At 40.3% G+C, this 71,910-nt stretch overlaps 3 protein-coding genes and 2 long non-coding RNA genes across 5 annotated transcripts; 1 reads left to right on the top strand and 4 right to left on the bottom strand.

Moving 5' to 3' along the window:
* Positions 1 to 1,185: 1,185 nt before the first annotated feature.
* On the bottom strand, positions 1,186 to 3,563 carry LOC130138033 (uncharacterized). Its single transcript, XR_008816461.1, has 3 exons — positions 3,231 to 3,563; positions 3,057 to 3,152; positions 1,186 to 2,963 (listed from the first exon to the last, which is right to left on the bottom strand). It is a non-coding gene; the product is annotated as an uncharacterized LOC130138033 (long non-coding RNA).
* An 8,517-nt stretch (positions 3,564 to 12,080) lies between these two features.
* Positions 12,081 to 14,842, bottom strand: LOC130137889 (receptor kinase-like protein Xa21). The gene is made up of 3 exons (XM_056310398.1): positions 14,597 to 14,842; positions 12,518 to 14,253; positions 12,081 to 12,480 (listed from the first exon to the last, which is right to left on the bottom strand). The coding sequence occupies exons 1-3, from the start codon at positions 14,840 to 14,842 to the stop codon at positions 12,081 to 12,083; spliced, it is 2,382 nt and encodes a 793-aa protein (XP_056166373.1).
* A 12,698-nt stretch (positions 14,843 to 27,540) lies between these two features.
* Positions 27,541 to 34,264, bottom strand: LOC115679402 (4-coumarate--CoA ligase 2-like). Its single transcript, XM_030602990.2, has 5 exons — positions 33,097 to 34,264; positions 31,674 to 31,872; positions 28,798 to 29,011; positions 28,572 to 28,674; positions 27,541 to 27,697 (listed from the first exon to the last, which is right to left on the bottom strand). Exons 1-5 carry the CDS (start codon positions 34,099 to 34,101, stop codon positions 27,578 to 27,580), a joined length of 1,641 nt encoding a protein of 546 aa, XP_030458850.1. The 5' UTR covers positions 34,102 to 34,264; the 3' UTR covers positions 27,541 to 27,577.
* A 23,530-nt stretch (positions 34,265 to 57,794) lies between these two features.
* On the top strand, positions 57,795 to 59,695 carry LOC130137949 (uncharacterized). Its single transcript, XR_008816392.1, has 2 exons — positions 57,795 to 58,996; positions 59,110 to 59,695. It is a non-coding gene; the product is annotated as an uncharacterized LOC130137949 (long non-coding RNA).
* A 6,538-nt stretch (positions 59,696 to 66,233) lies between these two features.
* LOC115679321 (probable LRR receptor-like serine/threonine-protein kinase At3g47570) lies at positions 66,234 to 69,876 on the bottom strand. Its single transcript, XM_030602921.2, has 2 exons — positions 66,842 to 69,876; positions 66,234 to 66,674 (listed from the first exon to the last, which is right to left on the bottom strand). Exons 1-2 carry the CDS (start codon positions 69,846 to 69,848, stop codon positions 66,331 to 66,333), a joined length of 3,351 nt encoding a protein of 1,116 aa, XP_030458781.2. The 5' UTR covers positions 69,849 to 69,876; the 3' UTR covers positions 66,234 to 66,330.
* Positions 69,877 to 71,910: the final 2,034 nt, after the last annotated feature.

Raw genomic sequence — 71,910 nt, 5'->3', positions numbered from 1 at the left:
AATGCACGGAAAAATTTACTATTTTCTTTGGGAAGCATAGTGGGAAATCCTCCCTCATTCTCCATTTGACATGATTTCGATTGAAAGAAGAATAAGACCATATTAATTATATAAAGTAAAGGGATTTGTCCTGGTTTGGAAGCGTTTCTTTAACACTAGTAGAATTCCCGTTTGCTGCACAGCTTCTAGCTTTTTGTTTTATTGAAAAATTGCTTTACAGTATTAATTCGAAACCTAGTGTTGATTTTGGTCCTCTCACTTTGAACTAATAATTTATGGAACTAATATTTTCATCTAATGATTTTAAATACTTTAACGTCTTGATTTTTTTCGTTAATTAATTTCTATTGAACTTGTCTCGGTACTATACAATAATGTGTACTTTGACATTGGATTATGTAGCCTTTTCATATACCAATAGGACGTGTGTGCATCTTTGTTCATGTTTGATTGTTGTGTGGATGTGATGCAATGGAGCATGGACTAGACAGTCCAATAATCAAGACCTATATTTCTTTTGACCTATCTGGGTTAGCATTCTAGATTTCATCTGCAACATTATGTGTCTATTGATATGTGCACATTATTGGTTTATCTAAAGTATATATCATGGCCTCGCCAACCGCGGGCAAGGCCGCCTTCCCCCATGACCGGCAAGGTCATGGTGAGACCGGGCTCACCCACTGGCCGGCGAGCTCCGGCAACCCTTGCCGGCCAAGCTCCCCGGCTAGTGGGAAACAAAAAAAAAAGGAAAGAAGGAAGGAAAAAAGAAAGAAAGAAAAAAAAGGAAAAATTAATTAAAAAATTGAAAAATATTAAAATATTATTAAAAATTATCTACGTTAGCGCCAGTCACGCCACGTAGGACGGCCGTTATCCACGTCAGTTATTTCAGGCTAAAATTGACTAGATGGACTCAATTGACAAAGTGTGAAAAGGTTTTTATGACTCAATTGACAAAATTGAAAGATTTAGGACTGAATTGGCAAAAGTACAAAAGGTTTAAGACTTTTTGGACAATTGTCCCAATGCAATGGAACATGTACTAGATAGTCCAATAGTCAAGACCTATATTTCTTTTGACCTAGTTGGGTTAGCATTCTCCGTTTAATCTGCAACATTGATGTGTCTATTGACATGTGCACATTATTGGTTGATCTAAATCCAGTTTTTTAGCTATAAAATCATCTCAAAGGTAATGGCAAACCGCCTAAAACCTTGGCTGCCAAACTTGATAGCGGAGGAACAAAGCGCCTTTGTCAGTGGAAGGCAAATACAGGATAACATTTTGATGGTGCAGGAGGTGCTACGTCAACTCTGAACTAGAAAAAGAAAGAAGAAATTCCAAGCAGTGCTCAAACTAGACATGAAAAAGGCTTACGATAGAGTGAAGTGGGATTTCTTGGAAGCTTGTTTGCTGCAAATGGGATTTAGTGCAAAATGGGTTTCATGGGTCATGCATTGTGTTACTTCAGTGTCTCTGAGCATAAAGTTTAATGGGGAAGCCTTGTCCTATTTCCATCCCTCAAGAGGGATACGCCAAGGGGATCCTCTTTCCCCTTATATTTTCATTATTTTGGCCAATGTGTTATCCAACCTACTTAATAAAGCGGTTCAAGATGGAAGCATTACTGGGATCAAGTTGAATAGAAACTGTCCCACGCTGTCACACTTACTTTTTGCAGATGACTCCATCTTTTTCCTAGATGGGCAGATTAAAGAATGCCAAAATGTGGGGGCAGTTTTAAACCAGTATTGCTTCGCAACAGGACAAGCCATCAATCTCAACAAATCAGGGATTTTTTTCAGCAACGAATGTCCAAGGAGTCTTCGCAAGAATATGGCAAATGAATTAAGGGTGCCGGAGATAGAAAAAAACAGGAAAATATTTGGGGATCCCATCAGATTGGGGACAAACGAAAAAGCAAATGTTTGCATGGATCTTGGCAAGAGTCAAAACGAAACTCGAAGGATGGAAAGAGAAACTAATAACCAAGGCAGGAAAAGAGATACTAATTAAAGTAGTGGTGCAAGCCCTCCCACATTATGCAATGTCAATTTTTAAAATCCCCATATCCATTTGTCGTTCGATCGAACAAAAAATTGCAACATTTTGGTGGAAAAACAACGAATCCAAGACGGGGCTACATTGGAAGAGATGGGATGTTCTGAAAAGAAGAAAGGATAATGGGGGAATGGGGTTCAAGGATTTGATAACCTTCAACAAGGCCATGCTTGGTAAACAAGTGTGGAGAGTTTTCAAAACCCATCAAGTTTATGGGTGCAGCTTTTCAAAGGGCTCTACTACCCCAATAACAATTTCTGGAATGCAGGAAAGGGGTCACATTCATCGTGGGGATGGCAAAGCATACTAATGGGCAGAGAGCACATCTCCAAAGCAGTAAAATGGAGTGTGGGTAATCGAGAAGACATAAGCATTAGAAATGATCAGTGGCTTCAGAGAGGAATAATTGGAGGTGAGGCAAGACAGGGGGAACCTCAGAAAGTGGCGGATTTAATTAACCAAGAGGACTATAGTTTGGATGAACAGATGATAAAGAGTATGTTCGATGAGCAGATAGCTGACCAAATATTAGCAATTCCGCTAAGACCTAACGCTGAGAAAGACAAGCTAGTGTGGACCTGCACCAAGTCAGGACAATATTCAGTGAAAAGTGCCTACAACTATGCAAGAGTGACGGATGAACAACAACAACCACACAGAGCCACATCTTCCTATCAACCACCAAAAGCACTATGGAATCTGATATGGAACCTGAACACCCCTCCGAAAGTCAAGTTGTTTATTTGGAGTATGTGCCAAAACGCTATTCCCACGGCAGAGAATTTGCACACAAGGAAAATCATACCTGAGCCCTTATGCCCTCTTTGTCGCAAGCACCCAGAGACTGTAGAACATATCTTTCTTCTCTATGAATGGACCAAACAAGTTTGGACGCACCCTGATTTGAACATTACATTCACAGATAAAGGCTTGAGATGAATGGAAGAATGGTTTCTGGAGAAAGGAAACAATTTTAACAAAAATCCCTCACCTGAGCTACTAGCCGAGATCCTATGGAACATCTGGAAGTCAAGAAACAATCACGTCTTTCGTCAACAGAACCCAGAGTCGAGGTGGGTAGTGGAAGCTGCCATGGCGTCCCGCAAGAACTTCGAGAAGTGGAACCCGGGAAAGAAAAAACACAATCGACTGATCGCTCACCCACCTGCCATATGGAAGCCACTGCCGGAAGGTACCCTCAAAATTAACGTTGATGGGTCCTTTGTGGAAGGAGATAACGAAGGTAGTGTCGCCTGTGTATGCCGAGATGCCTCTGGGAAGATCGTTGACGGTTTTGCAAAGAAGGTGCGAGCGTCTTCTCCGGCGCAAATCAAAACCCTAGCCTGTTGGGAAGCACTTCACCACTTTAGTTCGTGCTCTCACTTAAAGTACCAGCTTGAGTCAGACTGTAGCTGTCTGATAAATGCCCTCACAGATCAAGATAAGCCATCCTGGGAAATAGACTCATTGATCTCTGCGTGCAAAGCTCTGATGGGCCACTTCAAAAGCTTACAATTGGCCTATCGTCCAAGAGAAGCAAACCAAATAGCGGATTGGGTCTCTAAGGCCCACAGACGAAACGAGCTCTCTAGTAATTGGACCTCTAATCCCTCGAAAATCCTATGGGATCTAATGTGTTCTGAGGCTCCTTTTTCATGTAATAGTGGTATCACTTAAAGCGATGAATGACGCAAGTATTTTCTTCGATAAAAAAAAAGTACATTGCAAATCACGATATAGATCAATGATTCTAGAGTTGCATTGCTAGTTAATAATGAATAGAAATAAAGTGTTCAAATTTAATAGGTTGTTATGGCGGATTAACCCTTCCTTAAAGTATAATGCAACGCTTTGGCATGCAATGTTGTTGGGACCAAATAAATTAACCCTCCTCTCCCAATTTAGGTATAGATATAGAGTTGGGAGCTTTCTCCCTATCTAAATCCAAATCTGGGAGTTTCTTAAAGGTACGTATTTGATCTTTAGTGCTTCAACATGATGTTGTTGTTGTTATCTCCGTATGGTGATAGTGTTAAGGATGCCGAATCTAGAAGCGCATTAGTTTTTGGAGGAGAAGATCTCAGCGTGTGCCCATCACTGATGGTTCCAGTGATCGGCATATGATTGTTTTTTTATATCGCGATAGATCCGGTCTTTTGGGCTGAGAGCGTGCTTGTAGTTGCAAGCTGTACTCTTTTGTTTTCTGGATTTTGTTTTGTTTTGCAGCTTTTTTTGCATTTGCTTTACTTAGAAGTTCTCTATGTTCCTCTCCTATTTGATCTTGAAAAATGAATGAAATTTTCTTTCGACAAAAAAAAAATACTTGAATATAGGTGATTGTGGTTGAATTATAAATAAGTAAAGGAGATTTTGAGGCTTATATTGTCATTATGCTAAATCTTTTTGGGAAATTACACGAGTCGAGTCTGCCTTTCAAGTTCTTTGTTTCTTTTAAATTTTTAAGAGTAAGAATTGGGCAAGAAGAAAGCCACTAACCATCTTTCTTTCTTTTGGAGTTTCTTTTTAGAGCAACTTTTTACTTTTTTTTCTTTTTGCCACACGGACTGATAAAGAAGATAGTCATTAACCGTGGTTGAACCTCAATCATCCAGACCAATTCATACAAAAGAGTCAATCTTGAAATTTATCATGCTCAATGCATTCACACTTGGGGATTTCACTGAATATCTTCATCTATCGAAAACCTTTATAAGATGGTACATGGGGATTTTGTTGGACATACTATAGTAATATTTCTCGTTTGGCATGTGAACGGATTTGTCCGTGCATAATGTACAAGAGTTTTGAAATGAAAGCTTGCTAATTACCCCACTAATGACTTTAATTGGGAGCCATGCTCGTTGTTTTAGAAAATGATGTCTTATTTGATACGTGCGACTCGGGGCAAGTAACGTGCATCGTGGGAAGTGATTGAAACAATAGTTCGAACACTTAAAAAAAAGATTATTCAATTTGCTTTTTGAAAAAGAGTCCATATAATGATAAAAAAAAATGGTTTTAAATATTTTATTTCTCCATCCAATAAAGTTGTTTTCTTATTGTAAATCCGTTATGACGCTTCATAAGGATTGAAAATGACCACATAGGTACGTAACACGTGCAAGGAAATCAGTTTTTTTTATATTAAGCCCGAGCTACTGATCTGTTCCCATTTTTTTCGTTTTCTCGTTTTTCTTTATTAATATTTCGGGGATCAACACTGATTCAGGCCCAAGAGCCTTTAGTGACCAATGGCGATAGTATAAATATTTCTTAAAGAATTTACAGATGCTGGAGGAAATTCACAAGGCAAACCACAAATTCCTCCACAATCCGCACATGGACGAGCGATTTTTACTCTCTGACAATCGCTTTGAAGCTTTAATCATCGACAAGATATGGCCGGTTTAAATGAGAGCATACTCAATTTTGCTCATCCAATGCGAAGAAGAACCACCCACGTGTGCCAATTCTTCGAGATTAGAGAAGTACTGTATCAATGCGGTGGCATGATTTGCAAACACTGTAGAAAAAGCTTTTAGCTCCAATCCTACAAATGGGATGGGGCATTTGAAAATGCGCAAATAGCCGCATCAAAAGGGGGTCTGACCTAGACCTGTCAAATGGATGGGTGGGTCGGGTTGGATTTGGGTCGGATCATAAATGGTCCGACCCAAATTGACCCAAATTGACCCATAACTCATTTATGACCTATTTATGCGTAATGCAATTTTCTTGACCCATACCTGACCTGACCCATACCCAATCCGTACCCGATCAGACCCATATTGCTAAACACTTCCATATTTAATTAAATCTAGGAAAATTCATACCAAAACTGAGATGAGAGTGCGAAGTGAGTGAGCGCAAGGTTGAGTAAGGGCGAAAGAGATGAGTTGAGTTTAAATCAGTTGTAAACTCATTTATGACTCATTTACGACCTATTTATGACCCATTTAATACTAATATTAGACTTCTACCTATTTATGACCCATTTACTAAATATAACTAACTCATTTATGACCCATTTACCAATATATGGGTTAAGAAATGGGTTTATGACCCATTTTGACAGGTCTAGTTTGACCCGACAAATATAGCTATTTCATTAGGAAAGTAAACTATTATTTGTTTATAACTCGATCGATATACTAAATCGGTGTCTATATTATATATTGAAATCGAAATGTCGCTCGAGGCTACCTCGGGCGTTCGCTCTCTCCGTATCATCCGTTTAGTTTGATTTTCTCTTTACCATTTTGGTATGGAAAAATCAAAATAATCTCTCTTGGATTAAAACAAATAATCAACCTTCTTCTTTTTTTGGATAAAATAAAGGAAATATTTAAAACAGAAAAGGGGGTTAAATCAGGCCCAAGAACGTGACGGCCCGGGGTTGGCATACACGGCTCATGGGCTTTGCCTGGCCTGACACGAAAAGGCCTCGAGCCGGGGGTTGGTCTACTAAATCCTAAGAAAGATTATTGGTCAAGGGACCAAGAAGATGCCAAGGATCAATCGAATCGTCTTCACATTTATCTTGGTTTGAAGGAGACAAATGTTTGTCTCGTTTGTGGCAAACACTACAAAAAAAACATAAGAATTTAGCCACGAAAAATTGGCGACGAAAGAGAATTCGTCGCCAATTTGCGACAAAAATAGCAACGAAAGTAGCTATTTTTGCCCATTCGTCGCAAAATTTATCGCAAATGATATAGCGCACATTATTTATTTGCAAAATTAGCGATGAAAGAAATTTCGTCACTAGTTGCCGACAAACATAATTCGTTGCAAAATTGGCGACGACATTGGCGACATATTTTCTTTGTTGAATTTTTAATATAATAGGTCGTTGCTAATTTCGTCGCAAAATTAGCGACGACATTGGCAACATTTTTTATTTGCTGAATTTTTAATATAATAGGTCGTCGCTAATTTCGTAGCTAATTGGTGTCGTCGCTAATTTCGTCGCTAATTGGGGACAAACATAATTCGTCGCAAAATTAACGACGACATTGGCGACATTTTTTATTTGTTGAATTTTTAATATAATAGGTGGTCGTTAATTTACGTCGTCGCTAATTTCGTCGCAAAATTAGCAACGAAATAATAGGTCGTCGCAAAATTTGTCGTCGCTAATTTCGTAGCAAAACTATTCGTCGCTGATTAGCGACAAAAACAATAATTCGTTGCTAAAGAAAGGAAAAAAAAAAATCAAATGCATTTGCACTCTCCCGTCCTCAGTAGCTCTCATTTTCGCCGTTCTTCCGTTGGTTGATGCAGTTTGGAGGTTTCAAGGAGAGGCTTCTCGCCGACGATCTCTTCCTTGCGAAGATTGCCATGGAGTGCGGAGTGGGGATCTTCACCAAGGTATGTCTTCGATCTCTCGGTTCTTCGTTTGAATGATTGCTGCATTTTGTTTTCTGCTGATCTGGTTGCTTCATGCAAAACTGGTTGTGGTTAGTTCTCTGCTGATTTGGTTGTTGCTGGGCGATTATTTTTGTATTTCTTGACGTTTCGTTCGTGGATCTGCATTATATTACTGCCTTTTTCTGTCAAATGTATGCCAAGAAATGTTCAGGGCAGTCCTGCTGAGAGCTGGATAATGTTGTCTAAAATTAAGGTATACGGAAACTTAGAGCGATTTGGGGAAGCTTGGGTACATATTTCGCTGTGATTATCAGTGGGAGAAGTGGATTGTTCTAAATTACTCAGGCGGCATAACATTTACATGACAGAGCTCTGCTAAGCAGCAATATTTGGTTGTCCCTAGGATCTTTTGCTCGTGATGGTGTGGTGGCAATATATCGTGACCACAACTTTGGGAGGCTAGACTCTAGAAATATGAACTTTAGTTGTAACTATGATACTTTGCGCCATCAACAGGCATGGAGTGAACAATCAGGACTCCAACTTGGATCAAATTGATCTTTCCTGTTATGATCTTCATGTCGGGTAAGGTACTTGACAAAAATTGTTGTCTGATATGTTGGATGATATTCCATCGCGGATGTTATCTTACTTTTGGAAGGGCCTAGCCTTACCGGTTACTAGAACTGGATTGATAGTGGGTAGGAGAAACGTTACTCATATGTAAATTTAAGGTGGTCGATATGGAGGATAATGTGTGATAAAGGAAGGACATAGTGGTCTTTCAAGTGATGCTGCCTCATGGACTGGTCACAAGAAATGGAACAATTGGCTTGGCCTAGCAAGAGTTACCAGCTAATGAGTTTGTTGTGGGTGACATCAGAATAAATATGCTAAGAATGCTAAATAACTTGAAGAAGGAGAAACGAATGCATTCTAGATTCTAGTTGGCTATTGTGTTCTGGGTCGCGAAACGGGTCTTCAGTCCACAGTGGTTGATTTTCTTTATATGGCTACCAATGGGAAAACTGAGAAAGTGTATGGGAAGACTTTAGACACACTTAAAATTCCCATCGTAAGAATGACATTCTAATCAACATTGAAATAGTGAATTAGTTTGAGTCTTTAAAAAAAATCCTCCATTATCATTTCTTGTGTGACTCACGTGATTTTGAGGTTATTCCCAAATACTTTTATTTTCTTTCGTGCTATTTATTGGGATTAGTAAACTTGGAAACTCTTATAGCCCCGCCGACAATGAGGCAAAGTTCGGCTTCCAGCGGCCGGAGATGTACAAGGGCAGCCTCGCCAACATCGTCGACCCTCCCCCCCAAGCTGCTCGGGGCCGCCCTCAAGGCCCGCAAGAGTGAAATCCCCGTCAAGGTTGGTTCGGATTGAAGGTCGAGGGTTTTTGTGCTCGCGCGTGGCGTTGGTGTTTTTTTTTGTTGTGCGGAAATCGTGGTTGTGGAGTTGGTTTGGACTCTGGATCTGACGAGGAAGGTTTGTTGATGATTTGTGGATTTTCTTGCATTTTGACTTGTGGTTTTCTTTTTGTAGACGAGGCTGACCATGTGTGGAGGATGCAATGGGATCGAGTGTTCGGATGGGGATGTGTTGATCTTCCCTGAGATGATCAAATACAAGTGAGTTCTTCCCTCTGTTTACTTCTTGAAGGGGAGTTTTACATCTGCTGTGAGATGGTTAGCTGTTGCTTTGATATGTGACTTGGATTTTCTTATGAAGGGGATCAGCTGTTTGTTAGCCCATGCTCTCACATAGGTGGCCACAAATATGCTGGGAATTTGATAGTCTTCTCTCCAGATTCTGAGGGAACAATCATGGGTCATTGGTCAGTCCTGGTTTAAACTTTCTCTAAGTTCTTTCTCAAGCTGTAGAAACCACGAAATATTGATTTGAATAGCATTATGTGAGTTGACTTTATGATCTGATTGTAGGTATGGCTATGTAACCCCTGATGATGTCCCTGAAGTTCTCGAGCAGCATATTGGGCAAGGAAAAGTGATAGAGAGGCTTTGGAGGTTTGCACTTTTGCTCCCTGTGCATAGAGCTTTCAACGAGTTTATTTCGTTGTTTATGCTCACCAGTACTGAAAAGTATTAGTAGGAATTATCAAATGCTGTAGCTGGTGATGTTAACTATAAGGACTCATTGGTTGTCTTTCGCAGATCAATCACTTCAAGCAGCTATATTTGCTTGAACTGTCTTGTATTAGGTCTTATATTCATTAATGGTCCTCTTTACAAATGATAATTGCTAGTGCTTGTGTTTGATGCTGTCATATGGTCAGGTTCCGTTGATTTGGTTGCCTCGTATGGATCGGCTTAAGGGCACATTCGACCCCTGTGGAGACACTATTTTCAGAACACCTAGGGACTTATCTTTGTGGTCAATAGCAATGACAGAGAGAGGATATCCGAAGCTAGGGATGAGCTTCATTGGATGTTGAGTGAGGTTAAACTCATTTCTTCCTGGTCACTGGTTTGCCTTACTTCATGCTACTAATGGCTGCGAACTAAACATGGTAGTCTTTCAATGTGAAACAACTGCAGGATGAGTTGTGCGATGCGACACTGCTTGTGTTTGCGAAGATTAGTTGTGTTTTGTGCTTTAGATTACTTGTTTTTCTGCCTAGATCAAATTACATAGGACTTGTCCTGGTGACCTAGATGAGGTTGTGAACTTGGTGGCACTTCAACAATGTATCTTTTTCTTTGTAATTGTCCATTTTAGTGAAGGAATTGTTGGAAATGCTAGTAGGAGGATTGCCACCTTGAGGTTGCTTAAGCAGGTGCTTTAAAGTGCTCAAGATTATTTATTCTCTCATTATGTGTACTATAAAGAAAAATATTTATGTCATTCCCGTGGAAAATGTAGATGAATGTATTTCATGTTCATATTATTATAATATTTTGATGTTAGTAAGTGCTTAATCAATGTTAAATATCAATTGTAGAAATTAATTTTTCTTTTAATTAGATTTAAAATCGAAAAAAAAAAGAAATGATTTTATCATACGATCACAAATTATAAAAGTTCGTTGCAAAAATAAAATTTCGTTGCTAATTCTGTCCCTAAACAATATTCGTGCAGAGTTCGTCGCTAAAGAATTAATAAAAATTCGTCGCTAAATTCATTCCTAAACAATGTTCGTCGCTAATTAATAAAAATTCGTCGCTAAATTCGTTCCTGAACAATGTTCGTTGCTAATTAATAAATTTTTCGTCGCTAATTAATAAAAATTAGCGACAAAAGTTAAAATTTTTCGTCGCTAAATTTTGTGACCTGAGTTGGCGACAAAATTCTTTTCGTCGCTATTTTCGTTGCAACTTTCGTGGCAAATGCCATTGCTAATTAGCAACGAATTTTGCCACAAATACAGTTCGTGACAAATTAGCAACGAATTTTTCCACGAATAAAGTTCGTGGCAAATTAGCGACGAAAGCTGAAATTTTTCGTCGCTAAATTTTGCGACGCCGAATTGGCGACAAAATTTTTTTCGTCGCAAATTCATTTAGCGACGGGTTTTGCCAAAGTTTTCGTGGCAAATGCCGTTGCTAAAATCTTATTTTTTTGTAGTGAAATCTACCAATTCTAAAGACAATGTTTCTACTTGGAGAACATAGCAGTTGTTATGCCTTCCGAAGTTAGATACGAGTTGGACTCTTGTTGGGTGAAATTTCATTGATGGAAAATCTTGTCGTGCTTTCAATTGTTTTCGTCTCACTCATAAAGCTCAAAAGAAGATCATGAAATTTGTTGCAGATGTCTATACCCAATTCCGTCAAAACGAAATTTTTGTGTACAAACAAATATTATACAATGCTCAAATTCTACAAACTTAATGTGTACAAACAAAGATGATACTATGCTCAAATTACTGTGTACACCTTATTTCTTGTCAAGGAAGTAACAACTTTATCTTGTTGAGCTTAACCATGACAGTTTCCATGTCCATTCTTTCCTCAGGCAAGATCTTTGAACATTCTAGTCCTAACTCTAGGATCGATAAGACTATCCTCTCGAGTTCCGGGAGCATCAGATCTTCATGTTTCGTGCTAAGGATTCCTCTATCCACGACGTCAAGCACTCTGTCTGGAGTTGTTGCACCTACCCATTGCGTCAAGCTCATATCCGCATCGAACATTTCATCGGTTGGCTTCTTCCTAGTAATCACTTCCAACAACAATATGCCGAAGCTGTACACATCTCCTTTAGTCGAGACTTTTCCTTCCGAACTGTACTCTGCAAGCATCATAGATTGTTACATAAGAATATCAATTATTAACATTTTACTTTTTGGGACATAAGTAATAAGATCGAAAGTCATACAACCGTTAATATATCTCTATTATATTATAACATTATATCAGCAATCAAAGGCTTGAATTAGTTAAAATTCGACAAATGTACTTGGAGCAATGTAACCAATCTTGCCGAGAGTTCGGCTCTGTGTTTCAAGCTTGTTCTCAGCCAGAATCTTCGCGATTCCAAAGTCGCAGACTTGTGCAACCAAGTTCTCGTTTAGAAGAATATTGCTAGGCTTTATATCACAGTGCACAATGGGTTCTAGTTGGCCATGGTGGAGGTATTCGACCACTGTTGCTATGTCAACCATTATCTTCGCTCACTGATGGAGACCCAAGTTATAGTTGTTGGAATAAAGCCACTTCTCCAAGCTCCCGTGGGGCACGTATTGCAGCACCAGAGCTCTCAGATTGGTGTTCGTGCAGGTGCTAATCACCTTGACGAGATTCCGATGCTTGATCTTGCAGAAAACCTCACATTCTGCGTCGAAACTTTTGATAGCACCTTCAATATGGAGATTCAGTACTTTAATAGCGATGTCTGTCCCAATGACTAGAGTCCCTTTGCATACAGAGCTAAAGCATCCTGCTTCGAGCAAATTGCTTTCGCTGAAGTTGTTAGTAGCAGAGCAAAGCTCCCGATATGATATCATCGGGTGTTCAATTCTAGGCGGGTTTTCCACTGAAACTGGAGCTTTTTTGCCAGTGTTCTGATGTTTTCTAAGCAAGCAAATAACGAGGACTAAAAGTATAATACAGTTGGAACCATAATGTATAGTACCGGAGTGGCATGTCCCTTGATGATTTCTTTCCATTTTCTTTGCAAGGTGGGACTTGAAAAGCCGCATTTCCACATAGTGCTTCATTCCCAATGAACGAGAGAGCTGAGAAATTTGCGAAGGGTCCGCCATTAGGAATTTCTCCTGGTAGCTTATTGAAGGACAAGTTCAAATTTTGCAGATATGTAAGTCCTTCCATGGACTTGGGTATTGCGCCTGATAACTCATTGTAGGAGAGGTCGAGGAAATCCAATCCTTTGAGGTTGCCGATTGCTTGCGGTATGGATCCTTGAAACGAGTTCCTTGACAAATTGAGAGAAGAAAGGCTCTTCAACTCCTGGATGGAACTGGATATGGCACCGGTGAGTCGGTTCCAAGAAAGATCAATGCTGTTTATAGCTCTCATTTTCCCCATGTCAAGTGGTAGTCCTCCATTGAAAGAATTGAGTGACAGATTGAGGAAGATTAGTTCTTCAAGGTTCCACGGGCTAACAGGTATAACCGATGTCATGTTATTTGAACTTAAGGTAAACTTTTGAAGCCTGCTCAGGTTTCCAATGCAATTCGGGATCGATCCCGATATCCTATTTTGCCGGAGCAGCAACTCTCCTAAACTTGTGAAGTTGCATATCTCATTGGGGATCGGTCCTTCAAGATGGTTGTTATCAAGATGCAGCCTTTGCAGGCTTTCTAGTCCTCCGATCGATGATGGGATGTTGCCCACTATATCGTTGTCACTCAACTCTAGGAAAGTCAAGCTCTTTAGGAAACCCATTTCGCCCGGAATGTGACCTCTTATTTGACAGTATGGAGCGAATAGAAATTGTAAGGAACTGGACAAGTTTCTGATAGATTCTGGTATGGAGCCACGAAGCGGGTTATCTTCCAGAATCAAAATTTCAAGCGATTGGCAATTAGATAAAGCAGAGATAAAACCAAGCTCCGAACCATCAGTCTCTCCTGTTAGCTGATTTGATGCAACCGCAAAGAGTCTGAGGTTCTTCAAGTTGCCCAAACTTGTGGGTATGGGTCCGCTGAGTTGATTTTTCCCAGCATCGAAACGGATTAGGCTCGAAAAATTCGAAATATACTGTAGGAAGTTGCCACCAAAGCCATTATCCGAGAGAATGAGTATTTCCAAATTTGGAAGGCTTAGTTCGCTACTCGGGAGAAGGCTTCCGGAGAGGGAATTGCCCCTCAAAGAAAGCACTTGTAGAGAAGAAATGTTAAAAACCTCCTCTGGCACTTCGCCCGTTAGCAGATTATTCTGAAGGCTCATTTCATTCAGATTGACCAACTTGCCAATCTCACTCGGAATGTCCCCTTCGATGTGGTTAATTCCTACGTACAGCATGCGCAAGCTTGACATGTTACTGATGGTTCGAGGAATCATGCCAGTCAAGTTGTTACTGCCGAGATAGAGCTCCTGCAGCTTTTGCAAGCTGTCCATGTCTCGAGGAATGCTTCCCTGAAAACGATTGTGTGACAACGACAACACGAGAAGCTCTTTGCATTGGGTTAGCGTCTCTGGTAGCATGCCGCTGAATTCGTTGTAAGACAGCAAAAGCCTCCGAATGTTAGGCCAGCGGGAGCAAAGATCGGAGGGAAGACTCCCTGAGAGATTATTATACATAAAGTCGACATCGGTGAGCGATCCATTGAAAAGTGTTGGAGGAATTGAACCTGTGAGATTGGCCTTGGCCAAAGTAATGTCCTGCAATGTGGATATGTTGCCCAGGAAGCTCGGAATTTGACCCCTCAATTCGTTGAGGCTAAGAAAAAGTTGTTGCAACTTAGGGAAGGTGCCAAATTCTTATCGGTATGCCACCGGTTAGCCTGTTCATCGTGAGTGATATCACTTCGAGATTTTGGCACTGGGCTAAATTAGGAGGAATGTTTCCTTCAAACTGGTTCAATCCGAGTTTGAGCTCTTTCAGGCGGCGTAAACGACCGATTTCCATCGGAATTCTCCCATAGAAACTATTGTGGAGAAGATCAAGAGAAACGAGGAAAGAGAGATTGCCTAGATGAGGAGAGAGTCTTCCCTGGAGACCTACGTGCGAGAGGTCTAAAGCCATGACTCTCTGCCTGCGGTTGCTGCAAACGACACCAATCCATTCACAAAAGTTTGCTTCCGCGGTCCAATTGCCGCCTTTGATGGTGTTCATCGGGTTGACCTCGATCGCTGATTGGAAGCGGAGGAGCGCATCTTGATCAGTGAAGTTGCTGGAGCAAATGGCAGGCTGAAACATCACTAGGGAAGCGAGCAAAAGATGAAATGCTAAAGAGATGAACTTCTCCATGGTGAACATAGTGTCTTTTGATTGCATCAATAGACACTTTGCTAATTAGGACCTATTCTTAGTATTCATCCCAACACCTAACTAATTATTGTCTTAAATGACCAAACAATGACCCAAATGGTGTCTCCGTGGAAAAATCAATAGGTTGCTTTCCAATGTGAAGGGAACACAACAAACTACATGATCCAGAATTCAGAGATATTATAGGTTGAAAATATCTGATATTTAAAAGAATGCGTATGGAGCTTTAGTCAAAGGTCCATTCGTAGCCTCACAGAGAAAATAGATGCATATGTGCAAACACTAAAGAACGGGGCCACCCACGGAATCAGACGTGATTTAGGGGGTTCTCCAGGTTGACCTCTAGGTAATAGCATTCTTTTAAAGGACAAGTTCAAAGTTTGCAATATGTAAGTCCTTCCATGGACTCGGGTATCGCCCCTAATAACTCATTGTAGGAGAGGTCGAGGAAATCCAACCCTTTAAGGTCGCCGATCAATCGCAGTATCGATCCTTAAAACGAGTTCCTAGACAAGTTGAGAGGAGCAAGGCTGTTCAACTCGTGGATGGACCTCGTTATGGTGCCGGTAAGTCGGTTCTGAGAAAGATCGATGCTGTTTATAGCTCTCATTTTCCCATGTCAAACGGTAGCCCTCCGTTGAAAGAATTGAGTGACATACTGAGGAAGGTGAGTTCTTGAGAGGAAGATATTGACCCTTTTTTTTGGAACCCGAACTCAAGTCTGGGCTCAAAGGGAATCATCAAGAAACAACTGAAATCAAACACAAAAGCCAGCTCAAACCCAACAAGCATGTGGACTTAAAGAGACCGACACTTGACTTCACGGTTCGGCCAAAATGGCGCCAGGCAGCCGGAGTTCACGGGAATGAATTTTGACTGTTAAAATCCTTACCCGGCTCGGAGACGGAGGCTTAGTGGGCGAGCTCGAGATGAATCGAGCTATGGCCAACCGCCCCGCGAGGCCTCCGAGCCGAGATCCTCGGGAAAAGGGGCTCGAGCCAACAAGAAACTCACCGAAGACGTGGGAATCGGGAGAGAGGAAATGCGAGGGAGGGCGCCGGCAGGAGGTCGTCGGACGGCGAGCATGGAGGTGACTGGTCGGGTAAGAAACTCTCTCGATCTCTCATCTCTCATCCTCTCTCTCCCTCTGGAACTCGCCTGGTTTACGCGGCCTCATGGCCCTTTTGTGGCCGGTCGGTCACTCCCGACCAGCCCTGCCGTGGCCGGCCGGTCGCCGACCGGATCTGCTTCCCTCTGCACCTCCGCCGCTATCACTGTTCAGTCCTTCCCCTGCACCGGCGTTCCTTTCCTCTCGCTCCGTCTTCTCTCTGCGGAGAAACGGTGGAAGGGGAAAATGAACAGTGCGGGCCAGGCCGGAAGGAATAGGCACTGGGCCAACTCGCGTGAGAAAAAGAAAGGGAAAAAGGAAATAGGGTCGGGCCGGGCTGACCCGGTCCACTCGAGGCGGCCTGAATTTTTTAATTATTATTTTTTAAAAAAAGAAATCTAATTAATTAAATCTTTTTAAAAAAAATTTAATGTACAAGAAAAATATGTTCTAATAGAACATTTTAATGCAAATGTACCTAATGTTTATATGCCATGCAATTTTAATGAAAATACTTTTGTTTAAGGGTTAAAAATTAATCCCTAATTTTCTATGCAATTAAACTTTAAATGTTTCGACCAAAAAAATAAAACTTTAATTGACTGGGCACAAATTTAGGTATCAACAATAATGAAAACATTTCCATTCAATTAATTTTTCTAAGCGATACAAACAATATTATTACGAAAACGATTTTCAAATAATTCATTTTTCGTGAAATAAACACATCATAATTCCTTTCTTATCAAAGTTGCGACACTTTGCATATCTCATTCTCAATATGCAAATTTACACTTTAAATTATCAAAGAGTCATGCTAAAGCCTAGAAACCACTTATACATAATACAATCCCATGACTAGTATGCTTGTAGAATTATCAAGCGATAATAACACAAATGGTACTCAAACTTTGATCCAACGTGTAATGTGGTCTCCAGGCATCGGTCCAATGCTCAATATCATCCATAGATTTTTAATTTGTTTAATGTGATCTCTAAACTATTGGTAAATATTCAATGTAGTCCCTAGATTATAAGAAAATGTTTAAAAAATTTTAAGAACTACATTAAAAAAATTAAAAATTCAGGGATCAAATTACACATTTAGCAATTTATATCAAACTATCGGTTATTACTTTTCGAAGTAAGAGCGAATAAAAGCTCTCTCGCCTTGGCAAGAGATTCCTTTACCCCACATGGTGGCATGGTAGCTCCACAAACCCTAAACCCTAAGAGTAGCAAACGGATAAGAGCATCCTACATCCATCAGGGAAATTGTCCAATCAGACATAAACTTATTATACGCATACCAATTCATTACTAAACTTTATAATTTTGTCAATTTAGTCATAAAATTTTATGCGAAATTCCAATATAATCCATCCGGTCAATTTCACCAAAAGTCACTGACTTAGCGGTGTGCCACGTAAGACGGCAGGCAATGACTAAACCACCACGTCAACGATTTTCGGTGAAGATTAACCACATAGAGCCACTACTTTATGTAGTTGAGATACTCAACTCACTATTGTACATGTAACTGTAAAGACATATCCAGTGGTACTCTTACCACTATCTTGATCACCCGAGTGATCTGCATCCACATAACCCTACAACTCTAGAGATGTACCTCCATAACAAAGAGAGTATTTTGATATACCTACTAGATATCTCAATATCCATTTTGCTACATTCCAATGCTCTTTGCTCGGGTTCTGCAAATATCGAATCACCACTCCCGCTACCTGTGCAATATTTGGTCTCGTGCTCACCATGGCATATATCAAACTCTTCCCATTGCTGATGTATATAGGACTGCCGTCATCTCATCTTTCAAAGCCTGAGTACTTGGACTCGCTAGAGGAGTCGCAACCGGTTTTGCCTTATCCATGTTAAATCCTTTTAACACCTTGTTCACATAGTCTTTCTGGGACAACCATAATTTCTTATTTTTCCTATTTTTGATGATTTTCATGCCTAAGATAATCTTGGCCTCTCACAAGTCTTTCATAGCAAATTGCGATGCCAACATCTTCTTTAAGGCACCAGCATGTCATCCACATATAAATAGAGATATACGTTATCACCATCACTATACTTGCAAAAATAAACACAATGACTAAGCTTCACAGTGTGCAAATACTTTTTCTTCAATGAAACCATCAAACTTTAAGTACCATTGCCACGGAGCTTGCTTCAAGCCATATTAGTTTTTCTTCAAGCAACATACCATGTGCTCTTTACCTTTAACCTCAAAACATTTAGGTTGCACTATGTATAATTCTTCATCTAGGTCCCCATGCAAAAACACCGTTTTCACATCCAATTGCTCAATCTGAAGATCCTCGACTGTAATTATACTCAGTAAAACTCTGTTTGATGTCATTTTTACTATTGGTGAAAATATCTCGGAGTAGTCCTTGTATCTGATACTACCATCTACTTTATTTTTTTTATAATTTAAAGCCACTTATTTAACAAAGCATTTTTACCCGTGGGCAATTCGGTCAACTCCCAAGTCTTGTTTTGAAGTAATGAGCTCATGTCGCCTTTCATAGCATGCTCTCACTACATGTGAGATGTGTCTTTCTTTGCCTCATCACAAGTCTCCGATTCTCTCGAATCTATATATAAGATATGGCTCAGAACAATATTAGCTTATGGATAAAAAATTAATGTTGGCTTTCTCACATGTGTAGACCTCCTCAAGACAGGTACTTTAGGGTCGTTAGTTTGTTCTAGATCACGGTCGTTCCTCTTGAACTGCCTATTCATTTGTGACATCCACAGTTCGGACCCCCGAATCGACCAAGGAAAATGATCAAGGAATCGGTACACGAACCAATCCGAGGGTCGGTCATAGACCAATCGGTTTGGTTGGAACGGGCAACTAAGGGATCGGTCATGGTCCGATCGAAGGATCGGCCATAGAACGGCCCAAGAATTGGCAGTGAAACGACTCCCCAATCATGCAAGTCGATCAGAGTGATTCAACCATGGATCGACCGCTCAACCATAAGGGTCGGCCGTGGGACGATCATGTACCGAGTCAATTGACGAACAGTCATGGATTGATGCCGCACGGGCATGCGTCAGTCGCGGGTGATTTCGCTTGGCCATGGATCGGTCGTAGGCGACCATGGACAGATTCCATGTGGCAATGCGTCGGTTGTGGATTGATTCCACGCGACTACATGACAACTGAGGGTTAACCATGGATCGTTGATGCTCAAACATAGACCAATTGCAAATTAGTCATGGATCATTGCGGTGAATCGGGGTAGACCATAGACTGAGCCCTACCGTTTGGACGTAGTCCAGGCCTTATGCCAGCCGTACGAGGTAGGCCCTGCGCCCGACTGTGGACTAGTCCTGTGTCGATCAGTCCCGCCACAAGCCCAGCCCCGTGCTCGGCCATGGGCCAGCCACTGTGCCCGACACTTGTGCCAACCACTGCGCCCGACACTTATGCCAGCTCCTGTGCCCATTAGTTCCGGCCAGTACCCAATTCAGTGCCTGGTCTGACTCGGCCATGGACCCGGCCCTGCGCTCGTGCAACCTGGCCATGGGCCCGACCTTGTGCTTGGACAGGCTCGGCCAAACAGATACTGCGCCTAATCAGCTCGGCTGACCTAGACTTGTGTCGTCCAATCCGATTATTGGCTCAGCTACACCCGGCCATACTCGGTCATACTCCAACCCCGAACCTCGGTCCGAACATGATGATCGATCGTAAATAGACATATAAAACTCTCGTTTATCTTAGTTCGTTCCTTAAAGTAGACTAATGATTTTGAGTCTAGTGCTCAAAAGGGGATGAACCATTGGACTAAGTGTTTAGTACCAATAATTGAGTGTTCTTGAAGGAGAGAGAGAAAACCACACATCCCAAAACTTGGGGAGCAAGAAGACAATGTATTTAGTCAAAGTCAAGTCAACTTACTTTAGTAGGGACTTATCTTGCAAGACACCAATAATGGAGTGCAAGCTTAGGTGTCCCTTGGAGTAAGAATGGAGGGGATGACTCATCTAGCAATAATTGAGTGTCTTGAAGAAGCCATCAATAATTGAGTGAGCAATAGGTACCTCATGCCCAAACAAGAAGATCAAGGACAAGTCAAGTCAAGAGAAGCCATAATTAGAGCCTTAGTCATAAATGAATCAATATGGCATTATGACTCTAGTTAGAGACTTGACAACAAAGTTTAGAAACACTTGATCCAAATGAAAAGCTTGTAAGACAAGCCTTGAGACTTTTAGGCAACCATCATCATTAGTTAAGACTTTTGGCTTATCCTCATCATTAGTCTTAGGAAGGTTACCAATAAGTCTTGTCAAATAAATAGGTGTGTCCCCACCTTGTTCTTCTTTTTCTCGCACCATCACCACCTTCCTCATGCCACTCTCTCTCTCTCATGCCCACTTGCTCTCTCTCTCGACTACTTTTCCCTATGCCTCTTTTGTCTTCAATGAACATCACTAGGATCACTTCTTTAATCTCTAGTGATAAGTAGATTCCTTAATCTCGAGATAGGATGTTGAGATACGTTGTTGACTTGTGTTTTACTCAATCCGTGATAGGAACTTGCTTGATGTTTGTTTAATTGTTTTGTTGTTTGTAAAACATAATCATGAGCCGAAGCACGACTCGACAGCGAAAAAGGGAACGTATAGTCTTGTACGAACGCTATGGCGTTACGGACCAGACCTTGCTTGATAAATGTTCGATATTGATGCGTGTCGAATCTGAGCTAAGTTTGGTTCTAGTTCGACATTTGGCGCGTTGAATCAAGTCACAAGTCCTGGACCATGGCCGACATACTAGAGGATTACGGATTATTGTCCATGAGTTACACTAGCACTCACGCCTTCGGGCCCTTTTGTTTGCATGGACTAATAAAGAGAAGATAAGAATCGGATTATGTGATTTGATGCATGGACACACAAGGGACCAAAACCGTCACCGATGGATTTCGGGACGTTGCCCGATGGATTTTGGTTAAGAATAAATGAGATCCCGTGTGCTTGTTCTCGCATGATTGAGATACCATGTGTTGATGGTTGTTCATGCATGCATCATATTTGAAAAGTGTGTTGAACATGATGATAGCAGTTGTGAACCACATATTGTACATAGTCATGGTAAGGCACGATTTTGCTATTGATGTGCCATCGACACCCGGGGCGATGAAGGTTGAACGCGTGCTCGATGGCAATCGCTTCCTCCTAACTTGAAATTAGTGAATTTACTTATTGAGTTCATGACTCATTCCCATGGTTTTTCTTCAGATTTGTAGGATGGAGTCCCCACCGGTTCGTTTCCACACCCCGGTTGAGTTGGTAGTTGATGTGATCAACGTCATCGATGCAGACCAGGGCCGGGCCTTCCGTAAGGTCACCTCTCGCGTTATGGTGGACGAGGGCCTGGACAACCCTATTCCCCACACTTTCGTGTCGTGGTACATGTGGACCGAAGGTGACTTTTTCGGCCCCCTCTGGGATTTCAATGGGTCGTTCGAGGGAGTAGACGGTCCCACGCCCGAGTATGTCGCGTACGATGCCTAGGCGGTTAGTCTAGCGTAGGAGAAGCGACACTTTTTGGGGACCCTTTTTGGAGCATTTTGTGGATGTCTACGGTAGCGGAGTTAGGTGTACCCTGGCCATGCGATTAAACTATGTAATAGCGGATGTCCATGCGGATAAGGGCCTATAGAAAGGAAGGGCTTGTAAATATGGCTATCATGTAAAATATAAGTGTGTTGTGTGATGCTTTTCCTAATCTTAAAGTTGTTTCGATTATACGGGGATGGAATATGCTTCCGTGTGAACGTAATGAAAGATAAAAATGAACGCGACGGTGATGCGCCAAGGACGTCGCAAAAATAACCCTTGCGAGTCATGATTTCGAGCTAGGGCATGACATCACTGATAATAGGTTCATCTCAAACCTCTCCTTCGGGTGCACTATGATCCGTTGAAACTATTTTTCACGGGTATTGTGTCTAGCTCAACATATTCTTGTTCAATTGCCTTCTCATGCTCTGTCTGATGATCATTGTACATATTTGCTTCATGGAATACCACATACCGATTGCGAATGACTTTGTTATTCTCATAATCCCAAAGCCTATAGCCATACTCACTGCCAACATATCCGATAAAGTAGCACTTCTAGGACTTAGCTTCAAGTTTCTTTCTATCCTCTCTATCAATCAGAGCATATGCAATACAACCAAAAACTTTAAAATATGAATAATTAATTTTTTTACCTGACCACTGCTCTTGCAGTGTTTTTCCATTCAGTGCACTAGATGGAGTCATGTTAATAAGATAAATAGCTGCATCAATTGTAGCAACTTATAAGTGTAGCGGAAGACCTGCATGTAGCCTCATGCATCTTGCTCGCTCCAAAATAGTCATGTTCTCTCAACTACACCATTCTCTTAAGGAGTTCTAGGAACAGTCTTCAACCCGCGTATGCCTTCTTGGCTCAAGTATTCTACAAATTCTTTGCTCATGTATTCACCACCATTATCAAACTTTAGAACTTTAATCTGCTAACATGTCTATTTTTTTTACCAGGGCTTTTCACATTTTGAACATCTCAAATACTTTTGATTTTTCTCTGAGAGCAGAGACCCCAGTCTGCCTTGTCGCATCATCAATGAATGTGACAAAATATCTCTTACCACCATAAGAGAATTCCTGAGCCGGTCCCCACACATCCGTATGAACCAACTCTAACTTTCTACCTTTATTATGTCGCCTATTCAATTGAAAACTGACTGTCTTTCCACTTTATCTAGCCATCTTTCCACTTTATACTATGGATGCCTTCGATAGTGGCAAAGTATTCAACATATCAACATCACTCGAGCTTCTATCTTCTAGTCCCTCCAAGCACAACATTAGTTCTACCCAATTTTACACCTTTTCGTGGTCCTTCCAAGAACTCATCGTTCTAGGCTTGTTCTCCTTTTACTCAAGTCCGTCTAGCTTATAGACACCCCAATGCCCAATACCTTATTGATACTCGATAGAGGTAGAGCATTCTTAGCCTTTAGACAATTTTGTTAGGACACCATTTGCATATTGGGTTGTGCATCTCTACCTGGTTATACTCAATGAATAAACGCATCAGTAGCCTTTGATTATGTTGTCTTCTTCAAAATAGCATAAGGATTTTCCTAACAAATTAGAACTTTTCTTATTAAGGATGCTGCACAAGTGTCCCTGTATAGTCCATATCATCTTAACAAGTGCCATTGGGTGTCACCACCAGCGAGTGCCGCGAACTAACCTTTTCCAAGATGAGTCTTCGAAGGTTGCACAGACCGAGTACGATCAAAGTAGTGTAGGGCTAATTTGTTCTTTTGTATTTTTCTAAGTATATTATATATAGTAAATGCCGAAGTTGAGTGAATGATTGTTCACGTACTCATCAAGTAGCAGTTTACATTACCTATGTGATGCCATGTGACAAGATACATGGCATTTTTTTTCTACATCTTCCACGTTCGAACAATAAAATTTAGGGAAAAAACCACCAAAAATCCCAAACTTTCCCACTTGTGACACATTTACCCCGAACTTTTTTTTGTGACACCAAAAACCCCAAACTTTGTTATTTGTGACACATTTACCCCGATATACATTGTCCATGGGCATTTTCGTCTTTTTAGCTTTTTCTTTTTCTTTTTACTTTTTTTTTTCTTTCCGGCGAGGGCCCCTCGCCGGATCCGGCGAGGGGGGCCCTCGCCGGCGTCGGGCGAGGGCCGCCCTCGCCGGCGTCGGGCGAGGCTCGCCCTCGCTCGCCCAGGCGAGGGCGAGGCCGGCGAGGCTTGGGCGAGGAGGGCGAGCCTCGCCGGCGTCGGCGAGCCTCGCCTCGCCCGGCGAGGAGGGTGAGGAGGCGAGGCTCGCCGGCGTCGGGCGAGCCTCGCCTCTCCCTGGGCGAGTGAGGGCGAGGCTCGCCCTCGCCGGGCGAGCGAGGCGAGGCTCGCCCGACGCCGGCGAGGCTCGCCCTCCTCGCCCTCCTCGCCCAAGCCTCGCCGGCCCTCGCCCTCCTCGCCCGGGCGAGGGCGAGGCTCGCCGGCGTCGGGCGAGCCTCGCCCTCGCTCGCCGGCGTCGGGCGAGCCTCGCCGTCGCCTAGGCGAGCAAGGGCGAGGCTCGCCGGCGTCCGGGCGAGCCTCGCCTGCGGCTGGGCGAGGTCGGGCGAGGCTCGCCCGACGCCGGCGAGCCTCGCCTCGCCTCGGCGAGCGAGGGCGAGCCTCGCCCGACGCCGGCGAGGGCGGCCCTCGCCGGATCCGCGAGGGCGGCCTCGCCGACGCCGGCGAGGGCCCCCTCGCCGGAAAGAAAAAAAAAAAAGTAAAAAGAAAAAGAAAAGCTAAAAGATGAAAATGTCCATGGACAATGTATATCGGGGTAAATGTGTCACAAATAACAAAGTTTGGGGTTTTTGGTGTCACAAAAAAAAGTTCGGGGTAAATGTGTCACAAGTGGGAAAGTTTGGGGTTTTTGGTGGTTTTTTTCCCTAAAATTTAACTGCTTGATATGTTACATGCCAACTTTTGTCTCTTCTATTAAAAATTGGATGGATTCTCATGATAGTAAAATTACCCAATTTGAAATTTTTTTTGAATTTTGAAAATGCATGTTATTTTGATCTTATCTCATGATACTAAGAATATTCAATTAAATTCAAGTTAATGAAATATATCAAATTATAAGAGAATTTTTACTGGTTGAAGAAATCCACTCAATCCGAAAATAAAGCGAAGCATACTAAAATAAAGGATATATGGTAATAAAAAAATAAAAAACAAATCCACTTGATTTAAAAATAAAAGCCATTGAAAAATTAAACGACAATTGCATTTAAATAATATGACAGTATCCACATTCTCTAAAATGAAATAAAATAAAATTTCAATTATACTAATAGTAACTCTTCTTTTCTAATTTTTCTATCATATTTAGATTGCTACTAAATTTTAAGTTCAAATTTCCAAGCCGCTTTTTGAGTTTTAGATTAGCCATTGAAAAATTGAAAAAATTATTTAAATAATATGACAGTATCCAAATTCACTATAAAAAAATCAATTGAATTCTCAAGTATGCTAATAGTAATCCTTCTTTTCTAATTTTTCTTTCATTTTTCGGTTGTAACTAAATTTTAAGTTTACTTTCCATGCTTCTTTTTGTATGATTAACTTTACAAATTTTTTCCTTCTATATGTCCAACACAAATTTGATAGAAATGACATATGTGACAACATTCCTATGATTACACAAGTGACCATATATATGCCCAACATAAATAAAAGTTCATATATACAAATCTGTTTGTGTAAAGCGCAGATGATGTAATTAGTTTTTCTTATTTTTAAGGGGGTGCATCTCAAACCAATAAATTGTATCCTCTTGCAAAAAAGGAAATTGCTTACAAAACATTTTAAGGTAGTGCAACTACTCAAACCTTCATAGATTGGTAGCGTTCTTCATGTACATCGCTCGCACTTTATTTTTATTTTTTATCAATATATGAGAAGAACTTTATTAACAATTGACCACGGACAAGCGAACCGTGCATGTGCCCCTTCGCATTTGGACGTTGTGCGTGATACGTAATAGCAACGATCAGTTTAGATCCTATTGATTGATTCATAAGAAATCACCCCTCCTTCACGATCACATCCTCAAGTTGTTACTCAAAGTAGTCATTTGGGAGATTTGGCCACATGGACGGACTTGGCCCATACGCAATTGGACAATGGCGAGGAATGATTGTCGAGTCGAGAGAGTTGAGACAAGATTCAGCACTGAGCCGGTTTTCAGGATGATGAATGGGGTAGGAGTGAACCAAACTACATATCTAGCCGAAGAAGTATTGTTGAACGACACAGGTTAACATTGCAGAGGACATCATTTAAATGTGGGAATTTGTGACTCCTATTATCTCGCGTATCATATTGGCAAGACTTTCTTATGTTATTCACAAGTAAAGACACCCAAATAGCTACCATTTCACATGGTTACTAGAGTAAATCTTTTGAAGACTTGACCCACGCAGAACATGTTGGGTTGTTTCAACGTGAATAGGATGACATGAATGAAATTGGAAGTCAAAATTCACTCAAATTTGACAAAAGATAAAAATTCAATTGGAAGCCATCATATGGTAGGCCAATTGCCAATTTTTCACGCGACTGGGCACTCAAAGTTAGCCAATTAGGCTCGTGAGCTACTTGGTCCAACTATTTTGGGACGTGATGCTTTACTTGTCATGATTAGGGGTGAACAGTTTTAGATTCTATACAGGTTTCACCTAGAACCTATCCGTTAGAACTCTTCCATATCTTTTGAAACCTGAAACTTACCATGCATACCTTGAAACTAGGTCGGTTCTAGGGTCTACCCAAGTTCTACTTTTAATGATAACTACTTGCTGCTATAATCCATTGACCATAACCTATATTTAGCCATACAAAGAATATGAAACATTAACAAAGTAAAAGTCTAAGTCATGAAATGAAAGCTCAAACTAGTGATTCCAGATTATGCACTTATTATCGGATGCCATGAAATGCCGCGGAATCACATGAAGACATATACCAAGAAAAATACAAAAAACTTATTCTGATGAACTTGGAATCTGTCCGTCAAAACAAATTCTCCAATTTGTAGGGCTTGAAACTTATACTGCATACCATGGAACCAAGAACTAGAAAGGTTCCCATTGGTCTGGTTTTTCAATTTTCGGTTCTACTCCGAAACCATGCTCACCCCTAGTAACGATAACCTCAAAACTTGTAACTTTAGAGAAAGAATTGAGTCAAGCCAAATTTGCCAGTTGAGCTCGAGCTCCTGTAGCTCAGAAGAAGCATCGTCAATTTCAAATCCCAAGGATTTCTTCTATTTGGGCCTAGTAGAATTGATTTCGTTTTTATATATACTGGTCCTAGCTCACTCCACCGGTATCAAAGCAATTTAGAGGCCCTCATAATTTTGGTGGGAAAATTCATCTCAGTCCTAATTTTGGTGGCCCGAATGATTTTTGTCTTTACTTCGGCCGGCCGATAAAGGCTGCTTAGCTCTTTGTCCAAGGACGATTCAAGTCCCTGCGTATACAACTGGTGAACTTAGCTGATACATTTTCTATCATAATTTGACTAATTTTTTTTCCCTCAAGTGTCTTCAATTATCTACGCTTCACCGGTAGTGATTCTACACAATTGTACAATCGTAATTTAATGAAGAGCAAGACACCCACATTTTTCCAAAATCATAAACATCGACATCGACACGTTAATATTTTCGAAGTTCTTCCAATCTTGTAATTCATCAATCTCAAAGCATGTTGTACACTATATTGTGATGTCCGCAATTAATATACATTAAAAAAAACCCGAAAAAATAGCCTTAAGCACTTGTCTAATTCGGACTTGAAACAATAAATACATTACAATATCATGAAAAGTCAAATCATTTACATGTGTCTTTCCCCCCCTCCATTTTTGGCCCCTCCAAAGAGGTTCTATTCATTTCACCTACCGCGGGTTTAAGCAAAGTACAAGGGCATGGTCGAAAAAAGAAAAGGTCGTGAGATATTAATCATAAACACCAGAGGCCAACTTTGCTCTTAGGTCCTTCCTCAAGATTTTGCCGGTGGGGGCCTTCGGAATTGCGTCCGTGAAGAAAACCCGATTGATTCTCTTGTAATACACGACCTGTAGGAAGCAATAAAAACCATGTCCTCAGTCTTAATACTTCTAAATTTCATCGTTGCAACAGTTACAACGGTTAAAATAGGTTTTTATAAAAGTGTCAGATAAAATGTTTCCTAGCCGTAACTGGCCGCCGGATGAAACTGTTTCACCCGATTTTAACATGTATTGTGGAATGAAAATGGAAACATACCTATGGTACAACATACTTAAATATGAACTTCAATAGTACTAAACAATTTTAATCATTTCAAATACAAACTCCAAAACCCTAAAAATGGAAATACTTGTTCATTTCCTCGTTTAGAGCCTCCATGTGTTCAGAAGGAATTAGAATTTTGCAATCATAGATTAGTCAACCCTTCATGTTGGAGACAGATCGAGTTAAAAAAAATGGAAATTAGATGAAAAGTGGATGTTGGACAGCTATGGAGAACCTACATAATCGGCGAATAGTCAACATCTAATGCACCCCCCCCCCCCCCCTCTAGACACATTATAGTTGGCAGGGAATTTAATTTGGGGTCGGTCCACAATAATTCAAAAAGTGCATTTTCTTTATGGCAAATCATGATTTAAAATAGGGGAACTACCTAACTTTCCCCCCATGAGTATTTGGTCAAATCAAACCCAGTGCTGGCCGATAAGCAACTAACCTCAGCGTGCCCTAACATCTATGCATGGGAACATTATTCCAAAAAGCATATTTTTGAATATAGTCGGTCAAAAATAGACCAAAAAAAAAATTTTGTAGCCAGTAAATTTCTAACTCAGTCCCATGTGAATGTCTTAATTGAAGAGACATATCTATAACTTCACCAAAAATAAAATTCAATTGGTGAAAGAATCGACACTTCTAAAGAGAAATCTGATATACCTGCTTTGAAATGTATTGCTTGATTTCGTCTTCAGTGATTATGGAACCATTGGATTTCACCACGAATGCCACAGGAACCTCACCGGCAGCCTCATCCTTCATCCTGATAATTCCCAAAAAGAAAATATAAATTTTATAAGAAATATATATATGTTTATATCCCGAAAATTTTGTACTAAACTTGCGAAAATATTGGACACCATGCGGTCGAGCGTAGGACACTTACGGTACAACGGCGGCATCCGAAATATTTGGGTGTGCAATCAGCATTGCCTCTAGCTCGGCCGGAGCGACTTGGTTGCCCTTGTACTTGATGAGCTCCTTCAGCCGGTCGACGATGAAGAGCTCGTTGTCATCATCGATGTAGCCGATGTCGCCGGTGTGCAGCCACCCTTCTTTGTCTATGGTTCTCGCGGTCGCCTCGGGGTCGTTCAGATAACCTGAAGACAGAAAATAATAACGACGTCGGACCACTAAACATTGTCCACAATGACAAGGCTATTAAAGTGTGTGCCAAAAATCATTCACAGGTGACCCAACAAGGCCCCCCGCTTTTCTAACACCAATGATTCTTCACGTTAGTGCTTCGACGTAGGTGAGGGTGTCTTTGTAAATGTGCTCAAGATAAAATAATTATATAATTCTTCATGGTTTATTGAATATATAATGCATCCAGTGAACTTGGGTTAAATCTAAATATACCCAATAATCTTTTTTCAAGAATTAAATGTTCTGGGGCATTTTTATTACCTACATTAAGCAATTTAAACCACGATTCCTTAGGTTATGTATCGTTGAACAACCTTTTGTTCATACATCATGATGACAAGATGAGTTAAAATCAGAGGAATACTTAAACCAAAATCATGCAACTGAATAAGTAGTGCACAAAATTATATGAGATAAACTCACTCTCCAATGCCCGCATTTGATGCAAAATCTATGAAATTATTGCAATCAATGATGATGAGTGTCTTTCTATGCTCCTATGATCCACTTATGTCGCTATTTATAAACAGAAATGCAATGACTTCCCATGTGTCCTGCTGGATGGATACCCACTTGAAAAGTAAATCCAAAAAAGAATCTTCACTAATTGCTTCTTGTTTTGAGTTATATACTAATTAACTAGTGGATATAGAAAATAAAAAAAGTGGGTCCAACATGACAAAATTGATTTTAAATTAATCGTCAATAACATTTTCTCAAATCACTAAGTAAATTAGAAATACCGAATTCCGGCTACTTCTTAATCCGCATTGTGATGTAATAAACAAAACGTTAATTGAGATTTTGATGGTCGCTTGGACCATCTTACTTTAGGCTTCTAGATGATCATCATTAAGAAGTCAATTTCTTTGGTTTCAAAAGAGAAAAGGACTATTCAGGCCCCTCTTGATCCTCTCTCCCACCAACTCCCGTTTGCCACAAGTCAAGCTAATCCCATTATTCGCTTTTTTTTTTTTGTCCGAAAAGTCAAAGTTTGCAATGGTAGGGGAAATAAAAAAAATTACAATTGGAATTATTAAATATATTAGAAGAAAATATTGGCCGGAATTTTCAGCCACTTCTTGGTGTCATTGTAAACCTTTCGTATCTCCGTTTTGCTAGTAAACTACCCATGGGCTGACTCTTTCAATATTTAGGATTTTCCCCAATTTTTTTTCCAGGATCGGAAAATTGCCCGAGCACTCAATCAACCTCGGTGAATATGACTATCCTCTAATTCCCGAATTGGGTAATTATCGAAACACACAAGTACGTGTTCCTAGTACGTGGTGCTCTTCAAGAGATTATGCTCGAGTGTAGCCATTTGAACCAAGATAGGAAAGGTCTAGTTCGATTAGTCATATCTAAGGAGATAATTTCTTGGTAAAGACCCTAAAACCTCACGCATCATGAAGTCATAGACCCGATTGTTAAATATGATTAAACGCGAAGAAATCTTGCAAGAAGGACCTAAGGAAGTTATTGTCGCCCACGAGACCCGTCAAATTGAGAATCGAACCACTCATCATTAATTTTTGCGAAAATTCCAAAATGGTACCCCAAGTAGACTCATTTTCTCAAAATGATACCCGAAATGAATAGTGTCTCAAAACGGTACCCGAAGTGATCAAATCGTCTCAAATAAGAGCTTGAAGTGGTTAAATCGTCTCAAATAAGAATCTTTAGCCGGCTGGTGACTATTTCGTTCCCGGAGAAGGGGTATTTTAGTCAAAAAACATATAAGTATATATATTTTTATTTTTTTTCACTTTCCTTTTATTTTCCTTTTTCTTTTTTCTTTTCCTTTTTTCTTCTTCCCCGACGGTCATTGCGCGTGGCCGGCGACAGCCTCAGGCAAGGGCCCTCCCAGCCCGCGCCGGCGTCAGGCGAGGGCCACCCTAGCCTAGGCTGGCGAGGATCGCCCTCGCCCTCACCGGCGTTAGGCAAGGGTCACCCACGCCAGCCCAGCCGGATCTGGCGAGGGTTGCCTTCACCGGCATCGAGCGAGGGCCACCCTCGCCTGGGGCGGCGAGGGTCGCCCTCGCCCTTGCCAGCGTCGGGCGAGGGTTGCCCTCGTCGGATCTAGCGAGGGTTGTCCCCGCCCACCCAGCCCAAGCGAGGGGACCCTCGCTCGATGCCAGATAGGGCGGCCCTCGCCCAACACTGACATGGGCTAGGTGGCCCTCGCCCAACATCGGTGAGGGCGGTCCTCGCCTATGGCCATCGCCAGCCATGCACAGTGACCGCCGAGGAAGAAGAAAAAAAGGAAAAGAAAACGAAAGTGAAAAAAAATAAAAAATATATGTACACTTATGTGTTTTTTGACTAAAATACCTCTTCTTCGGCAACAAAATAGTCACTGACTGGCCAAAGGTCCTTATTTGAGACGATTTGGCTACTTTAGGCCCTTATTTGAGACGATTTGGCCACTTCAGGTATCATTTTGAGACAATGTTCACTTCAGGTACCATTTTGAGAAAATGAGTCCACTTAAAGTACCATTTTGGAATTTTCCCTTAATTTTTTTTATATTCCTTTTTCAACGAGACCATCAAGAAAAGAGGGAAAGAAACTTGGAATATGGAAATGGCGGGTGGTGTCGATGATGCGTACCTTTCATGATCTGGTGACCCCTGATGCAAATCTCGCCGGCCTGGTTCCGGGGGAGTGAAGCGCCAGTCTCCGGGTCGACAATCTTCATCTCGGCGTTCCTCACGACGGTCCCGCACGCGCCCGACTTGATCTCGAACGGCTCCTTCGCAAATGCCAGGCACATTGCCAGCACCGGGCCCGCCTCCGTCATCCCATAGCCCTGCGCATTTTTCGCATATCGCATAATTAGAAAGAAAGAACACTAATAAGATTCACAAAGCTTTTATTCTATGCATAGTTGGCATAGCTAATAAGTGCACGCAAACAGAGTTTAGATGATAATGTATGATAAAATTTCCATTCTTAGTTTCTGTCTACCGAGTCATTTTTATAAGCGGCATAAAAAATGACAAATTAGGAAATAACTTTACTATTACTAATTACTGATTATTTGCATGAGCTAGGTTTATGGCAATGCCCCAAGCGGGGGCAGTTTCCCAATGGTAATTAATAGGGTAAATGATGGGGATGGATCGATTTATTTGGTATGTGATCAATGAGCAGTAACTGTCTCATTTATTTCCCTCTCCTTGTTACTTTCAACTGCTCATCTCTGCCCTTGCATTTGGAGATTTGGTTGAATTGGCAATAGGGAAGGGACGACAAAGCTAGGGTTGACCCAAAAGTGGGGGATGTAACTGCTTTGACTCCAAAAAAGACTGAAGGGGCCATCGATGGACTACCCATTTAAAGATCTAATTAGTGGAGGTTGCCTCTTTGAACCTCGAATCGCGCTAGGGATAGATCTAAATCCCGTTTCGGATTCGTGCGTCTATGGCGGGATCGAATATGATGTGCACATGATCTGCCATGCCTATCACATAGATGCGGAAGATACCCAGAAAAAGATGTATGTGAACCAAATTATTGCAGCAGGCTCTCTCTAACGCAGAAATTTTCCCACCTAACTACGGTAAAAACGTCTTCTTATGTTAAAACGGGTCCTACCCAAGAGAGGATAAGCATAAAACCACACCACGAGAAAGTCTTTAACTCCTAAAGCTTAAACAACACGGTCGTACACACTTGTCACCACTCTGACCAAGTTGCCTCCCTCCTGTCACAACATGTCCAGTCGATGGAAAATATACCTTACACATAATTAAAAGAAGAATTAGAATCTACGTTCTTGTCTCATTTTGAATAACTATACTACAAAAAATTCTAGGAGCCCACGTCTTTACCGGGTGCTGAAAGATTTCGATCGCGGACCCAGTTCAGAAATGAAACTTCCTATTCAGGTCGCGTGATTTTGGCCGATAATTATGGTTCCAAATCCAATTTCATCCGCCGTTCGACGATGCTATCGTACCACGCATTTATAAATCATAACTGTAGTAATATGTCGGGAGTATTAAAGCAAAGAGGAAGAGCGGATCTTCACCTGTCCGAGCGTGGCATTCGGCAGCTTGGCTCGCACGGTGTCCTCAAGCTCCTTCCCCATCGGGGCCGCGCCCGACTGGACCGTCCGGATCGACGAGAGGTCGTACTGGTCCACCTCGGCGCTCTTGGCGATGGCCAGCATGATTGGCGGGACGATGGGCAGGATCGTCACCCGGTACCGCTGCACGAGCTCCAGCAGCGCCACGATCTCGAACTTCTGCATGATCAGGATCGCCGCACCGACGCGGAGCGCGCAGAACATCACTGCGTTGAGGGAATATACGTGGAACAAGGGGAGCGCGCACAGGATCACGTCCTCCTTGTGTAAGTACAGGTTTGGGTTGTCTCCGTCAACTTGCTGCGCCACGCTGGTCACCTGGCCCCGGTGCGTGAGCATCACCCCCTTCGGAAGCCCCGTCGTGCCCGACGAATAGGGCAGCGCCAGGACATCGTCCGGGCTTATCTCCACCGCGGGGGCGGCATTCTCGTCCGCCCGCATCAATTCCGAGAAGTGCAGGCAGCCCTCCAGCGCGGCGTCGATGCACACGATCTTGACCCCATTCTCTTCCGCGAACGGCCTCACCTTCTCGGCGTACGCGGCCTGCGTGACCACCACCTTGGCCCGGGAGGCCAACGCCTGCTTCGCAATCTCCACAGGGGTGTAGAACGGGTTCGCGGTCGTGCTGATGGCACCCCGGCAGGACGCGCCGAGGAATGCGAACACGAACTCGGGGGAGTTCTGGAGGAGCAGCATGATCACGTCCCCCTGGCCAACGCCAAGCCCGTCCAGCCCTGCGGCGATCCGGCGGGACGTGAGCTCGACCTCAGCATACGTGTAGGTCTGGCCGGTGGCCCCATTGATGACGCAGGGGCGGTCGGCAAACTCGGAGAGGTGCTGGAAGCAGTAGCCGTGGAGGGTGAGGTCGTCGGGGATGTGGATGTCGGGGAGCTTCGAGCGGAAGATGAACTCGCGGGGCTGGTCCAGCGGCTTAGCCTCCATTGTCATGGCGGCGGAGGATGATTGGAGAGGGGTAGAGGGAGGGAGGGAGAGAGATTAGGAGGTGAGAAGGTGAGCGTTTGGTGGTGGCGCCTGTACCTTCCCTGAGGTTTGGTTTGAGTCTTGGGTTGCGGGTAATATACACGAGTCGGTGCGGGGTTAGGAGGGAGCTGGTGGACGAATTCCGGCCCTCTCGACAGGGGTATTTTGGTCATTTCACTCACTCGATCGGGACAGTGGGGGAGAAGATACATTGCAGCTACTGCCTGGGGGCCAGGCCAATAGGGCGCTGCCATGCGTCGCGAGAACTTATGGCGCACATGATAAGCATTATGTTTTTTTGTTTTTCAATTTTTCTGTTCTCAGGATTAGGTTTGGAACAAAAATTCGTTTGATGACGCAATTTCATTTTTCTATTACTGGATCAAATTTCTATTCCAGAAATAGGTTTTGAACAGAAATCAAAAATAAATTTGTTTTATTTTTCTATTTCTATTAAAAATAAAAACTATTATCATCACTTGCCCTCACTGCTAGCCAGCCGCCCACCTGCCGCCCCACCGTCTCCATCGGTCGCCTCTCGTAGCCGCTAACCGTTGTTCGTCCCCATCCGCTACCATCCTCCACTGCCGGCCACCTCCCGCCGTCTGTCTTCTCCGCTGCCCAAAGCCGGCTGTCTCCCACTATTGGCTGCCGCTGGTCGTCCTCTGCCGCCGCCCAACATTGGCCACCTCCCACCGCCACCTGCTTCCCATCGCCGCCCAACATTATCCACCTCCCGTCACCGCCCAACATCGCCCCACCTCCCATCGCTGTCCACCCACCGGTTGCCTCCCATCGTCGTTGTCCTCCATTGCCGATTGCCTACCGTCGCTCTCCTTCGCCGCCAACTACCCCGCCTCCGTTGCCCAATGCCAGCTACCTCTTGTCACTGCCTGCCTCCTATCGTCATCCTCCGCCGTTGTCCACTGTCCTCCTCCATTGCCCAATGCCAGCCACTTCCTGTCGCTGCCCGCCTCCCGTTGCTGGTCGCCTCCTGCCACCACCCACCGTCCCCCACCTCCGGCTCGCCGACCCCTCAAGAGGGAGAAATTTTATACTGTTATTAAACGAATTTCTATTTCAAAAATAGAAATTTTGTATCGTTATCAAACGTATATTTTAGCTCAGAACCTTATCATGGAGTAAAAATAAAAAAATATTTTAGCCAGAAATTAATTTTTAGAACAAAATAGTTATTATTCACGCCCTTAATTTGTGGCATCTTTGATTGTCGGGGTCGTGCGTACATGGCAAGATGTGATTGGAGGACGAGGAGAGAATATTGAGTGGGTCTCGAGGCATCACCTACCACACCTTGGGAAGGAAAGAAGGAAAGACAAAGATCATTGTTTTCCTCTTTCTTTCTTTTTTTTCCTTTTTTTCCTTCTTTTTTTTGCCCTTATGGAATTATTTAGTGCATGCCACGTTTTGACTTTGGCCAGCAATGCTGTGCCACGTAGGATTTCACCTACCGAAGCCGGCAGCCCCCCTCCCGAATCAGACGTTAATCCCACGTCACCCTGAGCGAGCCGGACATTCAAATATGGTATCGAATCAGACGTTCTTCTTCTTTTTTTTTAAAGGGTAGAAGGGTTCTACCCTTTCAAATTTTGATTGTGTTACTTCCGATCCGGTTCGCATGTAAGAAGCAGTGTTGAAATACTCATTGAGCCCGACAATATGATGGTTTCATTTCCCGTTCAATCTCGAAAAACAGTAGGTTCGATCCTTATTCACCACATTCCGTTTTCTATCGTTAAATATAGTCAAGGCTCATTAATCACAGTACAAATATGAATCGGCCCGATTGGACACGCATTTAAAAACATTCGAACCAATCTTATCTCATCAAGTTGTTCTTTCCTAATATGGTGATGAGATATCATTGCGGATACATGACGCGTGCATGCGTTATTTGGACATTTAGTGATTCTGCTTAGATCGAATAAAACGAAATCAGCTTCAGACAAAACAGTGATATTTAGACAATGGCCAACGACGTTGCGCCACGTAGGACTTCACCTACCAATGACCTAGACGGAAAGTGTGGGTCATGATTGAGCAGGACACCATCCGGCCTTCACCTACTACAACCTATATATACAGATAAATATAAATACAAATATATATTTGTGTTTTTTTTTTTTTGGTTCGGATACTAGAACTGCTATTTGATAACGTGATTTCCGTTTGATTTCAAACCCCAATCTCTCTACCAAGCAGGGTCGCGTTCCAATTGGCCTTCGATTGCTATATGATAATGGGCCTTTTGTTTGCTTTGTGGGAGTGACGCTTTCGTGACGCAGCTTTAAGACCCGGTTTTATTTGGTTGAAAAGATCAACTTTTTTATTTTATAATTTTTCTTTCTAATTTGGAGCTAATTTTTAGTGGGATAGGTCCGTCTGAAGTTTGATGAATAGGTGAATGGGGCCACAAGTGATGCACGCATTTTCCTAATGGCCACCAACCTTGTAGGACTTTGACCATTGCTATGCTAACAACCTGTGAGAATATTTGAACAGGTAAAACCCTTCTGCCTCGCGAATGGGTGGACTTCATCCTCCTCGATCTCTCTCAATTGTTTATGATTGTTTCAGTTGGGTCAACTGAATTTCGAGTTTACTCGTTCTTCGATGCGGTAAACAAAATAACATGTGATGGGTAGAGTGACGCGGGCCTGAATCCCCTAAAAAATCATCAACTTTAGGTTCGCCTGAACCTTTTTTATTGTCTGAAAAAGCCCAAACTGTCGTTCTAGTCTCAAATCTATCCACACATTAAAAAATCGTCACTAGTTTAGTCGATATAATCAACATTGGGGTCAATTAGAGGTTTATTATCGGAACCCACATCTTTGTCAAGACTCTCGCCTTTATATGAAACAACAGCAACCTCCTGATGTTGATAATCTTGAAGAAGTCAATGGTGACTCTTGGACGCGTGGGCAGATTTGAGACCATAGTGAAAATTGGTGATTTCTTTTTCAAACAATAAAAAGGGGAAAATTATCCAAAATGTCAAAAACATATTATTTAGTGATAAACATTTTAATTGTGTCAATTGAATCCTAAACATTTTCACTTTTGTCAATTGAGTTCATCCAACTAATTTTAATCGAATTGCTGACGTGGACGCATGGCCGTCTTATGTGGCATAAACGGTGTTGAAAAGAAAAAAAGGGAAAAATAAAAAAATTAATAAAATATTGAAAAAAAATTAAAAAATTATTAAAAATTGCCCACGTAAGCACCGGTCGTACCACGTAAGATGGCTAGCATCCACATTAGCAATTGGATCAAAATTGGCCGAATGAACTTAATTGGCAAAAAGTTAAAATATTTAGAACTCAATTGTCACAATTAAAAGGTTTAAAACTAAATTCGCAAAAGTGCAATAAGTTTAGGATTTTTTGGAAAAGAAATTTCAAAAAAAAGATTAAGGGCAGAATTGGAATTAGAACTAAAATTTGAGTTTTTTGGGGGATTAGCCCAAGTGACATATATGACTTGAGAGATTTTGTGGATATTATCTCTTTATGTACTTACGGCCCTACTAGCTAGTTCAAAGAAATAAATATATAGATAGATTCTTTTTATGAATGATGTGATGGATAGAGCCAATCAGAGTTTAGAATTAGTTAGAAACTACGTGGAAACTTATGCTTTTGAGGGGTACATAATGTGTTGCATTATTTTTTTCATATGTGAGCAACATAGTCCATTAGAATAAGCTAGGATGACAACTTCCCTTGCTCCACTGGTCCTAAATTTATCCTATTGGAAATTTTGGTTTGTGGGGCTGTATTGACAAGTTGTGGGGATTGAACCCTGCACTTCCCCGTTCTGTTTCAAAACGGTGGCCACTAGGGCATCACCATATTGGTTGCTATATTATTTAATTGGGAAAATTACTAATAAAGTCTTAAGCATATTGTACTTGTGCCAATTCAATTAGTTGGAAGGATTCAACTGGTGAATTGTCAAAAGGTTTAGAACTGAATTTTCTTCACCCCTTCATACTTTTTTGGAGGAGCGATATGTAGTGGACCACAACACAAATTGTTAGAGTCGAATGGGTAACTTAGTCTCTTTGTGGACCACTAACGGAGTGAGGCCCATGTGTCACGGTCCCAAAGTTTCCCATGCACAAAGAACTATGTACGATCCAAGAAGACCGGGCTAGTCTCCTTGGATTTCCGCAGACCTCTAGAATATTCCTAGGCTTGGGCAATACGGTAAATGCACCATGTTCTAGAGAGTTCTTGTCTTAAATGTCCGTAATTGGTAGATGAGGAAATGCAATATCGGCCGTTAGATCTAGAGTTAAACAATGGTGGTAATGAGAGGGACTCTTGTATAAATATGAGTGCCCTTCCCCTCATTTGTATCAATGCAACACTTGAGTAATAGAAAACTTTCTATCCCATAATTTCTCTCTCTAAAAACTCTTTCTTTCTATGGTCCAGGTGAGCCAGCAATCAATCCTTTAGAAGAAGGCTTAGCTTAGGGGCTCGCCGCACGGTCCTGATCCCAATCAATCGGCCAGTGACACAAACATCACTTCATTTTATAGTTACATCTACGCCCCTTTCAAGTATCGTGTTGTTACAATGGTCAGGCACTTACCATTTCTCACTGAGCTGAGTTGGATTGGTTCTCATCAATCTGAACTAATTAAAATCCCTATGGATTGATTAGTCCAGGCAAGAGTGGGAGTTTCCTAACATAACCATGCCGGAGCAAGGAATAGATGCTTTGATTGCAAAAAACATTGCATTCTTTTGGTGCATTCGTTTCATGGAAAATGAAAGATTTGAAAAACATTTTCCTACAAATGATTACTTATATTATTTAAAAACGTGAATGAATAAAAAAAATTTCATCGTTCATGAAAATATTTAGACATAAATTGTTATCAATAATGAAAATACTTTCAATGACTAATTATTTTAGGCGATATATTTTCAGAATTTTTTTTAAAATCATTCATGTTCTGCGAAATAAACGCTTGTCTTTTTATTCCTCATGGTATAAAATCGTTCGCGAACTTCAATCGTCAAATGTAAGTGGGTAAGCGGTTTTGTAGGAACTTTTTGGGCATGCCCCTTTTTACGTACATGTCATCCTAGAGTCGCACTACTCCTCTGCATGCAAGCCTTGTGTCTCGGCAAGAGCGTTTGGAAATGAGCTTTTGTCCCATTGCTCCCGTGCAACAGTTCACCAGCAAATCTTGAAGCCAGCGAAGAGCTTTAGTGCTTCGAAACCCCAAAAATGCTTCCAATTTTTTGGCCCGTTGAAAATTGTGGTCAAATGATGAATGTAGTAAGACTTTCCAAAGCATTTTGTTTTCTAAACTGGGGTGTTCAGTTTGATCTGGACTGGTTACCCGAGTCGAATATCGAGTCTAAAAGTCCTATTGGTCTTGTCCATGATTTGGTAAACACTAAATTGTGCACGTGAGAAAAGATTGTTTGCGGGCTCTAGTTGGGGGGAAAAGTGTTAGAAAAGTTATAAACCTATTGCATTTGTGCTAATTTAGTCATAAACCTTTTTTTGTGCCAAATTAGTCCTAAACCTTTTTCTTTTCTTTTCTTTTCTTTTCTTTTCTTTTTTTTATTCCTTTCTTCTTCCTCCGGCCAGTTGCCGCTGGCGAGCCTCGCTGGCCCTGGCCTCCAGCTAATTGCGGGACTGGCGACCTGCTGGAGGAAGAAGAAAGTAAAAGAAAAAAAAATATTTAAAAATTTTAAAAATTCAAAAAATATTAAAATATTATTAAAAGTTGTCCACATCAATAAAATCCGGTCAAAATTAGCCGGAATGACTGAATTGGCACAAAGATAAAATTTTTATGATTGAATTGGCACCAAAAAAAGGTTTAAGATTAAATTGGCACAAATGCCAAAGGTTTAAGACTTTTTCAACACTTTTCCCTCTAGTCGGGAGTAAGAAGGAAACAACTTGCGAGATAATCCCATAATTTGCATTTATGTTCTGGCAAGCTTAAGGGAGGTTAGCTAAGTCCCCATGTCCATGCATCCACGATTGGCTCTAATTGATGTGGCATGTAATTTTCGAGACATTGGGATAAAAGTCATTAGAAATGACAACTAAGTAAAGCCAGATTTAAATGCAATAGAGATCTAACTGAACTCAAAATGCAAATTTCGAAGGTGAAAAGAGGTTAAAAGCAACAGTGGCCTAAGGAGAGCTAACGAGGGTCGTCGACTCTAGCCTTTTCATGTTTGATGCTATTTTTATCAAATTATGTACATTGTTTTCAATAAAATTTCCATATCTTGACTCGTGACTCGGGAGAATCAAATTCCATTGAAGATAATCAACTCATAAGACCACCTCAAACCTCAGCAATCAACCAATCCCATTCGATACTTACGCAAGTTAAGGGAAATTTCGGCCATAACATGATCCAGTGACTCCACTGGGGAGAAGGTATCCAAGATGGAGTTTCCAAAAGATGAAGAAAGGCTGATTCGGCTATGTCAAGGCTAAAGGGTTGTCTCCTAATTAAGTGGCTTTCCAAGTTTGAGTATATCTCCAAGTTAATATGTCATTGGTCTGTTTCAATTGTAAGAATTCAAATAAAGTTGATAGTTATGAAAATTCTTCCCAAGTGAGTGATTTCATCGGTTCCTTGTCCAGCTCTTTGGTGGTGAACCTTAAAATTCTTCATTCTTGACTGAAGCCATGGTGGTGAACTCTTCTATTTCAAAGTTATTTTCCCTCAATCACACCAAACATTTTCATTCATTCCATCAAGCAGGTTCAGCATTCTCACGAATTCACCACGCATCACCCCATCAGTTAGGTAATGCAATTTCTTATCCAAGCCACCAAATTAGACTTTTGCATCCGCCTCTAGAAATAATGGAAGTGAAATACGAAATGCATACAGAAAGAGGTACAATCAGAGATACTCATTGGAGCAATAATTTGGAAGCTCATACATGGGTGAACTCTTTCTGAGACTTGTGCTCTAAAACTTTTCTATGAAGTGAGAAACTACAAGGGTGATAACTTATTTGTTGTGAGAGTATCTTTTTGAACACTCATATGCTGTTGTGGAATGATTAAGATCTCATTGGATCTCTACTAGCCAAACTAGTCATGAGGAAGCAATCTCTGAAGTAATATATGATTTTCCATAAAGAGGAGAGCTATGAATATAGAAAAAAAAATCAGTTTTAACTACTTCGGTTGCTATAAAAAGTGTCATAAATATACAACGATGGGGGGGGGGGGGGGGGGAAGCACTTCAGAAAAAAAAAAGGGCCTTTGTGGCTTTGGATGCATTGTTGCCATAGGAAAACGCAATAAATTTTGTTTTACTGTACTTCATTTGTGGCTTGCTCCGTCGCTTTTTTTTTAAGGCAACAAATTTGATACCAAAGGTGACGAACGACAAAGTTGGTCACCTTTGACACAAAATAAGATTGTCTTGCTCAAAGGCGATAAAACTCATTTTTTATAGTCATAGACCGGCCAAAGATGATAAATATTTGTCGCGTTTGTGAACCTATGGCAACAAAGATATCATTTCTTGCAATATGGTCAATTCTTAATGGTCCTGAATTCTCCCTCCCTCATACTATCATTCTCCACTTGTATTGTGTTTTGAAGAACAAGATCGGGAAAATGTCCTATGGTGCTCCTATCACGAAAACCATGCTTGCGAAGAGCATTACCAGTCCTGAAGAACTAAAGAAGGAGAAGTCAGTAAATTTGGAGATTGGGAATAGCAAATTTCAAGTCAATTTCCAAAGAATGGATTGGACATCATCATCGGGTTGCGAATAAAGGCATATCTTCATATCAGGTGAGTAGGAGTAACGTATCATGCCTCTGTCAATGACCTGGAAGGTGTTAATGACTTATACATCTCAGTTAATCATTAAACAAAAACGAAATAGCCATAAACCAGACTTGAAATTCGTTGCAAGAGGATTGAAGCTAAGTCACAACAGATTTTGCCGGTTTTGTTCAAACAGTCAGAAAAACAATTATTTGAAAGTGACAGCAGACTCCATATTGGGAAACCTTATTGTTGCCCGTAGGAACATACTGTACGGACAGCCTGGACCTTTATGATTGCTCCTATCAACACCCAACGGCTACTTGATCCGTCTAAAGCCTCTTCAATGGTTATATTGGAAGTGGAACGTCCATAAAAGAGGATCAAAGCAAGCTTAAGGGGGTGGCGGAAATTGAGAAAGCTTGCATTATGTTATTATCAACTTCTCTCTCAGGTGTACTAGTGTGCTATTATATGTTTGTGACTCTCTGCATAGAGAGTTCATCTTGCTCACTGTAATCAGTGATAAGAAAAGTGTACAAGTGTAAAAGTAGTGTTGGTGTATTGAGTGGGATCTATTAACTTTGGATTGAAGCGGCACTTGCTACATTGTTTACATCTCTTGAGATTACTAGGGAATTCTAGGTTGGTGTATTAATAGCGGGATCTATTAACTTTGGGTTGAAGCGGCACTTGCTACTTCATTTACATCTCTTGAGATTACTAGTGAATTCTAGCCTAGGTTGAGACTATTTGTGATAGAGAGTGGACGTAGGCTTGGTTATAAACTAAACTACTATATATCTGTGTGCAATATCTTCTATTTATTTAATATTGTAAATATCTATTTGATAGAAGTATCGTGCATATGATATTATCAATCTGTTTATATGTCAATTAAAGTTAAACTTGAAGTATTCCGCGAAAATTTATTAAAGTTCTTTTGAACAACCTATTCACCCACTCCCCCTTGACATTGTATAACCTCAACAATATCACCTTGCCATTTGTGGTCGATGCACTTAAGAATGACGATGTAATAAAGTTAACTAAGTTTTGAGGGCAAAGGCCAAAGGTACATATGCTTAAGCTTTACATGTTTATGAAGCAGATCTCGGATTCTCTAGGACTGAAACTACCGATATGACTAGACCACATGAAGATGGAGGAGGAGGAGGAGGAGGAGGACCATATCAATAAACTTCACACAATATCATATGGAGTAATCGCAAAATAATGTACTTTTGTGTTATGATGGATCTTTATTCATATGTAATGTTATCAAATTGATGGAAACTGTCGCGACCGACCTCCGATTTTTTAAACATCAAAAAACTGGGTCTAGCCTCGTATACGCTAAGTCTAGGTTTGGGATTTAATTTGAGCTCTCCCAAGCCCATACCATATCGCGACTTAGGGTTTAGGTTTTTAACCTGCAAGTGATTTTTATCTATGAGTCGTCATTAATCGGTTTGCGATGGGTTGATTAGAAACCCAAGTAAGGTGACGGGAAAAACAACCTACTCCTACGAACCAAAGATTAAATGAGTTCGGGAACTTGGTTACACTAGTCGAGTTATTAGTGCCCTTTCGGTACATTTTTACCCTGTTCATTTCTGAAAATGTTTATCAGGCAGTTTGGATTGATTTTTGGACCTGTCTCTTAACATGTTAGGTGATCAGGCGGGTGCGTAGACATTAAATTAACAATCAGCAGTTAAGATTATGTAGCCTAGGGTTCTAATCCTAACTAAGGATACAACATTTAGCATATAAGACAATTTATGCAACCATATAGTTAGGGAAAAAAACATGCATAATAGGAATGCAACATCAATTTATAAAACATCCAGATAATTTACATGATTTAGAAAATTATATAGAAATACTAATTTCTAAATTATTTCCTAATTATAAAAGAAAATAAAATTTCGAAATTTTTTTAAAATTTTTTTTAATTAAAAATAAAATATTAATATAATATTCAACCGGGTCGGGTAGGCGGATCCGGGTCGGTCAGAACTGACTCGGTCAATGGACCCGACTCATCTCGTTGACCCGGGTCGGATCTCCGGATCGGTTCAAAACCAACCCGGTCAATGGACCGGCCCAAAGCGTTGACCGGGTCAGATCTCCAGATCCGAACCGGGTCGAGAGGTCAACCCGGGTCTGGACCGGATCGGGCCCAGTTGGGGCCCGGTCCGATGAATATGGACAAAATAGGGTCGATTCGATCGGGTCGAACCGGCTTAGATGGCCTGCATACCGATCTGACCCGATCTGCAGGCCGGTCCAAACCGGTTCTCGGGTGCCTAAGGCACGCGAGAACGTCACCCGGCGAGATCCAGCGTCTCGCCGGCCCACCCAGACCAAATCCGTCCCGGATTTCACCTCCCGGGACCTCTACAAAGCTCCTTCAGCCACCCTGCTTGCCGTCCGGCCACCCGCTCGCCGACCGGTGACCAAAATCAAACCTGTTTCATTGGGACATTTTGTCGAACGCCTGGCGAGCACTACTTAAAAAAGGAACTTTCGACCTGTTTCGAGGCCTCGCTGTCCTCTAGCGACCTATCCTTACCTTTGGCGATGACGTATAGGCTGCGGGGAACGACGGCATGGGCCGGGATTCGCGCGAAATGGCCGGCACGAGTCCCGGCCGACCGGTGCACAAAAACAAGGGAAAACACGGCAATTGAAGAGGCCGATAAAGCTCACCGGTCGGCGGCGCGTCTAGGGTGGTCGTCGGCGATCTGCGGGCAGCGACGAGGTTGCTGACGTCCCCTGTTGACCTGCAAAACTCTCTCGGCTCGCTCTTTTTCCCTTAAATTCTCTCTCATCTCTCTCTCTCTTTTTTCGGTGCTCTGTTTTAGCTTCTCTGTGACTAGCGCTCTCCCGAAGATCGCCGGCCGATTTGCTGGCAACGGCGGGGCTAGCTGGCATCCTTTCTCCGCTTTTGCCGGCCCTGTCTTCTTTCTTTCTCTCTGGTTCTTCTCTTTGTCTCTCTATTTCTCTCTCTGTTTTTCTCTCAAAAATGGCCGCCGCTTTTCTCTCTTTCTCGTTGGCTTATATAGCCGACGCCGGTCGCTCACGTCTGTCCCCCATCTCCCCTCTTAATGTCCTGCACCGGCCTACGCCCCTTGAAGACTTTTGTGGCCATTTTAGGCCGGTGCAAGGGCTCTGTTCTGGTCGAGGGGAAAGAGACAGGAGGGAGAGGAATGAGGAAAGGAAGGAGGCCGGGAAAGGGGGCGAATGGGACTGGCCATGAATGCCAGTCCCTTGCCGTGCTCTCTTGGCCATCCTCTAGCTGATGGGGACGGCAGAGGAAGCTCGGCCGTTCAACGATTCGACGGCCAAGAGCAGGGCGAAGCAGAGGAGAGGCCAGCGGGGGAAGGGAAGGAGAAAGGAAGGAGCGGGGCTGGGCCAAGCCCAGCTCGCGAAGAGGTGGGAAAAAGAAAATGGAGTGGGCTAGGCCCGTGGCGAGGGGAAAAGAAGAGGGCTAGGTCAACCCGGCCTATTCCAATTTTTTTTTTATATATATTTTTAAATTTTTTGGTTTTTTTTTTTTAAAAAAGGTCATCATATATTTTCTAGCAATGTGACCGGTATAATGTACCGCACTAATAACCCTAAACATAATTTATCTAATAATTTTGTCAGTAATGAAGATACACTTAAACTCATAACTTTGACTTAAGAAATAATAATTTACATATAATAGAGAGATAGTACATGTAGTCTATAATTTTAAATAGTTGCCGTGTCGATTTACACATAATCTCACAAAAGATTGAGCAAAAGACCAAGAGCTTTCCAAACTTTGCGGAGCAAATAATTATTGAACACAATCGAAAATAATTATTCCAACATTGTTCTCTCAAACAAGAAAATCTCTAACTCAAAAAAGAGAAACTTGTCTATATATGCGCTATATATGTTTTGTCTTAACTTTTTGGTAAATATATCATCACAAATCAAAGTTTCCATGTGCTTCACTAAAAGAAGTGGCCAACGAAAGTCCTTTCACCAATGGTTAGATTTTTGGTTTTTAGAAGTGAATTGGGTTCCGTGGCGATTTGGATAGGAAACAATGAGTATGGATAAACTACGAACTAAAGATAATAACGAATAAAGAATCGACAAAGTAAATTGCAGAAAAATTGATAAGTGTGATTGATTGCGGATGCTTTACAATTGACTCTTCTTGGCCTTATATAGCCTTGTACAAAGTGTAACTGTCGAGAGCGGTTATAATTCGAATCACAAATTGTAACTACTCTCAAGATTTTAGGCCTTAACTTGATTTGTTGGTAACCCCACATTCTTATTCATAGGCGCTTACAATTTGGTTCGGTCTCTTTCGTGGATCTCGTAATCAGCCGTTACCCTTTCATCGTATGTCGATCTCCGATCCTTACCGATTCTCTCTCATTGATGACGAGTGGCCGATTTGTAGTGACAATCTGCAGCTGTCTTGTCGATAACCCACCATGGACCGTAACCGATCCATCAAAGCTTGAGTTATTTTTGGGTGTCAAAACCATGTAGGGTGTCGGATGGTGGAATTCAGATTCCAACAGTGGAGGACGGTATAATGATGCTATTAATAATATGACAACAAAATGGACAAACTCTCGGGCTTGTTTAATAAAGCTGAAAAATTAAATGTTGAAAATTTAAATACTGAATTTTACGAGTTGATAATTTTAAGTGCTAAAAATAGAACTAACAAGTTGTTTAGTTATAACTGAAAATTGATGACTGAATATAATTGATTTCTTGCCATGCATGGATTTGTGTGCATTATTGGTATGTTTTAGCAATTCAATTAGTAAGATTCTAATTGCTATCAATTACTTTTTCTACTTAATTCATTAATTAACCCCTTCCTCAATTACCACCATTAAGTTATTCTTTGACTTAATTGAATTTTTTGTAGTCACTGTTGATTGTGTTATCAAATAAGCTTAAAGTGCTAAAAAAAAATTATTTTTTATTTTTATTTTTAACACTTAATTATGTTATCAAATAGAATAATCAAGATAGTTGTTGACTAGTCCCACGAACATCTTACTTTCAAAATGGAATTTAAATCTATCATCAACCACTTCTTTTCCTAACCTAATTTGCATCTTTGAAGGTTCTTTCTCTCTCCACGGCCCGCACAAATTTTAAATACTTTTTCCTATGGTAAACACGCATTTGTGTGTGCTCTTTTGCTAATATATATAATATACGAATTCAATAGTTCACCCTTTTAAATTATTCGACAGTTGTCCCACAAAATTCTACAAAAAGAAAGATAAATTCTCGACTTTTTCAAAACCACGGCCAATCTAACCCCTCGTTAGGCATTTTCCTAAGTTAAGGGAATTCGTCATCGGTTAGACTGAAACTTGCTCATAGTTACATCAATAATCATTTTTCAATACATTCTTTGAATTCAGACGCTTCAAGTTCAATGGTGATAGCAAACTGGTGCCAACAGAAGAAAAGGTCAATGGTGCATCAATACACATTTCCTTTGACTTTGCGTGAAGAATAAGAATAAAAGAATGTCTGCTTCTTCTCCTGATTGAAACTTTTAATACGTGTTGTCATTTCAATATCTCTAATTATATTATGCTTAAGTACCAACTAATTTAGGGTTAGAAACGGCTATTGAGCATGACAAGGTCTTAGTCTGCGCTGATTAGACGACGACAATCTTTGCATCATATGGGGATTACTTAAGATCTTGAATGTGTCCACAGTTCCATATTACAAACATAAAAATAGGGAAGACGATGGAAATTACATGGGATTTGACTGCGTCATATCGTGGAAATTGGCCTAATTAAAAAAAAAAATCAATTTTACCTTGAGTGACAATCTTGACCCAAACTTTTTTTGTTTCATAAAAAATCATCAACTTTCACTTAAATCTCAAATTTGATCCGAACAATTTGAAAATTTCACATCACATGGGCTAAATTTAAAACTCAAGTAAAAATTGATATTTTTATTGAGACAAAAAAAGTTTGGATCAGAATTGTCACTCAACGTAAAATTGATACTTTTTTTTGGAATTAGCCTCATGAAAATCACAAGAAGAGACCGATAGAGATGGCATGTATACATGTCGGACGAGATTATTAGAATTAGCTGTCAGGTTAAATTTCTAGAAACATAGAAGTATGCATTATAACTAACGAAAGTGATATGACCGAATTTATAGCAGTCAGATTAAATATTTAGAAATATAGCTGCTTAGCTTGCAACAACTCCGACAATATATTATGGCGGCAATGTATAACGGTGGAGTTGGCTATACATCGTGGATTAATCACTAACGAAAGTGACGTGACCAAATTTATTAGTAATTATTTTGCGGAGTTTGGTTGACGATTTGATTTTAAATAGCGATTGACTTACGGCAAAAGTCAAATGCTCAGGTTTTTAGAGTCCGTTTGTTTAGCGAAAAATCTAATATTTCTGGAGAATGTTTTTCAGGAAGACATTTTCAGGGAAAATGACAATATTTTTCGTTGTTTAGCTGAGACCTGAAACTGAAATAGAAAATATTTTCCGTCGACTGATAAGGAAAATCTCATTTGATTTTTCTAAATAGACATACACTATTCGGACGCTAGTAACTTGCGTATAGATAGCCAAGGAATCCAGCATGGGCACTGTGTCTCAAGGAGAATTACGGTCAGAGTCCAAAAATTGTCACGATAATGCATTTGAATTTCATTAACTTTCTTTTCGTGCATTTAAATCCCAATACTTGTCACGGTCCTTTCATTAATTCCGTTAGCCTTTCTTGCTTGATCTATCTGGCATTTCTTTTATTATTATTTTTTGCGCGAATGATGCTAATGTAGCGCCAAATCGGTATCACATCAATTAAAAAAAGGATTGAAACCAAAGAAAGGTAAAAATAGAGATGAAGGGGTGAGGGGTTGAACCAATGGCCCCTTGGTTGTGGGTGAAGGCTGGCCACCCTCACCTCAACCTTGGCAAGGGCTGCCGACCCTTGCTAGCGAAATGGCAGCGGCGGCGCCGTCGGCGTTTGTTCTGTTGAGGAAAACTCCTATTGATTTTGAAGTTGACAAAACCTTCTATGTTATTGTAAATCTGATACTTATTCTGAACAACTTTATTCTAGGTCTGTATATTCTGGAAGCTCATAAGAAAGTTATTCAGACTTTATAAACTGTCAAGTATGTTTTTGAAGACCCACATAATCTAGGTTCTGAGATTCAGACGCAGAAGTTTTTCAAATGCAGATACAGAAGCAGAAGTTATTCAGATGCAGATGCAGATAAAGAAATTATTCAGACGCAGAAATTCTTCAGACGCAGACGCAGAAGTTCTTCTGATGCAGACGTAGAATTTCTTCAGACGCAGAATTCAGAACGTAACACAAAGCTAATGATCTGGCATGGATTTCACAGAAGGAAAGTTTTGATTGTCTCAATCTAAGGCTATAATTGATTGACAATCAAACATTACGACAAGTATGCATTACAACGGATAAAGCTTTACTTATGGAAACCAAGATTCTGATTGTATGGGCGACCAGAATCAGCGGGATTCAGAATCTGTCAATCAACGGCTACTCAATCCTTATTATACAAATCTGTCCAAAGTGAAGATTGGAAGATGATCCTCTGAAAGCTGTCCAACGGCTAGTAGAGGAGTATTTAAGGAGATCAACGAGCAACAGAAGGAAGTACAGAATCAATAATCAACAAGTCCAAAGTCTGAGCATACTCCAATCTTTTTCTCTTGTCGTTCTGAGCCAAACATTAAGATCTTGAGGGACACTTTGTAAGAGTGATTGTGTAAGATAGGGAGTCCTATCATACACAAGAGTGTTAACACTCAGAAGTTGTAATTCCTCTTGATTACATAGTGAAATTCAGCCAGTAGGCTGTAAGCGTGGGAGAGTGGACGTAGGCTTGCTATAAGCCGAACCACTATAAACTTGTGTGCAGATTCTCTTTCCCTTATCTCTTACTTTACATTCTGCACATCAAGAGCACCGTCTATATAATCTATCTTGAATCTGAATTTTATTCAGACTCTTCTGTGATTTATTTTGTTTCCGCATAAATTATTAAAAATTATTTTAGATCATCTATTCACCCCCCCTCTAGGTGATCCTTGCTAGCTACATCAATTGGTATCAGAGCGGGTTGCTCATTTATTGAAGTGTCTTCCTTCTGAGCTAACGATCTATATGGCTAGCTATGGTGCTCTAGGGCTCATTGAAGGATAGAGCAACAACAGACCACCATATTTCGATGGCAAGGAATATAGTATCTGGAAGAATAAGATGAAGGCATTCATAAAGTCAATTGATTACATGCAATGGGATGTCATCATCAGAGGAGTCAATCCAAGATCTTCTAATTCAAAAGAAAAGGCAGATGCAAGCAAAGAAGCAGATCCTTCATTATCTCAAACTGAGATATCTAAAAAAGAAACCTTAGATTCCAAAGCAATTTATTCTCTTTATTGTGCTTCATCACCTATTGAATATAAATAAAATTACTGCTTGTGAATCAGCTAAGGAAATCTGGGATACTCTCCTTGTTACTTATGAAGGAACAGATCGAGCCAAGGAAACTCAAATCAATCTTTTGCTTGGTCAATATGAATCTTTCAAAATGAAGCCTGGAGAATCAATTGCTGATTTGTATGACAGGTTTACTGATATAGTAAACGGTCTTGCTTATCAAGGACAACCAGTTCCAGATGCAATGAAAGTTAACAAACTTCTGAGAGGACTGACAAATCAGTGGGATAACATCAAAACATCCCTTCGAGAGACACAAAGGATCAAGCCTCTATCAGTGAATGAGTTGATTGGAACTCTTCAATCATATGAGACTGAGAAACGGAATGAGGAGATTGAATCCGAAAGGTAATAAATCAATTGCTTTGAAGACTAACATTGATTCTGATGCAGACTCTGAAGATGAAGATGTTGACGATGAAGAACTAGCTTTCTTTATAAAGAAGTATAAGAAAATGAAGATCAAAGGAAGAAACCTCAAAGGTAAGAAGCCTTTTGAGAAGAAGAAGTCTTTCGATGAAACAGAGAGATCAAAGGATGTTATATGCTTTCACTGTAAGAAACGTGGACATATCAAGCCAAATTGTCCACTTCTGAAAAAGAAGACCAAGTTTGAGAAAGCAAAGAAGGCCTTAAAAGCAGAAACCTGGAGTGACACAGAGTATGAAGACAGTGATGAAGATATCTCAAATTTCTGTCTAATGGCTAAGTCAGACTCAGACTCAGATTCTGATTCTGATCCCAAAGTGGAGATTGAGGTAAAACATTCTGACATGCCTATTGAAGTATCAAATTACATTGATGAATTATGCTTTGAATTCAAGACTGCTCTTAAATGCATCTCTTCTTTGAAAAAGGAAAATTCATCACTGAGGCAACATGATGTTTCACAAAAAGAAAAAATCGATTTCCTTCAAAAATAATTTCATCAAGTCAAGGAAAGTCAAGATTTTCTTTCCAAAGAAAATGCGGTTTTGAAAAAGCAAGTTTCAGAAATTACTTCCAAGTTTTCAAAGGGTTCAGAAACCTTGAAGCATATCCTTTCTATCCAAATTCCTTACTACAACAAATCTGGTCTCGGATTTGTGAAGGAAAGTGATAGCTTGATTGATTTTCCAAAGGTCAAGGAGAGATTAAAGCAAAGACCTCCTCGACAAGTTTATAAAAATCATTTCAAAAGGAATTTTGTAAAACCTGTTGGCCGAAGTGCACTCAGGTGCTCAAAATGTGGAGATCCACAACATTTTGAGAATGAATGTCCTAAGGTCTGGAGACCTGTTCGAAGAGATTTTGTTAAGACAGCCTATACTAATGCTCAAGGACCCAAACAAATTTGGGTACCAAAGAAAACTTGAGATGTTGTGATTTTTGCAAGTTACCACAAAGAGAAAAAGGAAGTGGTACCTAGACAGTGGATGCTCTAGACATATGATAGGAGATCCAAGCATATTCACTGATCAACACAGTCTGAATGGTGGAAAAGTTTCATTTGGAGGAAATACCAAAGGAAAAATCGTTGAAAAAGGAACAGTTGAAATTGGAGGACTTACAATCAATGATGTCTCTTTGGTGAAGGGACTCAACTACAACTTGATAAGCATAAGCCAACTATGTGATACAGGTTTCAGAATCAACTTTCAAGAAGATACATGCTCAGGGTCAAGCAAAGATTCTTCTCAAACATTTACAGGAAGAAGACATGGCAATATCTATCTTCTAGATGTCAATCCAAACACCACTCATTATTTGATCTCAATCAAAGAGGATGAAGATCTATGGCATAGAAGATTGGGGCATATCAGTATGAAACAAATCTCAAAGATCTTAAACAAGAAACTGGTTCGAGGTCTACCAGACTTGAAATATAAGAAAACAGAGTTATGCAATGCCTGCACTCTAGGAAAACAAAACACAAAGTATTGGTGATGGACGTGAAAAGTGTTTTTCTGAATGGATATATCAAAGAAGAAGTATATGTGGAACAACCACCTGGTTTCGAAGAACCTAGAAAGACTGATTATGTCTACAGACTCAAGAAGGCTCTTTATGGTCTGAAACAAGCACCCAGAGCTTGGTACGAAAGGTTAAGTAACTTCCTTCTACAAAATGGTTTTACCAAAGGTAAGGTTGATACAACTTTATTTGTTAGGAAAAACGGTAAGGATTTCCTACTTGTTCAAATTTATGTTGATGATATAATCTTTGGATCCTCTAACGAATTGCTATGTAAGGAATTCTCAAAGAATATGCAGAACGAGTTCGAAATGAGTATGATGGGAGAATTATCATTCTTTCTTGGCCTTCAAGTGAAACAAACCAAAGATGGTACATTTATTTGCCAAGAGAAGTATGCAAAGGAGATTATCAAGAAGTTTGGATTACAGAATTGCAAGAAGACAGACATTCCCATGTCTCATTCATCCAAACTGGACAAAGATGAAAATGGTAAAAAGGTTGATCAGAAGGTATATAGAAGCATGATAGGTTCATTATTATATCTAACTGCATCTAGACCTGACATTCTTTTTAGTGTCTGTATGTGTGCGAGATTTCAATCAGCCCCAAGGGAATCTCATTTTTCTGCAGTAAAGAGAATAATCAAATACATTGGAACATATCCAATGTTAGGCCTTTGGTATTCCAAAGAATCAGATTTTACTCTTACTGGATATTCTGATGCTGATTTAGCTGGATGTAAAGTGGACAGGAAAAGTACTTCAGGTACATGTCAACTGCTTGGCAATATGTTGGTATCCTGGTACTCAAAAAAGTAAAATACAGTTGCACTTTCTACAACAGAAGTAGAATATGTAGCATTGGGGAGTTGCTGTGCATAGATTCTGTGGATGAAGCAGCAATTACAAGACTTTGATATCGAAGAATCAAGTGTTGCAATCAAATGTGACAACACAAGTGCAATAAATTTGACAAAGAACCCAATTATTCATTCTCGAGCTAAGCATATTGAAATCAAGCATCACTTTATTCGAGATCATGTTCAAAATGGTGATGTAAATATTCAATTCATTAATTCTAAGAATCAATTAGCTGATATATTTACAAAACCTCTTGATAAATCTTCGTTTGAATTCATAAGAGAGAAACTGTGCATCACTTATCCATTTTCTTGAAATGTTTGATAGACAGGAATTTTTCAGACTCAAGTACTCTCAGTCTGAACATTTTTCAGACTCACAAAGAAAGGTACGTTCCTTATTCAAATCTTGGCGGGTATATATTTGACATTTTTTGCAGGATATTTTTATAAATCGTTATTTTTGGAAGCAAATCAGGTATGTCTTCTACTTTATCTAATAAAATGTGCTTAATATATTGTTATAATATCATCATGTTTGGTTAAGTTTTAAAGAGTATATTTTCTTCCTACTTGTTTGGGATATCTTTTTAATTTCTAAAAGTAAATTTTCCTTCCAAAAGTTATCCACCTCCTTTTTAAACCCGTCCTTCTCTTTTTAAAACCCTATCAGTACGATCTTTTACTCTCCAAACCCTTTCGATATTCAGAGACTCTCCTCTTCTTCCTCCAAAGATCAAATCTTTCGTCTCCAAAGGTGATCATAATGCCGGTCAAGATGGTGGCCCGTAGAAGATCTTCCCGTATTCTCAATCAAGACTCACAGTCTACCGCACCGGCAGAATATTTGGAAGTTTCAGACTCAGAATCCGACCATCCCGAAGACTCTTCTGAAGCTACAACACCTCAGCGATCGTCTCCATCAAAACCGTCTGGTAAAACTGATTTTCGGTTCAGAAGCATTAAACGTGTGTGGAAAAATTATCAAAGGTTGAAAAGGAATAATGCCTCTGAGTCGGCCCTTCGTGCTTGTCTGAAAGACAACGATCTTCGCTCTGAAACTCACCTTGTGAAAACCTATTCAGAATACTGCACTAAATCTGGACAAGTTCCAACCAGCTCTACCCCACAAGAGACTTCCTCCAGAAAGGGCAAAGAAAAAGTTGGAGAAGCTTCAACTCCCTCTGAAAAGAAATCAGTTCATGTAAGCCCTAAGTCCTCTAGTGCCTCAAAATTTGTCGTCCCTGATGATGATGCACGATTTTTTGAGACTTTTGAGATAAAGGTGGGAATAGCATCTGGTTTGCCTGAAATAGGAGGCTTATTCAGAAGCACTGCGCATCATATGTACTACAAGTTGTTACTTGCTAGAGGGGTAATGAACAATAGGACTGTGGATTTCGAATACCTGGAGAAGGCTGGAATTTCTGTACAACACCTATTTGAAAAATTAGGGGTTTATGAATTTTGCCTTCAATCTGCCAATATTTATGCTGAATTAACCGCCTACTTTTATTCCAATCTTTCAATTCTGTCACCAAATTGGATACAGTTTACTGTTGGTGACAAGAAGGTTGATTTAAAGGCGCATGAGTTGGCAAGGATAATTGGAGCCACACACTCCACTTTTACTCCGTTAGCAGTGAATCTTGAAGAAGCTTCACAGGTGGCTTCTGAAAATCCGAATTTTGCTCAAGGATCCAAGCACCATCTCTCCTATTCTGACTTATCCAGACGATCTGTGATCTTGCATAAGATCATAATAAACTGTTTGAAGCCAAAAAATGCCTCAAAAACTGACCTATCAAAATCAGAGATAAAAGCTCATTTGGGCTATATTGAAAGGTCAATCCTTCTCTCTCCCTCACCTCATCATATTCCATATGTACAGAGCATTACAGAAGGATAAGGGTCATCTGCCATATGGAGCTTTAATCACTCGTATCTTCATGTATCTCAATATATCTATTCCTGGTGAGTTGTGAGAAACTATGCTTCCTCTTATGTTTGTTGGAGAAAGAATGCTCTCCAAAATGAAGAAATTTGAAGATGTAAGGGACATAGTAAAAGGAAAAGAGGCTCAAAAGTCAGAGGCAAAATCTGTTGGCAAGAAACTTGAGAAAGAAAAGGAGCAAACGAAACAAACAAGTTCAGCCAGCAAACAAACTGATTCTTCTACCTCATTCAAAGTGTACAGAAAGAAAAAGAAAAACTCTTCTGCATGATGAAAATGATGAAGCAGAAGCAGAACACTTTGAATCAGGTCACACTGCAGAACTAGAACATGTTCCTGAACTAGTTCCAAAAGTTTCAGAACAAATTCATGAAGAACATGTCTCTGAAGATCAGGCACCTGTTCAAGGGGAAATTCCACCAGAATCAGCCACAGGGTACAATCAGTCTGAGGAAGCTCATGTCCAAGGTCAGCCATCCGAAAATCAGAACATCCTTTTACTTCTGCTTGAGATTAAAGACAAGCAAGCTGCTCTAGAACAAAATATGCAGAATCTACAGAGAATTGTTGAGGAAAACAACAAAGTTCAACAACTTCAGACAGCAGCAGATAAAACAGCATTAGAGGAAGCCATTACTATGTGCTCATCCAACATAGATAAGGCCATAGGTCAATGCAGTTCGAAAATTGAGGAGGCTGTCTCAATATTGGAAAATTTTCAACTGATTCGTACTCCTAAAAAATAGCCTGTTTTTTAACTTTTCTCTCTAAATTTTTTTTCAGTTGATCTGTAATATATCTCGTACTTATTGTTAGACTGGTTGATTACTTAATCTCAGTGCATTATTCTATCCATTATTATTCTTTTTGTTGATGACAAAAAGGGGGAGAAATTATATTGCAGATTTACAGGTTATTATACAAAGGAAGAAAGACACAGATATCAACAGAGTTTGCTCTTTCAATCTGTGTTTACTGAGCTTAATATGTTTATTTTCAAAATAATTCAATCTGCAAAGAAAGTTTTGTCACCTGATCAAAAAGGGGGAGATTGTTGAGGAAAACTCCTATTGATTTTGAAGTTGACAAAACCTTCTATGTTATTGTAAATCTGATACTTATTCTGAACAACTTTATTCCAGGTCTGTATATTCTGGAAGCTCAGAAGAAAGTTTTTCGAGACTTTACAAACCTGTCAAGTATATTTTTGAAGACCCACATAATCTAGGTTACGAGATTCGAGGCCGAAGTTATTCGAGATGCGAGATGCGAGATGCGAAGCGAAGTTATTCGGATGCGAGATGTAGACGAAGAAATTATTCGAGACGCAGAAATTCTTCGAGGCGCGAGACGCGAGTTCTTCTGATGCAGACGCAGAATTTCTTCAGACGCATAATTTAGAACGTAACACAAAGCTAGTGATCTGGCATGGATTTCACAGAAGGAAAGTTTTGATTGTCTCAATCTAAGGCTATAATTGATTGACAATCAAACATTACGACAAGTATGCATTACAACGGATAAAGCTTTACTTATGGAAACCAAGATTCTGATTGTATGGGCGACCAGAATCAGCGGGATTCAGAATCTGTCAACCAACGGCTACTCAATCCTTATTATACAAATCTGTCCAAAGTGAAGATTAGAAGATGATCCTCTGAAAGCTGTCCAACGGCTAGTAGAGGAGTATTTAAGGAGATCAACGAGCAACAGAAGGAAGTACAGAATCAAGAATCAACAAGTCCAAAGTCTGAGCATACTCCAATCTTTTTCTCTTGTCGTTCTGAGCCAAACATTAACATCTTGAGGAACACTTTGTAAGAGTGATTGTGTAAGATAGAGAGTCCTATCATACACAAGAGTGTTAATACTCAGAAGTTGTAATTCCTCTTGATTACATAGTGAAATCCAGCCAGTAGGCTGTAAGCGTGGGAGAGTGGACGTAGGCTTGCTATGGCCGAACCACTATAAACTTGTGTGCGAGATTCTCTTTCCCTTATCTTTTACTTTACATTACGCACATCAAGAAGCAGCTTGTCTATATAATCTATCTTGAATCGAAGTTTATTCGGACTCTTACGTGATTTATTTTGTTTCCATAAATTATTAAAAATTGTTTTAGATCACCTATTCACCCCCCTCTAGGTGATCCTTGCTAGCTACATCATGTTCTACCTGTCATCCTAATGTTTTCTTTTATTTATTTATTTTCAGTCAATTTTCTCATGTACTCTCTTTATCTTGAGTGTTTTTTAATTTGATTTATGATTTTTTGAAAATTTTTATGATGAAACATCGCAAAACAATGTTGCTTTGCGTTCAAGAATTGAAAAAAGGACCCATTCAGGAAATTGACATCTTGATTGGATTATATCTGAATGAAACAATCCATCAATCGATTATGACCGAATAAATCATAGAACCCCTTTATTCTAGGGACCTTATGATTTGGAGTCTCAAAGAACATAATTGTCAAAGCATTTTACCCAAGACATTTCCATTTTTGTATGACATTGGATTTGAGACTCTTTGATAAAGGATTTATTTGCATTCCATCTGTAGCTTAGGAAAATATCATCTCTGCTCAACCTCCTTCCATCTTACCCTGCGTCTGTTCCCTCAGTTCCCTCTCTCGCAGAGCTTGCTCCGAATGGCAGAGGATGAGGATGCCAATGCTCGCCTTCATTCGCTCTGCAAGAGATCAGGTAAGTTTTGGTCGGTAATGGATGGAGATGTTTCTGGGGATATATTAAAGGAACTCCGTCTCACTCTCCTTGGGAGACTGTTCTCAAACCCATCCGTGAATTTCCACGCCTTTGTGAATACGATGAAAAGAGCCTGGAGAGTTGAAGATGTAGTTTCTGCCGACCTGGGTTCTGGCCTTTTTGCATTTACGTTCAATTCTGAAGGAGACAGATAGAGAGTTTTAGAATGTGGTCCATGGTCTTTTGCGAATCACCTCGTGTTGCTTAAATCGTGGGAACCCAATACAGCTCCTCATCGTTATGAATTTGCAACTTGTGCCTTTTGGGTTCAAATTTGTGGATTGCCCCTTGAATATTACTGTGTGGATGTTGTGAACAAACTTGCTCAGGGGATTGGGAAGGTTTTAGATGCGAAAGTGGAAAGGAATGGATTTATATCAGCAAGAGCGAAAGTAGAGATGAACCTGGATGCTCCTTTAAAATCTGGTATCGTTGCTAGTGGTGGAGGTACGAAGCTTTGGCTTGATTTTAAATACGAAAGGCTGCCGCATTTTTGCTGTTCATGTGGTAAGCCAGGTCATTATGCCAAGTATTGCACAGAGATCCCTTATGAAGAAGGCAATTTAATTCCAGAAAGTGACATTTATTTTGGGAAATGGCTACGGGCAGAGGTTGATGAATATAGCCCTTTCTGGAAGGTCTTTTATGCAGCAAAGATCGAAGAAGATTTATAGTTCTAGATTCTCCACTCAACAACAATCAAATTGTGTTTTTTGTGGAAGGAACTTCTGGCCCTGATAACCTGCAGATAACCATTATGGAGAATAAAGCAGAAGTCTCTGAAATTAGAGGAGAAAACCTTTTGAAGTCGGACCCAAGCTAGACTGTCGTTGGGTGAAATTTCCATCCCTGCAAAATCTCATTGCGTTTCTATTGTTTTTATCCAATACAGAAAGCTCAAACGAAGAGTAGGAAGTTTGCTGCAGATGTCTAGACAAAAAGACATTGAAACGAAGTTAGTATGTACAAAACTAAGATAATGCTATGTTCAATTTCTATGAACAGCTCTCCACCTTATTTTCTTGTCAAGGAAGTGACAACTATATCTTGTTTCAATCTTGTTCTCAGCCAAAATCTTCATGATTCCAAAGTCTCGGACTTGTGCAACAAGGTCCTCGTTTAGAAGGACATTGCTAGGCTTCAGATCACAGTGCACAATGTGTTCCAGTTGGCCATGGTGGAGATATTCGAGTGCCTTTGCAACATCGACCGTTATACTCACTCGCTGATGGAGACCCAAGTTGTAGTCGACCGTTAGGCACGTATTGCAGCACCCGAGCTCTCAGATCAGTGTTTGTGCGGCTGCTGATCATCTTGACGAGATTCTGGTGCCAATTATGCAGAAAACCTCACATTCTGTGCAAAACTTTTCAGAGCGCCTTTGATATGGAAATTCAGTAATTTGACCGCAACGTCTGTCCCGTTGGCCTAAGTCCATTTGTGTACAGCGCTAAAGCTTCCTGCTTCGAACAAATTGCTTACGCTGAAGTTGTTAGTAGCTGAGTGGAGCTCCTAATATGATATTATTAGGTGGTTTATTGCAGGAGAGCTTTTTTACCAGTGTTCTGACGCTTTCTGAGCAAGCAAATGACAAAGACCAAAAGTATAGCTGATACAATTGGCACCATAATGTATAGTAACTGGAGCCGCTTGTCCCTTGATGATTTCTTTCCATTTACTTTGCTCGGTGGGGCTTCAAAAATTGCATTTTCACAAAGTGCTTCATTCCCAATGAACGAGAGAATCGAAAATTTTCCAAAGGGTCTGGCATTAGAAATCTCTCCTGATAGCTTATTAAAGGACAAGTTCAATTTTTGCAGATATGTAAGTCCTTCCAGGGACTTGGATATTGTGCTTGATAACTTGTTGTAGGAGAGGTCCAATCGCTTGCGTTATCAATTCTGGAAACGAGTTCTTTGACAAGTTGAGAGAAGCAAGGCTCTTCAACTCCTGGATGGAACTCGGTATGGCGCCGTTAAGTTGATCCAAGAAGGATCAATGCTCTCTATAGCTGTCATTTTCCCCATCTCAAGTGGTAGTCCCCATTGAAAGACTTGTGACTATTGAGGAATATGAGTTCTTGAAGGCTCTGCAGACTGACCAGTTGTTTCCAATGCAAGTTAAGATAGACACTGATATACTATTTTGCTGGAGCAGCTACTCTCATAAACTTGTCAAGTTGCATATCTCATGGGGGATCGGTCCCTCGAGATGGTTGTTATCACGGTACAGCCTTTGCAAGCTGTTTTAGTCCCCCAATAGATGACGAGATGTTCCTATCTAGATTGTTATTGCTCAACTATAGAAAGTCAAGCTCTTCAAGAGACCCATTTGGTTGGGAATGTGACCTGTTATTTGACAATGGGGAGTGACTAGAATCTGTAGGGAACTTGAGAAGTTTTTGATAGATTCCAGTATGGAGCCACGAAGCCGGTTTTCTTCCAGAACCACGGTCTGCAGGGATTGGCAATTAGACAAAGCAGAGAGAAAACTGAGCTCCGAACCATAAGTCTCTTCTGTTAGCTGATAGACTAAACTGCAAAGTATCTGAGGTTCTTCAAGTTGCCCAAATTCATAGGTATCAGTCTGCTGAGTTGATTGATCCTGGCATTGATAAAAATTAGGTTCGAAAAATTTGAAAAATACTTCAGGATGTTGCTGGCAAAGCCATTGTTTGCTAGAAAGATTTCTTCCAAATTCGGAATGCTTAGATCGCTACCTGAGGGAAGGCTTCCAGAGAGGAAATTGTCCATCAAAGAAAGCAGTTGGAGCGAAATAATGTTGAAATCCTCTCGAGGCACTTTGCCTGTTAGCAAATTATCCTGAGGGCTCATTTCATTCAGATTGACAAAAATGCCAATCTCACTCAGAGTGTCACCTCCAATGCGGTTATATTCTACGTACAATTGGTGCAAGATGCGGTTATATTCTACGTACAGTTGGTGTAAGCTTGACATGTTACCGATGGTTCGATGAATTATACCAGTCAAGTTGTTAGTACCGAGATGGAGCTCCTGCAGCTTTTGCAAGCTGTCTATGTCTCAAGGATTGCTTCCCTGAGACGATTGAATGACAATGACAACACAACAAGCTCTTTGCATTGGGTTAGCTTCTCTGGTAACAGGCCGCTGAGCTGGTTTTCAGACAGCAAAAGCTTCTGAATGTTAGGCCAGCGGTAGCATAGATTGGAGGGAAGACTCTCTGAAAGTTCATTATACGTCAACCTGACACTCGTGAGCGACCTACAGAAAAGTGTCAAAGGAATCGAACGTGTGAGATTGGCCATGAGCAAACCAATACCCTGCACTGTGGATATGTTGCCCAGGAAGCTCGGAATTTGACCCCGTAAGTTGTTGAAGCCAAGAAACAGTTGTTGCAACTTTGGGAAGTTGCCAAATTCTCTCGATTGCCACCGTTAGCCTGTTCACAGCAAGTGACATCAATTTGAGATTTTGGCACAGCGCTAAGTTAGGAGGAATGTTTCCTTCGAACGGGTTCGACTGTACAAGCGGCATAAATTACCGTTTTTATCTGGAGCCGTGCCATAGAAACTGTTGTTGCAAAGATCAAGAGAAGCCAGGAAAGAGAGATTGCTGAGGTAAGGAGAGAGTCTTCACTGGAGACCCGTAGAGTTGAGGTCTAAAGTCGTGACTCTCTGCCCGCGGTTGCTGCAGTCCATTCACAGAAGTTTGCTTCTGCGGTCTGATTGCTGCCTTTGGTCATGTTGTTGGGTCGACTTCGGTTGCTGATTTGAAGTGGAGGAGAGCCTCTTGATCAGTGAAGTTGCTGGAACAAATGATGGGCTAAAACGTCAATAAGGAAGCGAACAAACATCAAGAAATGCTAAAAAGATTATCTTCTCCATAATGAAGAGTCTCTTTGATTGAACTTGGAGAACCCCCTAAAGCTCCACTGCACGAATGTGATAAGGTTTTGTGATAACTAGGAAGAGTCCGCATGTTCCTTCGACTATAAGAGTTACTTCACAAATTTTTTTTTTATCTATTAAAAGATATTTCTATAATCTTAAATCTTATCTTAGAAATTTATATACAATGCATGTTGTGCTGCTCTCATTTGATAAAGTTTTCGATGGGATAAAAATGGTTAGACATTGTTTTCTACTTTTACTTCTAGTGTAATTTTTTAGATTTGACTTTTATTTAATGTTATTCACCTTAATGATTTTGAGTTACACATATTGATATTTGAAATCTATTTAGAGTCATGTAAAATCTTTTGTTAAACTTTTGAAAGAAAATAGTTTTTAAATTCGGAGACAAAGTCATGAATACTTTTCAACAAGTCCATCCAAGCATGTCCAAGCATCTCTGAGCTTTTGTTTGTAATATGTGTTATTACAAGCAAAGCTCTATATGAATGAAAATATTGAAATATATAGGATATTCACCTATATCATAAAAACCGACACTTTGTATCTTCATTAGAGATAAATTGTAATGGTTTGTTCAAGACAATGGACAGTATTGTAATTTAAATATTATTTACAAACTAATTGCACAAAGATCCCATTGAATTTGAATGAAAATTTCTTTGTTTTTCTTTTAAAATGTTGGGTCATGTGGGTGGAGACCCGGCTACCTAATCCATGGGATACTCTACAAGCCCCATGAACCATTTAGGTTTAGACCTTTGATATTTGTAGTGTCTCAGACACAAAGTAGTTTGCACACAGTTGGTGGGATTCGAATGGATAACCTCTAGTTCTTGAATTAGGAATCCCTCATATCCCCTAGTCACATATTCACACTTAATTTAACTTTTACCTAATGGGCATGTATTATTAATTTCTTGACGTGACATAGTAATTTGTGCCAAAATTTTGTTCACTTATCCTGTGCTAATTTGTTGTTTATCAATTTATCTATTTAGTTCCAAACTAATGAAAATTCACCATGTGATGTCTCGAAATCTTTTGAAAAATATCTTACATATTTAAATGTTTTTCTTCATAAGATGATAAAACAATATGCTCAATGCATATCCCTCATGCTACTAATAAAGAAAATAAGCACATTTTAACGATAAATTGTTGCAAAATACCACATTTTCAAACTAAAACAACAAAAATATGAATTATTTACTTAATTGTTATTTTCTAATTTTTAGATATTAACTAAAAGATTATTCATGATATAACTTTATCAATCTTAGAAAATTAGGTAAAATAATTGTTAGTATCCTATCGTGCCAAAGGCACATATACCACTAGTGTACATATTAAAATAGGTAGGCAATTGATAGAAAGCACTTTGTACCAGGTGCTAGTAGCATACGGCGACATGGTTGTTAGAACCGTGATTTAGATAGTACGATCAATGACCTACGATCCCAAATCTACTAAACGATCCCAACCATTCGAAAATTGGATTAGAGGTAAAACCATGTTAGATTGCCCGTCAAGATCGTAAGATTTTATTTCTAGTCGCTAATTCACAAAGTAGCCCATAAAAAAATCAAATTTTGGCCAATATTAGTAAAGCCTAGCCTAGAATTTTTAACCCCAAATTCCAAATATTACTTAAACAATAAATTTGTTGGAAGTACTAATAATGATTTTGTGTTTACTAATGAATTTGACGAGGGAGGTCAATGGAACTAGTTACAGTCTCAATCAAGATGTCAAGATGACAACTTATTATATATTCTAGATTTTCTTTACTAGTATTTTTTTTTTGTGTGCCTTTGATGTCATACCGGTGAATTTTCTTCATTTGCTTTTGTGTTCCGTTTTTAACTACTTGATATGAAAATGACATTATTGAAATATAATGTAATTTAAAAATAGTGGTAGTGAAGTTTTCCATTGTTGACCTATTTTTTATACCACTAAGGTCTTGTTCAATTTATTTATGACTTATAATAAGATGGGTGATTAATTTTTAGCATTTTTTTTTGGTAAGGATTTTTTAGCATTTTTTTATGGTTGGAGATTTCACGATTTAATCTTACAGGTTAGGTAGTGATTTTACTTAAAATAGGGACTTTAGAAAATATGTACGACAATCTAGTAGCCGATAATATCGAGTCTCTGCCATCGCAACCGAGAATTAATTCTAAACATTCATTTTGACATTCTATTATTGCTGGGTAATCAATTTGTGCCGTGCTTTTCTTAATCTTAATATGTAAACACCCATGACTTTAGATCGAGGTCCATCTGAGACGATGAATTGAGTGATTGTCTTCTTTAAATGTCCAATAAGAATTCGGCACATTTTTTAGTTAAAATTTTCATAAGATTATTTTTGTACAAGTAACAATGCTTGGGTGAAAACTATCTAGTCATTTTCTGAAATGTACAATATAATGTGGTCTCTCTATTAAAAACGCCTTATATGTGGCGGATATTGAAACTCAAAGTTATCAAGAGTTAAGTACAATGGGCCGTTTACACGTTATAGGGAAAATGATTTTTATGCAACTCATCAAGTTGGACAGGGCATCTTAGGAGGCACCAAGTCCGCCATACAAACAACTTCGACATAGAGTTGTTAATTGTAACGTGATGTGATGTGATGTGATGTGATGATTATACTTGGGGGGTGGAAAATCAAATTTTGGGTTATATATAATTTAATCAAAGAATGTGAAATCGAAAGGACGGCATCGACCTCGAAATCGGGTGCTCACCCTTACTCTTGCATAATTGAACCGATGAATCTATATATTTGACTTTCACAGGCCAGTTGACATTTAGGTGATTAATTGATGTCCTCATAACAACTAGAATTTTAAGTTTCTAATCCACCTAAGAAATGATTGGTGTGCCACTCCTAGAATAATTTAGGCAGTTTAATTATTATAGCTCACCTCAGCCCATGAAAGGGAAGACCCTGCCCATAAACCATGGGACGGATTTTTTTAGAAACTGAATTTTGCTTATCATTTTCATTTTTTACTCTCGAAATTAAAAATTCAGATTTGCGCAACAACGAGTCACTACACGAACGACCATCATTTGAATCTTAGTGAAATAAGATTGACCCAAGGCGAATGGTTCATATCTAGAAGATTGAAGTGACCTCGAGCAACCATCACTTAAGTAGATTTTTGTGGAGAAAAATGTGAAGTTCAATTTGAATTGATGTTTAGATATCCCGTCTTTTTGTAATACTACTCGAATGAAATTTTTCTTGTAAAATTCATTTGAAGTGAAGGACTTCAAATCATTCTACCTGTACATCAAGGATAAAACAACAATGATAATAAGTTATTATTCATATTCATATTGTATATCATTTCTAAAAATGCCCTTAATCTACATAGTTAAGTCAAAAAATGGGTTTTATCTCACTTTTTGATTTCCCATTTAGCCCTCAGCTACATATTACTTTAACTTTTTAATATAATCTAACTTTACAGAGAAAAAAGAAAAACAGGCCAAAGACAGAGATGATAGAGATAAGAAAATGGCCTATTATATTTTATCGTTTCATTAGTGCAACAACTAGTTTCATCCTTCTCTCAATTTCTTCTTTTAAAATTTGAATAAATGCTTTTCTAATCATCGAAAGAATAAGAATATATCATTTGATGTTCGCTTTTTCGAAAATAATTATAATGATAAAAAAATGACTTTTGATATTTTTTCTCCATCCAATTAAAATTATAGTTTTGTTAATATCCAGTATGACGTTGCATAAGTAATGAAGATGACCGTAGATGTGTGTATTGCAGGCATGAGAACTTTTTTTTTTTTTGAAGGCCAAGCTACTGTCTGTTCCATTTAGTTTGATTTCGCTTTGCAATCTTAATATGAAAAAAATAAATTAAAATTTTGTTGGATTAAACAAATTACAAGCATTTTTTGTTTAAAAAAGGGCATATTTAAAACAGAAAAGGGGTCGAAATTGGCCCAAACACGTGCCGGGCCCGGGCTTGGCATGTGGCCCGGAAAGGCCTGGCCCTGCCCAGCTTGACACGCAAGGCTCATGGGCCGTACAAGGCGTGACCAAGGCCTAAGAAAAACTGTTGGTCAAAGGGATGAAGAAGCTGCCAATGATCAATCGAAAACGATATCTTCTACATGTTTATCTTGGTTTCCGAAGTCAGACACGAGTTAAGGCTCTCGTTGGGTGAATTTTCTTGGCTGGAAAGTCTTGTGGCGTTTCCAATTGTGTTCCTCCAACTCAGAGAGCTCAAAAGAAGATCGAGAATTTTATTGCAGATAACTATACACAATGCCTTCGAAACGAAATGACTGTCTACAAACTAAGATGATACTATGCCCAAATTCTACGTACTGCTCTCCACCTTATTTTTTTGTCAAGGAAGTGACAACTTGATCTTGTTGAGCTTAACCATGACAGTTTTCATGTCCATTCTTTCCTCGGGCAAGTCCTTTGAACATTCTAGTCCTAACTCGAGGATCGATAAAACTATGCTCTCGAGTTCCGGGAGCGTCAAATCTTCTTGCTTCGTGCTAAGGATTCCGCTATCCACGATGTCAAGCACTTGGTACGGAATTGCTGCACCTACCCATCGCCTCAAGTTCATATCCGCATCGAACATTTCACCGGTTGGCTTCTTCCTAGTAATCACTTCCAACAACAATATGCCAAAGCTGTAGACATCTCCTTTTGTTGAGACTTTTCCTTCCAAACCGTACTCTGCAAGCGTCATGGTTTGTGGAATAAGAACGTCAGCAATTGATCTTTTTCTTTTGGGACATAAGTAATAAGATCGAGAGGCATACGAGCATTAATATATCTCTATTATATTATACCATTATATTGGGAATCAAAGGCTTGAATTAGCTAAAATTCGACAAATGTACCTGGAGCAATGTAACCAATCGTGCCGAGTGTTCGGGTCTGTGTTTCAAGCTTGTTCTCAGCCAAAATCTTCGCGATTCCAAAGTCGCAGACTTGCGCGACTAGGTCCTCGTTTAGAAGAACATTACTAGGCTTCAGATCGCAATGCACAACGGGTTCTGGTTGGCCATGGTGGAGATATTCGATCGCCGTTGCGACGTCTACCATTATCTTCACTCGCTGATGGAGACCCAAGTTATAGTTGTTGGAATAAAGCCACTTCTCCAAGCTCCCGTGGGGCACATATTGCAGCACCAGCACTCTCATATCGGCATTCGTGCAGGTGCTGATCACCTTGACAAGATTCCGGTGCCTAATTATGCGGAAAACTTCACACTCTGCGTCGAAACTTTTCAAGGCGCCTTCAATATGGAGTTTTAGTACTTTGACTGCAACGTCTGTCCCATTGGCCAGAGTCCCTTTGTACACTGAGCTAAAGCTTCCTGCTTCGAGCAAATTGCTTTCGCTGAAGTTGTTAGTAGCCGAGCAAAGTTCCTGATATGATATCATAGGGTGGTCAATTCCAGGTGGGTTCTCCACCAAAATTGAACCCTTTTTACCAGTGTCCCCACGCTTTCTAAGTAAGCAAATGACGAGGACTAAAAGTATAGCTGATACAATTGGCAACATAATGAATAGTAACCGAAGCTGCTTGTCCCTTGATTTATTTCCATTTAGTTTGCAAGGTGGGACTTGAAAAGTCGCATTTCCGCATAGTGCTTCATTCCCAATGAACGAGAGAGCCGAAAAATTTCTGAAGGGCCCGCCATTAGGAATCTCTCCTGATAGCTTATTAAAGGACAAGTGCAGACTTTGCAGATATGGAAGTCCTTCCATGGACTCGGGTATCGCGCCTGATAACTCATTGTAGGAGAGATCGAGGAAATCCAACCCTTTGAGGTCGCCGATCGATTGCGGTATCAATCCTTGAAACGAGTTCCTTGACAAGTTGAGAGAAGCAAGGCTCTCCAACTCCCGGATGGAACTCGGTATGGCACCGGTAAGTCGGTTCCAAGAAAGATCAATGCTCACTATAGCTCTCATTTTCCCCATGTCAAACGGTAGTCCTCCATTAAAGGAATTGAGCGACACATTGAGGAAGATGAGTTCTTGAAGGCTCCACATACTAACTGGTAGAACCGACGTCATGTTATTCGAACTTACGAGAAACTCTTGAAGGCTGCTCAGGTTTCCAATGCAATTCGGGATTGATCCTGATATCCTGTTTTGTCGGAGCCGCAACTCTCCTAAACTTGTCAAGTTGCATATCTCATCTGGCATTGATCCTTCAAGATGGTTGTCATCAAGATGCAGCCTTTGCAGGCTTTCTAGTCCTCCGATTGATGATGGGATGTTGCCGTCTAGATCGTTTTCGCTCAACTCTATGTAAGTCAAGCTCTTCAAGAAACCCATTTCCTTGGGAATGTGACCTCTTATTTGACAATTGGGAGCGTATAGAATTTGTAGGGAACTGGAGAAGTTTTTGATAGATTCTGGTATAGAGCCGCGAAGCGGGTTACTTTCCAGGACCAAGGTTTTCAGCGATTTGCAATTAGATAAAGCAGAGAGGAAACCAAGCTCAGAACCATAAGTCTCACCTGTTAGCTGATTTGACTGAACCGCGAAGTATCTGAGGTTCTTCAAGTTGCCCAAACTCTTAGGTATCGGTCCACTGAGTTGATTGTGTCCGGCATCGAAGTGGACTAGGTTCGAAAAATTCGAGATATACTGCAGGATGTTGCCGCCAAAGCCATTGTTTCCTAGAAAGAGTTTTTCCAAATTCGGATGGCTCAGTTCACCACCCGATAGGAGGCTTCCGGAGAGGGAATTGTCCACCAAAGAAAGCACTCGGAGCAAAGAAATGTTAAAAACCTCTCGAGGCACTTCGCCCGTTAGCAGATTTTGCTCAAAGCTCATTGTATTCACATTGACCAACTTGCCAATCTCACTTGGAATGTCACCTCCGATATGGTTAGCTCCTACGTCCAGCATTTGCAAGCTTGACATGTTACCGATGGTTCGAGGTATCGTGCCAGTCAAGTTGTTCACACCTAGAAGGAGACGCTGCAGCTTTTCCAAGCGGCCTATGTCTCGAGGAATGCTTCCCTGAAAGCCATTTATTGACAATGACAACACGAGAAGCTCTTTGCATTGGGTTAAGGTCTCCGGTAGCAGGCCGCTGAATTGGTTAAGAGATAGTAAAAGCCTCCGAATGTTAGGCCAACGGTAGCAAAGATCAGAGGGAAGACTTCCAGAGAGATAATTATCCGTCAAAGAGACACTCGTGAGGGATCTGTTGAAAAGTGTTAGAGGAATAGAACCTGTGAGATTGGCCTTGACCAAACTAATGGCCTGCAATGTGGATATGTTGCCCAGGACGCTCGGAATTTGACCCCGTAAGTCGTTCAAGTTAAGATTCAGTTGTTGCAACTTAGGGAAGGCGCCGAATTCTCTTGGTATGCCACCTGTTAGCCTGTTCATCGCGAGTGACATGACTTCCAGGTTCTGGCACTGGGCTAAGTTAGGAGGAATGTTTCCTTCGAACTGGTTCACTTCGAGTATGAGTTTCTTCAGGCGGCGTAAACGACCAATTTCTATCAGAATCGTGCCGTAGAAACTGTTGTTGCGAAGATCAAGAGAAGCCAGGAAAGAAAGATTGCCGACGTAGGGAGAGAGTCTTCCCTGGAGACCCATGTACGAGAGGTCTAAAGCCGTGACTCTCTGCCTGCGGTTGCTGCAAACGACACCGATCCATTCACAGAAATTTGCTTCCACGGTCCAATTGCCGCCTTTGATGGTGTTCTGTGGGTCAACTTCGATTGCCGATTGGAAGTGGCGGAGAGCCTCGTGATCAGTGACGTTGCCGGAACAGATGACGGGCTGAAACATCAATAGCGAAGCCAACAGAACATCAACAAATGCTAAAAAGACGAACTTCTCCATAATGAACACAGCCTCTTTTGATTGCATCAATAGACGGTTCGCTAATTCGGACCTGTTCTCTGTATTCAATACCAAAGCCTACCAAATGATTGTCTCAATTTAAAAAAAGAAAACAATGTAAAGAAATACTAACTATCAAATGATACCCCTCAATCACGTGTGATTCCATAAATGGCCCGTTCTCTACGTTCACACTTACTTTCAACTCTGTGAGGGTACAAATGGACCCTTTGACTAATGCTCCACGGCACGACCGAATGAAATGATCCGAAAAGTCATAAACTTATTATATTTTTATCAATTCAGTCTTAAATGTTTTAATTTTGACAATTGAGTCCTAAACCTTTTTACGTTTTGCCAATTAAGTCCATCTGATCAATTTTTTCCGGAAATCACTGACGTGGACGCCGGCCGTTCTACATGGCATGGTCAGCGCTGACGTGAATAATTTTTAATAATATTTTGATGTTTTTCGAATTTTGTTATCATTTTCATTATTTTTTATTTTTTATTTTCTTTTATTTTTCTCTTCATTCTTTACTTTTTTTCTTTTTTTTTTTTATTGTGAAGGATGGCGGGGGACCATCGGCCACCGGCCGAGGCCCGGCGACCCCTGCCGACCACTGAGTGAAGGCCTGTGAGCCCTCGCCGATGGCGGGCAACGGCCCTCGCTCACAACTAGACAAGGGCTCGCGGCCCTCACTGGTCGCGTTTGAGGGTTGCGAGCCCTCACCGGCCACTGGGCGAGGGCTCGTGGCCATTGAGCAAGGGCCGCAAGCCCTTGCCTAGTGGTCAGTGAGGGCCGCAACCCTTGCATGCGGATTTTATATTGGGTTAATACCAACAAAAATCTCAAATTGGTACACCTATGACAAATAGACTCCAAATTATTTTTTTGATTATCAAAAATCCAAAACTAGTACAACTGTGATAAATTTGCCCCAAACTATTTTTTTGACTACCAAAAATCTCAAATTGGTACACCTGTGACAAATTTACCCAAAACTAATTTTTTGACTGCCAAAAACCCTAAACCGGTACACTTGCGATAATTTTACCCTCCGTTAAATTGGATCAATATCACGAAAAATCATAAATTGTTAAACTTGTGACAAATGAAGCAATGAAACCCTAGACTGGCACACCTGTCAACTGCCACGTATCATCCAATTCAGAAATTTGAAAGTAAAATTTAACGGAAACTAACGAGGGATAAATTTGTCAAAAGTGTACCAATTTTGGATTTTTTGTGATCAAAAAAATAATTTGTGATAAATTTGTCACGGGTGTACCAGTTTGAAATTTTTCATGGTATTGATCCTTTTATATATAATTAGATCCCTAATATATTTAATATGTTTATTGTCGTCCTTTCATTAATTAATTTAAATGAAATACACCATGGACATCAATTTAATAAAGCTGATGTTTGATGGAGCAAATTACGTGGATTTTGTGCGTGTCATGTTGACTTTAAGTTGCAAAATTATAACACCCCCTCCTTTATTATGTGCACTATTTACTCTGACAACAATTTCTTTTCTCAACACACATTATCATCCAAACAACGATATCAGGCTTCTTGTCCCAAAAAGGATAAGTATAATGGCTTTGAATTCTCTACTATTAAAATGCACGGAAATCTCTACCATTTTCTTTCGGAAGCATAGTGAAAAATCCTCCCTCATTCTCCATTTGACATGATTTCGATTTAAAGCTTGAGGAAGAATAAGACCACATTAATTGTATAAAGTAAAGGGTTTTGTCCTGGTTTGGAAGCTTTTCTTTAACACTTGAGAAATTCCCGTTGCTGCACAGGTTCTAGCTTGTTGTTTTATTGAAAAATTTCTTTAAAGTATTAATTCGAAACCTAGTGTCGATTTTGGTCCTCTCACTTTGAACTAATAATTTATGGAACTATTATTTTCATCTAATAACACTTTAACGTCTTGATTTTTCCTTCAATCAATTTCTATTGAACTTGTCTTAGTACTATAATACAATATAATACAATAATTTGTAGTTTCACATTGGATTATGTAGCTTTTTCATATATCAATAAGGCGTGCGTGCATCTTTGTTCACGTTT

Source organism: Syzygium oleosum, unplaced genomic scaffold, assembly GCF_021117445.2.
Source record: "Syzygium oleosum isolate NSW1041296 unplaced genomic scaffold, Sole_v2.1 Sole_v2.04, whole genome shotgun sequence".
In the NCBI taxonomy this organism is placed as follows: domain Eukaryota; kingdom Viridiplantae; phylum Streptophyta; class Magnoliopsida; order Myrtales; family Myrtaceae; genus Syzygium; species Syzygium oleosum.
This window is presented reverse-complemented; position numbering and strand designations above follow the sequence as displayed.

Excerpts from the sequence above, each read along its gene's own strand:
- LOC130137889 (XM_056310398.1), bottom strand. The coding sequence starts at position 14,842 with ATGGAGAAGTTCATCTCTTTAGCATTTCATCTTTTGCTCGCTTCCCTA. Across the intron at positions 14,254-14,596 it reads TGGCTTTAGACCTCTCGCAC|GACATTACTTTGGCCAAGGC; the intron begins GTAGGTCTCCAG and ends TCCACATTGCAG. Across the intron at positions 12,481-12,517 it reads TATACATTATGGTTCCAACT|AAAACATCAGAACACTGGCA; the intron begins GTATTATACTTT and ends TTGCTTGCTTAG.
- LOC115679402 (XM_030602990.2), bottom strand. The coding sequence starts at position 34,101 with ATGACAATGGAGGCTAAGCCGCTGGACCAGCCCCGCGAGTTCATCTTC. Across the intron at positions 29,012-31,673 it reads GGGTCACCAGATCATGAAAG|GTTATCTGAACGACCCCGAG; the intron begins GTACGCATCATC and ends TTCTGTCTTCAG. Across the intron at positions 27,698-28,571 it reads AGCAATACATTTCAAAGCAG|GTCGTGTATTACAAGAGAAT; the intron begins GTATATCAGATT and ends TGCTTCCTACAG.
- LOC115679321 (XM_030602921.2), bottom strand. The coding sequence starts at position 69,848 with ATGCAATCAAAAGAGGCTGTGTTCATTATGGAGAAGTTCGTCTTTTTA. Across the intron at positions 66,675-66,841 it reads GATTGGTTACATTGCTCCAG|AGTACGGTTTGGAAGGAAAA; the intron begins GTACATTTGTCG and ends TGACGCTTGCAG.